This window comes from Gymnogyps californianus, chromosome 6 (genome assembly GCF_018139145.2).
Source record: "Gymnogyps californianus isolate 813 chromosome 6, ASM1813914v2, whole genome shotgun sequence".
NCBI classification, from domain to species: domain Eukaryota; kingdom Metazoa; phylum Chordata; class Aves; order Accipitriformes; family Cathartidae; genus Gymnogyps; species Gymnogyps californianus.
The window spans coordinates 7,809,927-7,882,015 of NC_059476.1; the positions used below are offsets into that span (position 1 = coordinate 7,809,927).

The following is a 72,089-nucleotide window of genomic DNA, read 5'->3' on the forward strand; positions in this document are numbered from 1 at the left end:
GTCTTTTAATTACAAGCTACGAATAAGATATACAAAAAACTTAATCAAACACAAGTAACGTGGGCTGTCCAACCATGCACACAGCTGTGCTGGCTTAATGTAGGTTCACACTGCTTGTCCTTTTCCTTCCTATGGTTTGCTGCCTCCATTGCTGTGTTTTGCCTTCAGTTGGGCTGTAAGTTATTAGGAAAGACTTTTTTTTTTTTTGCTTTGTGTTTGTACAGCATCAAGCACAGTGAGACTCCAAGGGCCCCTCACCCTGCTGTACTATTGATAATTAAGAACAGTCATTATTTTATTCTCATTAGCAAATCAAAGAAATAACACTGCTTCGAAGCTACACATGCTGTTGCAAGTAGCAAAGTGCTTGTGATACCCAGGGCCCTTTCGCTGCTCTTAGCTAGCCACTAACTCACTTAATTTTGTGTAGTTTAGCACATTACAAGATTGTTCAAGAGTGCCATAAATGATGTCAGGCACCATCAGAAACCACTTCAGAAAATCATTGCCTGTAGCCAGATCAAAAGGTGAACACCTGGAAACTTGCAGTTCTGGGAAAGCAGAATAAATCTTTTTTTTTTTTTTTCTTTCTCTTCCTCTTGGAGATTTGTTTCTTTTTGCCTTAAAGAATTTGAAAGGTTTATTTACAGCTTTTCAAATGACCCCTAATCTATTTAGAAAAACATAGCATGGCAAATTCATCTCGGGTGTAACTCCATTTGTTGACTTAAGCAGACTTGTGCCAGAAGGGAGCCTGGCCCAGGAGTTTCTCTGCAGAGAAAAACAAAGCATTTGAATACAACGCTTAATTGGCTTGTTGAGTCCCATCACAGACTGTCCTGGAATATATTTATTAAAGGTAATTCTTTTATTTTGGTAAGATTGTATCAGTAACTGAAACTCATGGTATTAGCTTTAAACCTCGTCTTGTTCCCCAGGCTTCACTGCTTGAGGCTGATAATTTTCACAGCACCTGACAACATTTAAAGAGACATTGTATTACGTAGTTTAGTGAAATCTAAGACCATAAATAACTGGGAAAGTTGCTTATTCTGTCAGATATCAGCAATATAATTAAATAAACAATCCATCAGGGTCAACTTTTGGGAAGTAATATAAAAAGTTATTTATTATGGTACTGCAGAATTTAGAGACGTGCTGGGAGCCTGTTGCAAACACACACAGAGTCCATAAGTAATATTAAAATGATGTCTGCTATAGATAATTTAATCAAAAGATAATTGGTTTGTTTAAGCTTACAAATTGCTGGCATTCTTCTCTTGGTCAGGTATATATTGATTCATTGAGTCCCAAACCATGAATACTTTTATGAACACATAAACCCCAGAAAAAGAGTCTGGGGCACAAATAGTCCCATCAAAACTGGTTGCTACAGCTTTTCATGTGATACTGCACTAAATATATAGCATGAATCTGGCTGTCAGAGCTCTCTCTGTATGTTGGATATGGAGCAGGGGCACAGGGGGAGAGTGGAAGGATATTGGGTGAAAGGATTGGCAAAAAGGATAAGGAAAAGAGACGAAGCAGAAAGCAAGGCAAAAATTAGGAAGGGGGAAAGATAGAGATGTTCTAAAAAGCAGAAATAAGCAAATGAGATTGGAAGGTGGAGATGGGGCCAAAGCATCGATGGACAACCAACCCTCTTCGCTGCATGGCTGTTGAGTGGATATACCAGTTTATAGTAGGAATCCTCCCTGTCCCGTCCCGAGAAACAAGCCCTAATTAACAAACCAGTGATGAAGTCAATAGAAAACCGGTGAATAACTTGTGTATGTTTTGGAAGAATCGGCTGCTTTGCTTTCATTTGGATGCTAACGAGTTGTGATTGTGTGAGGGTAAGCTGGTTTTTGGTTTTCTCAACTACAAAAAATTCTGTACAATCTTAATTATTTTACTATGAATGAGCTCACTTTAAAGAATAGCATTTTGTGTAGATTTGTAGAAGACTTCCATCCCTTTTTTCTGACTTTAATAAACCAAGGTGAGAGTTGTGCTTACTGTACTATTCTGGCCTTTCACCATGGCTTTAGTCATATGGTTTAATAATTTATAAGAAAATCCTGAGGCCACAGAGCGTATGCAAACACGTATCAAGCTGAACTGATGGAGACAGCACTAAGAGGGAAATTTGTTTCAAAAATGAAAATGACCTTCCATGTGCAAGCAAACTGGTTTGCAGAAAAAGAACTAATAAAACAGAGTCTTTAAATGAGACATCCAAACAATTTTTTTTACAAACCAACTTCTTGCTAAAGAAGCTGACTGGGCGTAGGCACATGCATTGCTGCTAAAACCGATTGGTTTACTACATATGCTAATAATACATATGCATTATTAACAAATTCGTATGCTAATAATTCAGCTAGGGCAAAAATATTAAAAAAAAAAGTAGTATTCGGTAGAAGGCTGGTTTGATATATCCAAGAAACTTTTGAGTTTATACACTGCGAGAGAGAAAACGAAGACTTTTTCTCATATGAAACAACAGCAGGTAATTTAAAAGCAACAACTATAAACAGTATCAAACCCCAAACAATTCTTTTGAGATAAAGTAAATGAAATGCCCGAATAATTTCTGTATATTTATCTGATCCAGCGTCATTGGGATTTTAAAATTGAATTCCTGAGAGCAAGATCAAGCTCTGTAGCAACAATGATATTACAGACTCTATTTTGATCTGGAATTACAAAGTCTGAAAACTTTTGGTTTCGCTCTGGTGAGCTTTCCCGTATGAAGCACACTTACAATCCTTTCAGTGGTTCCAGGTTACAAATGGCAAACTTAATCTGAAGAGAAACATTTATATGTTTGATCTTAACTGTAATAACAGCTTTATTCAGTTACACCTCTTAAACCTTATAATAAAGCAGATACTTGACACATAGTTTTTATTTTATTTTTATAATAGTTGTATCCCCCAAAAGATAGAATTGATAAGTAATCAGAAGATAGAGTAATATTTCTCAGTATTTGCCATATAGTTTGTAGGTATTACTATTGCATAATAAATAGATCTTTTAAATATTTGTTCGTAGAGGTCTTTCCTTGAACTTAAGCATAAGTTATCTAAACAGTTGAAAAAAGATTTATAGTTATGAAGAGGCCTATATGTCAAGCAAAGTTTTATGATATGTTCCATAATAAATTAGCAATAAATGGATACAGGTGACTGTGGAATTTATGGCCTTTAATGTTTTAATGCTTCACTAAAGAAAAACCTATTATTAAGGTCCTAAAGGGTAATACAGGAATACCATCTACAAATTGTCAAATTAAATAGTTGTTGCCAGGTATTTGAACAGTGGAACATTTTGGCTTGACCAGCAGCAGGGATAGACAGCAAAGAAAGTAACAGAAAACTAGATCATTTCAGAAGTACAAATGAAGATTTCACCCTGCAAACCCTACTCAAGCATGTCACCTCTGCTCCAGTCCCACTGAAAACAACGGGCCTGATCCTTAACCATCTTGCATTTGAAGAATCTGTAACTATCCAGGTAATCCAAGTCTACTTGTAGGGCTCCGAATTACTCACACAGGTAAAGGCTGCAGGACTCATCCCAGTTGAATTGATGGCTAAAAGCCGGTGAGTGAAGCACCGTGCCCTGCTTTGCTTGGAGGAGACCTTTTCAAATGTTTCTGTCCACGTGAAAACTATTGCTTGAATTCAAGAAATAACACACTGTGGGAAAGAAATGGATTTCACTGTCCTAACACTGCGACCGCAGGTAACACTGGAAATCGCCTTAAAACAGATTCGGACAAATGCCGAAACTAGACGATGCACCTACCGCAGATGCCTGCGAACCCTTTCTGCTAACATCTCTTGAGTGGTTTAACCCTATCAAAAGACAAAAATATGGATAAAGCTGATGAGAATCTGACCAGAAGAGAAACTAAACCTTTGGGTCAAAAGAGGGTGGTATTTGGTGGGGTAGAGAGATTTATCTTTGAATGGAAATCAGACCTGGCAGTAAGGAGTTAAGATCCCGAAGCCACTTGGCAGCACCTGCCCACTCAGGGAGAACAGCCCCCCTACCCCCGAGATGTAACGCAGACCCAACCCAGCACTCAGGAAAAGACTGGGTCAACATTACTTTTTAAGATTAGGCATATCCAAGCCATTAGCACGATGTCTGCGCGTTAACACATCAGCACAAAGATAGGGCAAGGGGGAGGGGGAAAGAGTTATGCCAAAGTGCTCTGCGACTGCCATTGGGGCAGTTCATCTCTAAAAGGAAACACATGTTATCCAACCCTACGCCTAATGGGTTGGACAGTAATTAAAAAATATCTTTTATTTGGAGAGCTGGGTCTTGAGACTACCAACTCGCACCATTAATCTTTTTGATATACTGCAAAGATCTGCAGCAAGGGTCAGCGAGCAGGATCTCTGTCATTTGTAGAGGGACGAGCACACTGACGGGACAGTGAACTGTAAAACAGATATAGTCATTACACACCGTTATCGATTAATGGTGGTTGGGAAAGGGCTTGTACGGTAACCATTACCTGATCACATCACCGTCTGCTCTCGTATCACTGGGCTACCATTGGTAAATCACCTTGAAAACTACCAGCAGCTCCTCAGAAATAAAATTTAGGTGAGGCAATTGCATGGGGAAACTATTTGGATTGAATGGGAAGCGGGAAGAGGGCTCAGGGAAAGGTATCATTGCCCTCAGACTGCCTTGTTCTGCTCATCAGAGATGGCAGAGCAAAACCTACTGCTAGGCTGGAAATCTTGAGATTTGCTCAAGACATTTACACTCCCACATGTGAACGTATAAAATGAGTTGTCCAAACTTCAAGCTATACCATGTTAACTGTGCCGTAACAGCTACAGCCGCAAATGCAACTCGTCTGTCCCATGCTACACGCTTTCCTCCCAGCATTAACACAAGCCTGCTCCACCGAATGGTTATGACGGTCCCATTTGCCCCAGCTGGGGAACCCTTCTGGTCTAAAGCACCTTGACATCCTCTACCAGTAAAACTAAATTCGCAGAGAGGCAACTACTGGTATAACCAGGCAGAGTTTGTCGTCAGGCGAAAATCTATCCATAACCAGAACAGTCACCAAATAACAGTTTGCTAGCAGAGCCTGGAGGGCAGTGTTCCAGCCAGCCTCTAACCCTGTCTCGGGAGATGTGTCAGTTTAAGCCCTGTTGTCACGCAACCGATCTCTAGCATGGCTTCAGTAAAGAGAGAAGCTCTCCACTCCAGATAGCCGGGATAATCGTTAATTAACCCATTAGTCTTGCTCACTTCACAGTTCCTTTCCTTTCTGTGCTCTACTGTCATGATACCACTAGATGTTTTTTCTTATTTTGACAGGGCTAAGAATCTCTCTTTTGTTTAGATTTTGGGGTGTTTTTAAAATGAATTTGATGAACACCTGTGATTTCATCTGGAAGTTGTTTTTATCCTCATGCTGTGAAGAGCTAACTTCCAGATCACCCTCCCGTCCATGTGTCTGTCAGATGCGTTCGTGTTGTGCTGGGCTGGGCAGGGTGGGAGGTTTTTTCACTATGAACTATGAGCTTATCTGACCCTTGGCAGTGACTGCTGCAGGTGAGTTGTAAAGCTATCTGCTATTCAGATAAAACTCAGGTGCTATGCTACAGGTACGACCTCCGTTTCCAAGAGCCTTCTGCTGTGCTCTGTCCAGAGGGCCACCAGCTATCGCTCCCCAGGGAAGGCGACTTTGCCCCCAGGGAGCCTTACCGGCTACAGTAGAGTCAAATATTGTGGAAACCCTAAATAATTGTTATGTTTCCTTGTGCTTTTATTTGTTATTCACTTGCCCTACAAATTCTGTAGCACTGTAAAATATAGATTATCGAATAAAGATCCCATGATTATTTCTTTGAGTTCTTTCTCCCTCAGGACAGAACAAACTGAGATGATGGTGTGAGCAAAGGATTAGTTTAGCTTGAGCAAGTGTCCCCAGATCTGGCTCTAGGGTATAATATCACCTTTCTCTCGTCTCTGAAGCACTTCCACTCAGGAAATACGGGGGAAAAGACATCCTCAGATGCATTTTCTTTTCTCCTTAGACAACAGAATTTAGCAGACTTAGATCTAATCATGATCCCTCTTAGGTTAATAGTGTTTTTATGACTGACTTCAGTAGCTATGAAGAGTCCACATACAGAAATACTCTGGAAAGGTCAGGTCACAAGAACACTCAGCTTCTGGGGACAGGGCAAGTAAAACAACCCTTGCGTAAAGACAGTTGATATCTTCTTCTAAATAAAAAGTTATAAAAAATTAGGACAGATTTTCTGGTTCAAGCCAACATTTATTTAATTTACATATTTAGCTAGCATACTTGTGCAAACGAGATAAGAAAATGCACTACTACTTTACCGCAGGTAAGGTTCTTCATTATAACTACAGGCTTCTAAAATATGGTTTTCAGGCTATTCTGCCTCTATCTACTATTCCACCATGATAAATCTTTAAACATATTATATAGCTATGTTTCTTGAGATTTCCAATGTATGGATATTTTAATGGCATCTACAGTAGTGTTTAAATGAGTATAAAAAAATAAAATTTATGGATTTCAGATGCTTCTGAGTTTAAAAGCAGACTGAAAAATATGAAAGTGAGGAAGTGATGAGGTATAATGAACTACAATTGCTTTGCATTTGGGATTTTCAAACATGTTTAAACCATTGGAATCTCTTCTTGCATTCAGACATATTTCAAAGAGCTTTAAAGATTCTTTCTTCATATAGATGCTGTGCATTGGGAATGGGTGTGAACCAAAGCCCTACTCTGGAGGCTCCTGTTCCTGTCTGTGGCTCTGCATCACAACCTGAATTTTGCAGCTGAGGTCCCTCCCTGTTACGTCCAGGACTGCCAATTCTTGTAACACTTTGTGTAAGGCGCCGTTTTGAGTATTAAAATTATATCAGTGACCTCTGAGGGCTACAACTGGGAAGAAGGGGTGCTGCACTTCAGCTGCAGCCTCTAGGCTGCTGCTTGGAGACTGGACTGCAGGGACAGATGACTACCTGTGGAAACTGCAGTATCGCTTGTCATGTCCTGCAAAATATGATTGCTTTTCTGCCCGAGCAGTGTGTTCTGAGCTAAAACCCAGTACACGCTGAGGTGAGTAAAGACACAGGAGGTGTGTGGCTTTCACGCTTAAGCTGTTGGAACCACTGTCAGAGAGTAACCAGGACAGGACAGAAAGGGGAGCAAAGTCTGCGTCTAGACACAAAGGTGAAGTGAGCTGGATGCAAGCAGGAGGTCTTCTCCTGTCAGGAGAAGAAATAGAGCAGGTGATTGAAGTAGTACAAGACAGAGCCATGTCCAAGTAAAGACAAAGAAATTAAGATGGGGATTTTTCTTCTAGGAACAAGACAGGACCACACAAAATCAGAAATAGCGAGAAGAGGTTAAGCCTGCCAGAAGGAAGGAGTTGCTGTTTGCAAGATGAGGAGGGAGATGCTGAGATACAGCAGTGTTTGAAAGAGTTGCTGTACATGTACCATACTGATGAAAAAGAAACAAAAGAAAAAAGAGGTATGTCAGTTCATATGATTTTAGACATTTCAGGAGTTACTGCAGAGTCTGCCCAGAAAAAAAAAAAAGGCCAATGATGTTGAAAAAAGGGAAAATAAAACAGGATGGAGAAGTCAATGAGTTGGCCTCAAGATCTGTGATGCTGGTGATACTTTCCACATGCTCAGTAGGGGCTTCCTAAAAAGTAGAGTGTCTTCTGATGCTGAAAGAGAAACAGGTAAGAAAAGCACCAGTAGCTACAACTGTATCTCCATAAAACTTAAAGGTACACTTGCACATACAGCTTCCCTATGAAGCAACGGTCTAAAAGGTCTGGGTTAATTTATTTATACTCTATTTTCTCATGTTAAATATTTTCAAGTTGGTAACAATGGACCGTGATGCTTTTTCTTCTCTCCTCTCCTGAAGGTATGCAGCAAGCTGAGTTTTGTATCCAAATATATGTGTCTCATTTGATATTGGCTTAATGGCTACTTTCCCAAATACAATAATGCCTAGCCTCAACAGCATTTCTACTGTGATTTATATAACAGCCAAGTTCAGGGCCATTTCTCTTTTTTTTTGCTTTCCCTGACAATATCTCCTTGCCCTTTTTTTTTCCTTGTTTATTTCAACTCAAGAGGGACTGGGGGGGAGGAAAGTGGAAGTTATGCTAATGAAATTCTGTGTTTCCCTTTTAAAGATACAAGCATAATCTTTTGCTAACATGCTTATTGCAAATTCAAGCATGCAGGATCAAAATTCAAAATTATTCTCACTCTCAAAAATAAAACAAATACGTAAAAATCTCTAGAACGCAAATTTAAATCACAGCAGAGAATACCACATCTTGAAATCGATAGTCAAGTTCAAATATAAACCTGAAATTCCACCACTAAAACGCTGCGTGGTGAATCTAGCCCAAGATTTTGTCTGTAGGTGCACTTTATCAAACATCCCCCTCTGGGACTGGGAGAATGAAGCGATAGCAGAGTCACCTCTCCAGGAACTAAACCGACTGCAACTTGTCTGGAGTTGGATGTCTGGTTCTGGTTTTATTTCTACAAGGCTGAAGTTAAACTATATATTCTTGCCCTCTGTCATTTGACAGAAGAATGTACTCAGACCCCTAACATTTGCACTGCCTGTCTTGCTGCCATCGTTAAGAGAACCTACTGCCTTGTAAAAATGTAACTACACGTGTTTCATAAAAATCGATATAAAAATAACAACACTAGGGTACTTACATCTTTCTGGAACAATTGAATTCTGAAACAAGCATCTCTGGTTCTTCCTCCTGCAAATGGATCAAATTACATTTCACTAGGTAATAAAGTGTGGTACAATAGCCTGCCCAATCTGTTTTCATCTTGTCTTGTACAAAGTCTCAGATATACTTACTCATTATTCAACCTAATGGGCCTGCATTTGGCATATATTGAATGTTAGCGCTCTCCTTGGAAGTTGCAGAGGTTAACTGCTCCTAACAGTTTCTTTCCTTCCTTTCTGGGCATGTTTTCACCATGAATAATAGAAACAACAGAACTGAATGTCATGATACCCTAGAATGAAGGTGCCGGTACAAACCACAGCGATGATGTAATGGTAGCAATTTTTTGTCCTAATCCCTGATCATCCCAATGGAACCTAGTCCGTACCTGGAAATATTTTGAAATGTATCAGGGAAGGAATCTGCTCCTGCCAAAATGCTTGCAGAATTGAAGGTCCACATTATTAAGCATTTTTTATCACTCTTTGTTCACTTTCTTGGTAGTGTTTGCGTGATTGTGGCTATGCTCGAGAAAAAAAATGCTGTCAGAAGCTGAACTGGAGATGTTACACGCTTCATTCAATTATCATTTCAGAGGAGGGAAAAAATCTTTCTAAATATAAATGACCTAATTTAATGTTAACTATGAGCTAAATCATGGTCATTGTAGTCCTGTAAGTGGTTCTCCTGCAGCAAGTTAAAAAAAAAAATTACTTTTGAAAACAGAAGCTTGAAAAATATTTGTATATAATTCCTAGGCTCTATAGCAAGGAATTACACAAATTCCTAATCACGCACAAAAATGAATAAACTGTTGATACAGTTGAAATGTTTTCTTTGCTCTCGTTTTGTGCTACAATATTTTTCTAGTCCCTGCACTCAAAGTAGATACATCACATTTTGATGTAGTTAGGCTCTTTTCAAGGTGTGAAATTGGTAAGGACCAACACCAAAGGAAAAAAATTCTTTTAATACTGCACAGTGCCACTTGAAGCAGTATTACCCTTTGGCTTCAAGCCAACAAACTCCAGTGAGAACTATTTTATAGCACATGACTATAATAAAAGATATTTAAACATGGCCTAACAATGGATTAAACTAGTAAGACATAGTTTCTGTTAGATCCCAAGGATGAATATCAAAAATAGAGGCAATAGTTTTGAAACAACAGCCAGCAGTGGAAAGTTTATTTCTAATATAAACCAGACAGTCCCCAAAATAATTTGTGGTTTATTTAATTCTTACCGTTCATCTTGTGTTCTTTTGAGTACGCTAAAGTAAGACACCCGCCTAAAAACACCAGCTGGTTTAGATTTTGATCCTGGATCTCTAGTGAGCTGAAAAACTGTAATCTGCATCTGCAAGGGTGGGGAGTCATTTCTGTAAACAGGAAAAATCAGGATTTGCTGGGGGGAAGGGCAGCTTATGAGAAGGTGCATGTTGGGAGAAGAGAGAAAAACCAACCTCGCTAATATATTATAATAAATTACTGTTTTGTCATTATCTGGTTATATTTGCACAAACATCAATTGCATGTGAGCCCTGAAAAAGAATGTCTCATTGCCTTTAATATGCACTGCAGTGTGCACCCATACAAAATCATTACTGTAACAAAACCAGCTGCGTGTAATAGAAAGCAAATGATTTACAATGTTACTATAAGAAACTACTTTATTTCATATTATCATAAAAAGAACAGCCCTGAAAATTTGCATGACAAACACAAGAATCCAGGAAATTCCAAATCTAATTCATTTTTAGGTTTTAATAGGTGTTAACTTACGGAGGTGAATTGTTAAGAACATTTCTTGAAGAATCTTTCCAGAGAGTTTAGCTCCAATATTGGAACTCGTATTTAGTGAAATGCGAACTAGTCCAGTAGATGAAGAAAATGCGTAAGCCTTAAATAGTGGATTCGCTGCTGGACCGAAAAAAGCATATTTATTTTTATCACCATGCTATGGCTGAAGGTTTGGGTCTTCAAGGATCTCTCTCTTAAGTCATTGGGACTTCACTCCTCTGAACAAAGACTGCTGGATTAGATGCTGTTCTTCTTAAAATTTCAGTTCTGTTATCAACCTGCACAGTTACAGTTTTCAACTATTGTGAAATTATAACAAATAAACATGAGCAGTTTCAAACCCATGTTCTGCCCGGTCATACAGAGTAGTTGGGTTACTCAACTGATTTAGCAGATTACGAAGGATCAACTCCCAGCTCTCTCTCACACAAGTCATGAAACAAGTTTCTGTTGTATCGTGGAAGGTAAGCCTATTTTGCGTAACTATCGAAGGAGATAACAGCTGTTACCAAAAAGGTGGCAGGCATATAAAACAAAAACTAAAGTCTTGAACAAATGAAGCTTTATAAGAGCCAGGCAGGACTCAAACAAATGTTCAATGAAAGTCACTTTTATGGCTTTACTTTGGTTTATCGCAAGGCAGTAATAAATGTGTCTCATTAAAAGCCAGTAAAAGAACACCACCTACACCACCAATTGCTGTAACTGCAGATATAGCAGATCTGGAATAGTTACCTAAAGACCCTCATTTCCTAGCATTTAATGCTTCCCTGTCCATATAAACTAGCCTTCTATGGATTTAAAGACTGCTGGATGCTAAAAGCAGCAGCTGTTGCTGGGAAAATGACACTTTCAAAGCCCTGTTTCTTTCTCAAGGTGAAGTTAGAAGGAGGCTGAATGAACATGGAGCTCTCCTTGGATAAAAAAAAATTGCCAGAGGAGAACATGCCAACAGAAAGACAAGCAATTCCCCCGTTCTGGCTAGAGCGTAAGTGTTTTGCCTCAGCTTTATTGCTCAGCGGGTCAAATTCATTCCTGGTGAAATGGCAGTTCCCATGGTGAAGCCACAAGAAAATTCTGAAACCTTCTGGCACCTGTCAAGAAACGGGGATGTGAAAGTGGGGGGAGGAACTGGCATGTAGAAGCTGGGATTAAGGGTGGGAGCCACCACATAAAAGGTTATTCTTGTTCTAGTTGTTAGAACTTTTTTATTGCGTAGAATTTACATACATGCTTATTAAGTGGTTTAAAAAAGAAGCCTGACAGATATTAAACAGCATGCCACACTCTTTATGCTGCTGCCATACAGATGTGTCCAAAGCATAAACAGACTTACAGTCAGCACTCGGTTGCTCTATGGGAGAGTATCTCTGTAGTAAATTTCTCCAAACTTTTCAGGACAATTAACTTGAGAATTGGAAACTTTTTTTCCCCCCAGATTTGATCCTTTGCTTGATCTCTCACTGCTTTCCAATTATGCAGGGAAAATATATAGCAAGTGTTTTAATACCCTAGATTGAATTTCCTAAACCTAAGCTAGCAGCAGAATTACTGGGCCAGGGATTCTGGCACAAGAAGTACAGCTGTGTGTGAGCTGGTGGGAAAACTACTGGAATATCATGACTCGTCTTGGGGTTCACACTTCAAAGAAGCCATGGAAAATTGAAAATAGATCAGCAAAGAATGATTTCAAGATCTGGAATATCTGCCTTGTAGGGATAGATGTAGGCAGCCTAATCTGTTTACTTTATCAAAAGAAAGGTTAAGAGACTTGATCATGATATATTAATACCTACATGTGGAGAAGATTTGTAATGGCTCTGTAATTTAGCATATAAAAATGAATCAAGACCTAGAAGCTGAAAATGGTCAAATTCTGATTATGGATAAAGCAGACAGGATTAACAGTGAGGTTAACTAGTCATCAGGAAAATTTCTACAGAAGTATCGTGGGTTCTTCACCCCAGAAGCTTTTCAGTCAAGACTGGATTGCTCTTTGACATAAGGAGACCTGTGAACTGGGCTGGGGGCAGGATTCCCAGGTGAGACATTCTGGCCAGGGCAAATTTGTTAATCATGATGATCCCTATGACCACGGATGTGCTGGGGCAGGTCAATCTTATTCAGTTGAACTAGTTGGCAAAATCAACGTCGGTATATGAACCACGGTAAAACCTACATCCCAAATAGTCCCCTCTTCACAGCAACGCTGATGTTCTGGGAAGCCCTGTCACCTGTGCTTGGCTTGGTGCGCAGCTCCCTCTTTCCTTCCCAATACCCTCCATGCCCGGACATTTCTGTAGGAAATATAAAAATGGAGCCAGGTAATCTGCTTTGTCTAATCCCACTGGTGCCATGCACAACCCAACTGTTCTAATCTTTCTTCTACCTCTCTACCTCTTTTCTCTCACAGACTCTAAGTTTCAGGCTTGCCACTGGACAGAAAAGTCTGGGAAAATGTCTTCTTTGGGAACATTTGCTGGATACTTAAATGTTGAAGTGAATCTCTGTTTCTGTGATTTAAGTAATTTCAGGGATGAGCCTGAAAAGTGATATCTTGCTGGGATGATATTTAAGTTAGTACTTACAACTGCCTGCGAGTTTTGCTGAGTAAAGATTATTTGCACAGTAATGTTAGTCTTGTGCCTCTTTAGTCAGCACTCTCTAGGCATTATCATGCTGCTCAAACCCAGCAATGGTGCAATTATTAATGCCTTACCTAAAAATTTCCATGACCTCTTGATATTGTCACTAGGGATGGAAGAACCCACGTAGTGGCAGGACACTGTACAAAAGATCCTGAGATAAATTAATCAGCAAGAACATCTGATTGCCAAAGTGGCGCATTTAATTACATAGCCTTTTCTAGCACTGTAAATGAAGGTGGAGATGCTGTTGCAGTAGTATGGGGGAGCAAAAAAATGAGATTGAGCAGCAGCAAAGAAACAAAGGAGAAGCTGAAGGAAAACAAAATATGGAGATGATTTAAAATCACTTATGAGACCTGTGCCTGCTAATGCATTTTTCAAATGATTATGACTTACATAAAATACATTCAGACATCTTCTTCTCATTAGAAATACTGAGTTGAAAAAGATATAACCAGTATCCCAGTGTGTTCCTCTTACATGAGCTTTTGAACCACAGCTACGAAGTTGCATCCAACATTGGTATGCCTTACCATCATATGTTGTTGGATGATGAGACATCTGTGTTCTTACATGGACAATCATATTTACTCCAACATCAGTGAGAGTGTTTCTAGAGAACAACTGCTGATGTGTTAGCATGGTTTCTATTTTTCTATTGAGACTGGTATGCTCCATCTTTGATTTCATATTTTTCTAGCAGATGGGAGTTTCAAAAGAGCTGCTATAGAGAAATTTTACTGTTATTCACTGCTTTTTCACAGTTAGATAGACAATGCTGTCAAACATCAATGGAAAAGAGGGAGCACCATTGCTTAAACCATGAAGATGCAGTGAAAACCCTAAGGTAATGACCAAAGTAAGAAAACAAATCACTTTTGCTAACGCAAGGTCTGTTCAAAGTGGTGGGTGAAGAAGCTCAGAGGGTGACGTCTATATCCTAACACTGTTAGGATTGACTTTTTTAGTGAGGCTTAACCAGAGATAGCTCCGGTGGCAAACTTCCACAGCAATTTCTCTTTTAGAAGCAAAGACAAAGGAGCGTGAAGAGCAAAGCTATATGTCCAACAAGAGATCGTAACACCAGGTAACTGTTTTCATTTTTATTTACTCAAACTCTAAAAAGAACTAAATCCGACTGCATCACTTTGTTTTCATGAGCAGGTATATTTTCTGAGCACAATTCTAAAGCGATAGTGGACAAAGTGACAGAAAAGCCTCGCTAGATTTCTAGTGTAGGGGAAAGGGCTTCAGAGCTGCAAATAATAATCAGAGGCTAAATTCTGCTCTCCATCACACTGGAGCAAATTCAAAGTAATTACCCCACTGACTTCAGTGGAGTGATCCTAGATTTATATTACTGTAAATGACAGCAAAAATTGGACCCAATATAGAAATAATTTATCTAAGGCCCGAAGTATCGTTGCACAATTCAATCTGTAAATAATGCCACTAATGCACATATGGCTAATTTACATCCAGACTATGAGAACATATCCATTGCGGATTTCCAGGATGCTTGAAGCACTAGGCAGTGCCAAAATAAATTTGCAGTATTCCCATAGCCTCACAATCCTTCCAACTTTTGGTGTTGGGAAAAAGATGCACTACAGAGATTTTGGAAAAGTGAAATTTTATCTGTTATATGACTAGGTATTGGATAATTCTTACAAAAAAGGCATAGAAGGCTGTCAAGCAGCACTCCACGTCTACTTGCATGAGCTCTGCAAGCTCTCTCCTCTCAATAAGTTGTTTTTATCTAATTTGTCTCTTACTGGGAGCAGAATTTTAGGAGCAGCTTGAGTTTTCTAAGAATAAACCATGCTTCAAAGAAAGGAGGATTGTAAGTAACATTGGAGAAGAGTGCTTGGAGTACATATATTTAACGCACATAAAATTTAACTACAGCAATTTAATTTAGATTCCTTCTCTAATCACATATTTATATTAAGACCTTGCTGAAGCCAAATTGAAATTTATATTGCTAGGAGGCAAAGATGATATAAAATCTGAATTATTCATCAACTCAGCAAGAGAAAAAAATTCTCCCAAAATACCAAATATTGTTCTGGGCTTTATATCAGCTCTGCAATGTGGGGTGAAGAGTTAGAAAATCCATATCTTGGTTTACCATGCTTGAAAGGAGACATATTAAGTCTAAGTGTAACAAATACGTCAACCCTCCTTCCTTCCTTCATAAAATATTTTATGTTATGTTATTTTATTTTACTTTTTTTTTCTTTTTTTTTTTTTTTGTATCATCAGGGAAGAAGGGTTCTCCTGTTACCAACATGCAGGAGGTGTTGAGACCCTGCAGTTAACTGCAGATTAATCACGGCTGACTCAGTGCTGCAGGTGGATTCCATTAGACCCTTCAACAACAGAAGAGACATGGGGTAGTCCTCTGGTAGAAGAAAATCCCTGGGAAGAAATTTTGGGGGCAGCTAAGCCTGGGAAAAAGCCTTGGGAATGAGCAGGAAGTTTAAATGTGTTGTTTTAGTTAAGAAGACCAAACTTCAAGGAGGACTTTTCACTCTTTTCAAGGAGCATACTATGCTTTAAGGTGGGTAGGTATTTTACCTGCTTGCTGCAACTGCTAACTTAGTACACAAAGGAATGAGGTATGTAGAACAATTTAATCTTCTTGCAAATAATTCCATTTTGTCTGCCCTTGTATGGCAGCCTACTGATGTTGAGTGTGGAGGTCCTAGAGAGGGAAAAGAAGCAGAGCAGTTTGGAACTTCCATTACTAAGAACTTTTTTGTGTACATAATTTTGTGGTATTTGCTGAGATTCTCCTTAAGAGAGCTGATAACTTTGGATAATTTCTGAGGTAATGGTCTCTGAGATCCTTGGAGACCTATAAAAAGAGAATAAATGCATCAGTTATTTAAACCCTGGAAGAATACCTCTGAAGAAGCCTCATACTCAGACAATGATAAAAATCTCTTTTTTTTCTTTTTTTCCTCCTCCTAGTTCGTTAGGAAACCAGAAAGAAGGTCATAATTTTGAAGTTGTTTGTTTCTACTGCTAATGTTTTTAGGTTCTGTCAACCACAAAAAAGATTATTCTCTGCAGAGATGACAAAATTATCCTTGACTCTCCTTATATTATTTATGTCCATTTCCAATGCATAAAAGTTGTTTGTGACCTTCAAGCATTGGACATGTACTGAAAACAAGAATGTGCGTGTTTAAGTTTGAAAATAGATGTCATATAGCCAATTTCCATTTCTAATGTAACTCTTTAGTTTGAGCCCCAGTTTGTGTTTCTATGATTTTTGAACGGGTACTTCTCTAAGGGTCAACTTGGAGGTTTCCATGAAGTTTTAGGAGAGCCAACGGCAAATCTGAATCTAGCCCTTAGCGGTTAGTTTTAGAAGAGTTGCATGTGACTGGTCCTGTCCCCTGTGGAGGTATTGCTGAAGACAGTCTGAATCCTAACAGGTCTAGGGCAGGGCGATGGCCTTTCAGTGTGCCTGAGGTATCCCACGGCTATTTCAGGTTAGAAGTGCTCAAGGAGTTTGCATGATGGGGATGCTTTGACAGAAGAGCGAAATGGTTTGCCTGCTTACGATTTGTGCAAAAGCTGCTGAGAGCTAGGTGTTTTCATGTTTTTAAAAGACTGAATTGAAATCTAACCCAGACAGCTGACTAACATCTTGAGACACAGGCAGTTTGGGTCAAATCTGGATGACTGGCAAGTTTAATTATAGCATTTGATGACTGTTTTACAGCATTTAAGCCTCTTTGAACTTCACAATGGATGACAGTGTTGAAAGGCTGTGAAAGAAGTTCAGCTAAAAATGAACAAAAAAGACGGTGCTTCCAACACTCTTAGTGGTACCTGGTGTTTATTTGAAGTCTGATATTGCACACAGTTCAACTGTATCTGTGACTCCAGGTTTCTGGTTGAAAAGTACTGGATTTCTATCAGAACAATGGACAATTCTGTGGGCATTTGCCTGATCTCAAGCCCCTGCTCCCCTCTTCAGAGACACATTTCCTTTGCTGTTTTTTGTATGATCCCGTTTATTGCAGTAATGCAAGAAAGACGGTGAAGAATGAGGCAAGGGAGATACAAATTGCATCCTAAGCAGAGGGCAGGATAAAGCCATAGCTGGCTAGAGAGAACAATAGCACAGAAGCAACGACAGTGGCAGAACCCGAGAGCTCGGTACCAGTGAGGTGTGCGTAGAGCTGTCAAGAGCTATCAGAGAAGATCCAGCCCCAGTGTTGAGGCCAAACGCTGCCTCCTTCTGAGGAGTCGTTCCATAAGAGTGAATGTGAAAGGTAAAAGAAAGCATGCAGAGCTTGACAGTGCCTAACTCACCCAACCTCAGAAAACCTTGAACATTTTGGGATGCAAAATTTGGGTTCAGGACAGAAATGTGATGAATATTCATCTAGTTTTTAATATGTACATCAGAACACTTCCAGCTTAATAAATTCTTCTAAAACCAAGACAGCAGACAAAAACAGTAGCTTGAGAAAAACCTTCCAATTCACAGTGGTGGGTTTGAGCCCAGCGATTTGATTTCTGCAATCAATTAATTCTAGTGAATTCCTGAAGAAGTCACTAATTGAAAAAATAATGACAGCTAAGATAAAAGTTAACAGGCAACAATGTTCAATCTCAAAATTTGCATAGTCTCTCCAGAAAATGTGCAATCTGGACAGTTGCAACAGCTACTGAATGTTAGTCAGCTAGGCAGAAAGCAGAAGCTTGTTACGTGTCTTGACAAAAGCAGCCTGTGCCTCACAACTACATAACGTTCAAAACAAACACATTGCCTGAGATCTGCCAACAAAGAATTATTCAGCAAATAATTTCAAAGAAGAGATAGCATTTTCATAAAAAAAAATAACAAAATGCTTCCTACTTCATAAACAGAAATCGGGGAGAAATTAAATCACCAAATTATTTCCTACAGTTTACCACTGTAAGCACAACTGCTCTGATCCTCTTTAGCAAGTACGCAACTGGAAATGAAAAGCAGAGGATGGAACTGTCTCAGCAGCACAGGCAAAAAGATTTTTGGGCAGCCAGAATATCAAGCCTGATGTTTAATCAGATGTACTGTTGGCTCAGGAGGGAGAATTGAGAAGGTATTTCAAATTACTGAAATTGAAAAAAATCCACCATAATTCCTGGAATTCCCTCTTTAAAAAATAATGTAGATCATCTGGGCCAGAAATGCCTGGAAGAACATGTAATAGAGATAGATGGCACACATGAGGATTAAGGTTCCATATTAAATACACCATAGATATCCGCTGTTGTTCTTTGATAAACAATCATTTTATAAATTCACTCTCATCACTGTATCATGTTTTTTTGTCCAAGTCCACTCACTCTGAGGATGTTCTGTCATGAATTTTCCAGTCCTTGGTTTTGTTTCTCCTAGAGGATTTTGAGCTCAAAATGTTGTTTGGAGCTTGCGATCAAAAGTAGCTCCCTTGAGTGCTATATTGCAGTGAAAAGGCTTTCTCCCTGAGGATAGCTGGTAGCTCCTGGATCGTTCTCTGCCTTGTCCCTTTTCCCTGTTCTCCCACCACCTGTGTAGGATTGGAGACAGACAGCTGAGAAAAGCAAGCCCAGAATTCTCGCTGCTGAAGAAAAAGCCGTCAAAGCTGGAACCTCTGGCCTCAGAAAACTGTTTCTACGTTTCTGATTTGCACTATCTGTACTATGTTCCTGGTGGCTGCTCCAATGTCCCCTCTCCTTGTAGATAATGTCCCTCTCTTCTCTCACCTTGTTAGTCCACTTAGCTATTCCTTCCTAAATAAACCACTAAAAATAAACTTGTGGGATTAAGGAGCATTTTGATGACGTGAGCTAACTAGAAGAAGGAATATGGTGACCTTGATACATAAAAAGCCATAAGTCCTTTTCACAGAGAAAGCATGAATTACAGATCTTGCCAAAACCCAATCTAGGAAAAATTCCTCCCTTTACCCAAGAGACATTCGAGTTTTAATTATCTCTTGCAGAGTCCCAAGACTTTCCTTCTCTTGTATCTATTTTTGTCTGCTTATTCTAATCAGCAAAGAGACAGTGAAAACAGAATTTGTCCATCACTTCTGTCAGCTTCATGGTATCCTTCCCCACGTGAACGGTTGTTTGGTTAGTGCCCACTTCAAATTCAGGCAGAAAAAATGGTTTCTCAAAGATTAGTCATCCTCATTAGCATTCCCACTGTACTGCTAAGGCAAAGTATTTAATATTAATGACCACTGATATTCCCACACTGTTTGTCCTGCATCCTCAATGCTTGATCTCAACATGGGGAGGAAAAGCAAAAGCGAAGGAACGGTACGGTGTTGTAACCAAAATGGTGCACAGAAAACAAAATGGATTTTCTAATGTAATATTCGCTAAATCATGGACTGTGATGAGCAAAACCTACAGTGCATGCAGCCACTGAGTGGTGGCGGTGGTTTAGTAAGCGGGGATCTGAGTCGTTTCTGGATTAATGCTCGAACATAGTGCCAGGGGACACTGTGTTTCTGGAGATATCATTATTTCTCTGAGATGTTTTGTCATTTATATCGCACGTTACAGTCAAGAAGACGACAATGTCCCTATTCCAAAGAGAACGAAATCAAAAGGCCGGATTGGAAGTTGACCCTAGAGGGGTGTAAGAGGGAATAAAATATATCTGGTGCACCTTTGAGCAGAATTCACTTGAAGCACAGGGGTGGGGGGCTTGAGAGGGCATCTCCCCAGTGCCCGCTCCACCGGCTGAGCAGAGAGAGGGAGAGACATGAGAAAGCGAGAAGGGCCCCACTCCCCTCACACGCCAGATTGCGCATAAGGAGCAGAGGACTAATAATCCACTTATTTTTGAAAGCAGGAAAGGCAGATTGGGTATTGTATTGATAGATTGCATGCCGAGGTACAAAAGTTCTTCCACGTTCCCCTGTTCAGCTGTGTCCATATGTATTCCAGTCAGCCCCTGTTTAGAAAGAGACAATAATAAGAAATTATAGAATACCAATAAAAGACAAGGAAAAAGCACAAATCCTGCCTGTTATAAGAACTCATAAAACTCCTCCTAAGACACAGCATGCGAGACATGATGTTTGACTTAAATTTCTGATTAAATAAATACATTCTGCCTACCTAAAATTCATTTCTTGTTTTGATTTGACGAGTGCATCATGCTTGGTTTCGATTTAGTGCAATGAAGAATATTCTATTAAAACAGAATTTATATGCGGTAAAATTCATTTGAGAAATAATGTGATGTACATATGTCTCCCCAGTTTCCAACAAGAACCCCATAGCTTTCCCCCATGGCCTAAGTCTCCTGCAGAACACTGTCACCATAATCCTTTCTGGCTCTTCCAGCCTGAAATACTGCTGCTCTTTCCGCAAGCACAGCAGTTCACTCTGGGAGCTTCGTTGACAACTCGTTGCGAAAATTTGGGAGGGATACCTGAGGATGTGGGACACTGGCAGCTGGAGAGGAGGGGAAGTGATTTTCAGTGAGAGGGATGGCGATTTATCCCGAAGAGTTGACGTGCAGCCTTAATTTGACCATTGGTATCTCACCAATACAAACCAAGGCAGATAACCATAGCATTTATAACTCTTTACGAAATTACTACCCTAGATAATCCGTTTACAGGCTTTTGTCTAAATATGATCCCAAGACATGTTCTGAAGTTATCATTTCCAGCTAGACCATCTATTTTCCAACACCAACAAAAACCGGATACAATGTGGAAGAGGAAAGAAGTGCCAGCACGGTGTTAATCGTCACAGCACGCAGGCAAATATCATTCCCAGTCAAAACTTTAGGGTTATTTAAATTGCGTACAGAGATAACATGCGCTGGGACTCAGACTAATGACTATGTGTAGACTGGTGATCCCCAACCTTTTCTGACCCGGGACAATAACTCGCTCAGCACTAAGCGTTGTGGGCAGCATCATACTTTACTCTCCCTAATGGCCTTCAGCTTTAACTTTTTAATTTCCTGTAGGTCTCAGCAGTATGAGAAGGTCTCCCAAGCTTTTTGTTGCTCACTAACCCGTGAGCCACGGACTGGGGGACTCATGAGTGAGGGGTGGTGGATGAAGTATTGTCTGACTTGGCTGCTGATTTCCCTGCTTGTTATGGTTTGCAGGGGTGGGATACACAGCCTTGCAACCCTAATTGCGTGTGGGCTTTTCTTCTTCTCTTGTAGAAACAAAGTTAATACCTGTGACTCCCCTTACAGGTGCATATGTACACACACACATACGCACGTAGCCTCCAGGTGTACCATCAACAAAATTATGTGTCCTCAGAACATCTGACAATTATTTTTACTTTCTCATTTAAATCCTACAGAATTGCCAGGGCGGGCGGATGGGGTGGAAAATAAATGACTTCCCAAAGCATCTCGCAGCAGGACGGGCTGACTGAGAGCTTGCTCCGGAGCAGCACAAGTCCGTGGCCGGCTCCACGGCCACCTCCAAGCCCCTAATATATAACAGTAAATAATAATAATGATAACAATAAGAACAATAGATGCCTATAGAAGTTCCCTCCTCCCCACAGCTCCAGTAGCGCTCGCTCTCCCCTCTACAAATAAAAATAGTGATGAATTAATTAACGAGACAGGGATCTCAGGCGGGAGGGGACCCCGAGGGCCCAGCTCTCCGTTACTCCCGGAGGAACCCCGGCCTCTTCCCGCCCTGCCCTCGGGCAGCACCGCCGGGCGGGGGGGGGGCCGTCCGCGGCGGCGGCCGGTGTCCTCGCCAGCGCCTGCCCCGGGTGACCGGCCACGGCACGGCGGGGAAGAGGAGGGGAGGGGAGGCGGCCGCCAGCCCCGGCGGCGGCGGGGAGGGGGCGAACCCTGCCCTCTGCCCTCTGACCGCTGCGGAGGCCGCCGCCGCCGCCGCCGCTGGCAGCATGGGGAAGGCGGAAGCGGCGGAGCCGGCCCGTCAGGCCGGGCGGCGGCGGGGGGGGAGCGCGGCGAGAGGCTGAGGCAGGCGGGAGGGCAGCGCCGTGACGGCCGCGGCAGCCCGGCCCGACACCCCCGCCAGGAGCGGGGCGGCGGCGAAATCACCCCCCCCCCCCCCCGCGCTGCCCGCCGCCCTGAGGCACCGAGCTGTGAGGGGCAGGGGGAGGCCGCCGGCGGCCTGCGGGGCCCGCGCCGGGCCGGGCCGGGCCGGGCCGCGCTGAGGGGGCCGCGGCGCTCCTGGCCGGGCCGGGCCGGGCGGCGGAGGGGGCCCCTGCCCGGGGGATGTCCTGGGGGCGGCGGGGAGCCGGGCCGGCGGCAGCGGCGGGAGGGGAGCGGTGCCGGCGGGCGGGGGGAGGCCGGGGTCAGGAGAGTAGTGTCGGTGCTGCGGGGGGACGGTGCAGCCCCCAGGCATGGAGTCGCAGGTAGGGCTGCGTGGGGAGGGGGGAACCTGAGGACTGGCGAGTGCCACCCGCGGCGAGGAGCGCTGGAAGAAGGACCGCGCTGAGCCCCTGACAGGTGTCTCTGCCGTAAGTGCCCTTACGCAGTAACTCGAAGACTTACAGACTTTGTGTTTGTTATTGCTGCTGCGATCTTCAAAGATGATGTTGGCAGAGCAAGCCCAGAAGTGGTTCCCAACTCACGTGCAAGTTACGGTCCTTCAAGCCAAAGGTCTGAAGCCAAAAGGTAAAAATGGCAGCAACGATGCCTACACCATCATACAGCTGGGCAAGGAGAAGTACTCCACCTCGGTGGCTGAGAAGACCCTGGATCCCATCTGGAAAGAAGAGGCCTCCTTCGAGCTCCCTGGATTGCTCATGCAGGAGAATCCGGAAAAATACATCCTGTACCTGATTGTCATGCACAGGTCACTGGTGGGGCTGGACAAGTTTTTGGGACAGGTGGCGATAAGTCTGAATGATATATTTGAAGACAAGCAAAGACGGAAAACAGAGTAAGTGATGGTTGGTTTTTTTCATTATAATTTGTATTCCTTGTACACTTGCACGTGGGGAGAGTGGGAAATAGTAGCCTTACTATCAATGTACTTTGAAATGAAATTAGGACGTTTCTCTTTTCTGTGGTGTGTTCTAAGCCCTTAATGTATACAGTTATGTCATTGTGGCCTGACCTCTTCCAGAGGGAAGTTTACTGTAATCACAGCGGTCACCCTGCACAGGGAAGGACTGTCAATAACATTAACATTTTTTGACAAATTCTCTTGTGCAACATGAACTCATTACAGTCTGGTTTTTTTAAAGATTTTTCTTCGTTCTGCTCAGGGCCATATCCCCATTCAACTCCTACCTCAGTTTGAAACATATATGAGACTCAGACTCCGTTGAAGCCTGGCGTCGTTCTGTTTAAAAATGTTTTCCTTCAATTGCTGCAACCAAGCGTCTTTAAATATTTTGTATTTATGTTTTAGTGGTCAATGAACTGTGACTTAATGAAGGCTTACCACAGCAGCACAGTGCTTTTCTGATCCTGATTAGTCTTAGGCCGTGATCCTGCAGGCTGCTCTGTACAGTAGGCCTCAACAGAGAAGACTGAAGAGAAATTTCTGCTGTTGTAGTAGCCTCCATCATTACCTACATAAGCCTTTGCCAAATCAAATTGCCATTTGCCAGCAAATTCTGGCACTGGAATGCAAAAAAAAAAAAAAGAAAAAAATAAAAGCATCACAGCGGTTTATTAGACTGAACTGTAAACGTATCTAACTCTCTGGGTTTTTCAACTAAATTAGCAAAAATTGTTGTAATTTCTAATTAGGACGTGGTTGCACGAAGATGTCTGGTACCAGTGTAATTTATCCTCCAAAGTGTATGGGAATAAACTGTAGATGTAAGCGTAATGCAGGCATGCCTGTGACTATATGATTTGTGGGTGTTTTAGCTATGCTTGACCCACAGAAGTAGTCCAAGAATATCATGGAGACCTCCAAGCTAGCTGTATGTAGGCAGTGACGTATGAGCACTGACAAATCTTTCTGCAGTGGTTAAGAAGTTCCTGCCCCAGGTGCCTTTCCTCCTCTACTGTCTCTTCAGTAGAGCAGAAAGGGTCCTGTGCCCAAATCTCAGCTGTTAAAGTCTAGCGTTTCTTCTGTTAGTGACGCTGGGTCTATGTAAGATGCTGGACTTTGCATCAAGTGACTAAGAGGCTGGCATCATTAGTCTGTTGCTGACTGTGCTGGGGAGGCGTGAACCTCCAGCAGAGTCAGAGCGGGCAGTTGGAAGGTGGAAATCAGTACAGCAACACCAGCCAGGTCTAGTTGATCAGACAACTGTTTCTGCAGAAACCATCGCAAAACCTGGTCCTACTGATGTGCAGTGGCTGAGGTTGAAGGAGCACCAAAGACCCAAAGACAAGGCAGAGCTGTCTTTGCCCTGCTGTTTTTTTTGGTTTTTGTAAACTAAATTTTTAGCAAAACAGTATGTTCACTGACCATGTAATAGGAAAGAACGTGTCCGTGCAGAATCTCTTGTGGGTTCACAGTCTGAACTATTATACTTTTTAATTGCTTATCTTTTTAAGGACAAACCAGTTATCTTGATGCAATACATGGTGATGCCTGTAGCCTTAGGGTCTTAATTTCTATTTACACTTGATTCAGGAAGTTTCAGTGCTCTTCAGACATGCATCTTAAATATTCTTTAAACACCAGTTGTAATTATCTTGCAAGTCAGTAGGCAACTGCCTTAGTTTAAACACCTAGCTGCTCTACAGAAAAAAAGGTGAATGAAAGAAGTAGAAACGCTACTAACTGTAAAAACTTTGTAAACCTAGGTAGAAATATGTATTCAGAAACTGGAGGAAAATATGTAAATTATTCATGTATTACTGTGAGTAACAAAATCTCTTTTCCCTTTGAGGAACCATACGCTTTTGCACCAACTTTAGCAAAAGTAGTATTGGAGTCTTACAAAATTATTGCAAAAATTTGTAAGTGGGGTAATTAACATAGTCCTTGTGATAGTTAAATAAACATTCAGATCTCTTCAGTATTTTTATATGAAGTTGTGCTTAGCTTCTTTATTTTTTCATTTCTTTCTCTGAAGTGTGAGAGAGGAGCTCACAGTATGTAAACGTGCAGTAGTGCTTCCCTAGACCACTGCTGAAATTACCAGGGCCCCCGAGAAAGCTGCGCTTTGCCTGCGAGTTGTACTGCAGAAGATGAGGGCCTATGGGGAAATTTTTACAAACAGCCTAGGTCCTATTTTCAGAAGTTACTTGAGCATTTAAGATTGTAAATCTTATTAAAAGTTGATGGGTGTTAGGCTTCTAGAGCCGAACAGCTGTACTTGTAAAAGTCTTATACACATGTAAAAGTGCGGATAGGCGGTTAGTGGGATTTTTGGCAGCACGTACTCATTTAATGCCGATTTAAATTCTTACGAGATAGGAGCCACTGAAAGTCCAGTTTTCCTGTCGGTGTCTTTAGGTGCTTAGAAACCTAGAAAATGTCCTTTTGGAAACTCACTTTTGAAAAAATACTTCAGAATCCTTAAGTGTTTAGGTGTTTTTGAAAAGTTATCATGGTTGTCTACTTGTATGCCTTCGTGCAATGCGGGTGTGTTGTTGCTGTCTCCTTTAAGCATTAGTTGGAGATGTAGATGCAGTATTTGTACGTGTATGTGGGAGGAGGGCAAACTTTCAAGAATATATTTGCAAATGCGATCTCAAACAAAACGCTCTTTCTTTTTTTCCTTTTATTAAATCCTTTTTGATACAAAATATTCCTAGTCCTGTGTTGGCAGTAAACTAAGGGTAATATATTTGGACCTGAAGACCTTCTAGCCGTGACTATGGTGTGGGAACTGAGACACCCAGTGCCTTTCAAGACCAAGTCCAATGTCTTTATTACCAAAGCATTCTGATGGTTGAAAGCTATATTCATTGTTTCAGAAACACTAATCTGTTTTATTAAGCAATGTTTTTACTTTCAAATATGTTCAACAGGCTTGTGGTGTTATTAAATCCAGAGTTATTTTCTTATGTTGATGTAACCTTAACATTTCTTGCTTTGTTTGGGGATGAATGAGATCCAGTTATTTGATGAAGTGTCTATTGGTAATATTTCTACTTTTTAATATATTTAATAGCTTCCTCTTTCCAACACAGCTGTACATATGGTGCTGTAAGAGACAGACTCAAGAGTCACCAGGGTATTGCAAAAAAGATATTTAATATTCTGCACAATGCTGAACCCTGTCAGCAATTCCCTAGTGCTTTTTTAGTAAGGAGGTATGAGAAGTGAAGGCTACCAGCTGATTTTGAATTCCTAGGAAGACCGTGGGGTGTGTGACATCCAGCTTTTTGTATATTTTTTTTATTTAATATTTTATAATTTGGAAGAAAAATTTAAAAATTCACTGCACCTTCAGAAACATTATGTTAGGGAAAAATAATCCTTTTTTCGGTATAGCTTTTTTTGTTGCTTGTCACATCTGAAGAAAAATAAAGTTTTCAGGCAGAGGCCTCATGATAGATTTGCACGTCTTATGTTCTAATAAACTTGTTCTGGCACAAGACTTAATGAAACAAAGCAGTATATTTACTATAATTTGATAGGGAAAATTTTGTACTCACCATCATGCAATGTCCTTTCTCTTTCTTTCTGAAACTGGTGATTTTTTGAATTCTTAAAAGTGAAAATTCCTGGAACGGTTAGATCCAGATGTGGTTCAGATGGTCCCTTCCTAGGTCTCTTCCAGAGACTTCAGCCAAAGCATCTGCAGGATCCTAGTTCATTTTCTTTCTGTCTTGGTGCAAAAATGCCCATCACACTGTGCTAACTTTGTAAATTTGTGTCTCTGGCATCTCTGCTGTAGCTGGAAATGGATAGACTCTTTTTACTTCTTCTGCTCTTTTCTCCAGAGTTGAAAACTAGGCTCCAGATGCTGAGAGATTTTACTGAGTTCTTTTAACAGTTCAAAAAGCTTGGGAGATACTGCTTTATTGGAAGTATATTTAGCATAAGTTTTCAGATCTTAGATTTCTGACATGGTTTTTATTTTTTGCAGTAAAATCTTGTGGGTTTTTTTTTTAATTCATCCTGAGAAATACGTGACAATTTTTTTTTGGTCTGCTGTTGCAGAATAAATATACCTCTTTGCTCTTGCAGTTTAAATGTAAATGATGATTAATGAATGTGTTGTTTTAAAGCATAAATACGTTTTTGTCATGATTTCAATTCAGTTATAATTCATAGTTGCCTTAATACTGCTGATGATCTGACAATGCGTAACATCAAAACAAATTTTTGAATTATCGTGGAATAAAAAAATACTCATTTACTGATGTCTTAATTTACTGAAGTATTTTTCAATAGTTTTTCTTAATGACTGTACTTGGGTTCTTTCCTCCTGTGTGCTAAATGAACACAACAATAGAAGAACAAATTTCCGTTAGCTTTCACCATGATGTTACTTCATCAGCATTTGCTTCATCCTTGTTGGTCTCTAATTCCACTCTATTTATTGTCCATTCCTTTATTGGCTTTCATGGAGAGCTAGTTTTATTGTACGTTCAGCTGATTTAAGATGCAACGCTTGTCTGGAATGTTATGAATTTGAGGAGGGCAGGTGATGGTAGAGTTATTATCTCTTACAGAAATTTTGTTGGAGGAGATACCTTTTATTTGTGACTTAATTCCCCTTCTCCCTGGTTTCTATAATACCTCAGCAGCACTCCCCCCGCCCCGCCCCATTGCAGCAGTCTTGTAAAAAATGCTTATTTGAGCATAATACAGTGAAGGAATCTTGGCCTTATCTAAGATACTTCTCCTCTGCTTACATCGATCATATAAAATAGTCAAAAACAGCTTCTCAGCAAACAAAAAGAATTAACGATTGACCACGATCAATACCCCTGTGTTGTAAGCACTTATTCTTTAGTGCTGCTGAGCTTCCTGAAAGATATGAAAATTGTGTGACTTCCTCCAAATTAATGTGAATGCCTTCTTGGCAGCCTCCCTCTTGGATATGGACAGGTTCCCCCTTTGATTGCTTCTGCCCTGTCCTCTCTCATCTGTAGCGGCGTAAGGAAGAGGCAGGCGCTCGAGTACATGGCTTCAAATACATCTTGAATTGTGAACAAGCAAACAACTAGTAAATAGATAGTATGTCATGGGCTCAGTGCTTGTTAATGAATAGTGCCTTTTTAAAAATAATTCTACAGAACATAACACTTTATAAATATTATTTACTAATTTTGAGTCTTTAGTTTAAACCAGAAAAATGCATTTTAGATGATTTTAGGTGATAAAACTAAATCGTAGTGAAAATGGCAGGCTCTAACAGAAGTTACCAAAATGTTGTGGTTAAAGTAAGAGAAAAAACTCATTCCACTCTAGTCAAAAGTGGGAAGAGTAGTAACAGAGAAATTTGTTAAAGGCACAGAAATAATGAGCAGTGTGGAGGATCCATATGGATTTGTGTTGTTGCTTTTGTGGTAATCAGTAAATGTAAAAAAAAAATGAAGGAAAGTCAGTAGTGAGGAACAGAAGAGAAAGATGGTTATGGGGGAAAACAAAAAGTTACGCCCAGTTGTAGCTTTATGGGATTATAGCAATATTTTCAAATTCTCTAGTAGTATTCCCAGCATTTACATTTTGACAACAAATGCAAGCACATCCTCTGAATAAGTCATAATTCTGAGTCAGAGTCTGAGTGCCATCTGGATTGAAATACTTCTCCATTTTCTGTGCACACACATGCACATGCTTGCACACACACTCAACTGAAATAATTGGCCTTAATTGTCATACCTTTGGTTATATTGTTTCTAAAATAAAAGTTTTCACACGTAGTCTTTAGCCAAAATAATAAGTAAACTAATACCACTTTAATTACTATGATTCCAGTTGATGTTAGCTAACCCCTTAGTAAGGGTGTTGTGATATGTGTCAGTTCCCATATGTTTTGTGGTGTTACGATGTCACTCTGTAGTATTTATTTTTAAACTCTACTTTGTATATCTCATTTCAGTTGGCTTCCAGAAAGTAATAGTATTCATCTTTGTGAATGTCATCACTTATTTTAATAAATAATCTGTCGTCTTCTTCATTTCCCCTCATAGACGATGTAGTCTGTGCTCTGCCCCTTGCCTTAATTTTCCTACTTACTGACTTCAGGGGCAGTCTCTCGGTATGGTATCTGAGTGATTTATCACAAAACATACTTTTGCATTTTTTAAAGTGCATTTGCTGCTAATTAAAATGTTAGACAGTTCTGGGCTTTGGATGTTGTTTTTTTATCCATTAGCTGTGGACTTTTATGTTAGTGAGATTTTATGAAGCAAGTTTCTTCAGTGTATCTAGCTTGAACATAGTAATCTAAGATGAAGAACTACTTCTTTCCTGTGACAGGTGATGGACGTGTTCTCTCATTGGGATTTTGATGGTCTTTTTAGGGGTAATTTTTGAAGTACCTGCTGGTGTAGAAAATTCTCCTCATCACTGTGTAGCAGATTAAAGTTGCTTAGCAGATTAAAGTTGCTTAGCAGATTGAAGGATGCTGATTTTACCTGTAAAATCAAGGCTAGAAGCCTTGTGGATGCTGTGATGATTGTGTGGCTTTTTACAGAATTCCTTCAGTAATTTGTGAATTAAAATCAAGATTTTGCAAAAATCTTTGGGTGCAATCTAATGATTTCAGCAAAGCAAATTAGATCAATATTTAGTGGTAGAGTGAAGGCAGGCAGAGAGGCGTATTTGAGAAGCAGCAAAATGAGTGGGGAAATTCCTTTAGCACTTTCCATCTTTGGCACTGGCAAGAAGATGGAGTCAGAAGGTCATCTGTCATGCACAGGTTGAACGTGCTGGCTGGAAGACTTCTGATTCCTGTTGAAGTTGGTAGACAAGTATCCCAGTGGTTTTGGAGGCTGTTAAAGTTTTAAGTATATAATTAAAATGTAATTAAAATTACATCATGTTTTTTCGTACCCATACTGTTGTTATTTTTCTTACCTGTACTGTCAGCCTATCCTGCTCACTGTTACACGGTCAGCAGAATAGGTTGAATGATGCTTCTTAAAAGAAGAGAGAGGGCTAAGACTTGGAACTGTCAAATTCCGTGGTAGATTTGGAGGATAAAACACCACGACATCAGCTTCCTGCTATTAGGAGAAGAGAAACAAGATACTGGTTTCAAAATATTTGTTGAATGCAGGATGAAGGGTGCAATGAGAATGGTGTAGATAAGCAGAAGTGAGTTGGAAAACCAGGTTCATGGGAAGAAAATGAAATCAGAAAAAGGGGAAGAAAACAGCTGAAGAAATTGTGTTGAAAATATAAGTATGGTTGTAGATCACTAGCTATTTGGATGGAATAGGCAAGCCAGAATTTTATAACTTGCTCATTTATAGTAACTTACTTCAGTTTTCTCCTTCACTTTTCCTGTCTACCTTTTCTAAGCTAAAGGGTTCAGTACTGCTAATACTACACAGTTTACTTTAATAGTGTGCAGAAGATGGTTACTGTCTTTCTTAGAAATAAGGGTGTTTGCTTTTTCCACCCCTAATTGTAGGTATGGCCAAAATTGAGTAATTTTGTCATGGTTAGAAAATAGCCATGTTTCTTCAGATAGGGGTTTAATTTTTCAGGGCTGACGGGGCAGCAGGATTTTTCCTGTTCAGCCTTGAATCTTGATCTTCTCTTTCCGTGTTCAAAAAAATTGTCAGCATACAGAGTGGCAATTTATATAATACTTACAAAATAAAAATGATCAGAAACCTGTGCAAGACAGGCAAGGCCCATTAGCGCACTCAAAAACAGATGAGAAAAAGAAGCAAGGGTTGTTCTGATGGAAACCATAGGGGGAAAGTCGAAATTAGACGGTGTGTGGAGAACGTTGTCCTACAGAACATTTGAAGGTGAGAGCAAGAAGTATGAATGTGATTCAGAAGGCAATAGGGCTTCCTTTGAAGTTGGGAAAATTTGCCAGACTTTGTACAAGGTCTGTTTAAATAAAGACTGTCTGCAAGACTGGATGTAATATTTGGTTATTAAATAAAAGGGCATCTGCTCTCATAAAAGCCACCCTGTTTTGTTCGTGTATGTTATTGGCTATTTTCCTACTTTGTACAGGCTTTCTATAGAATAAGCTCATGGCAGCCTGACAAATGGAGCATTTATTGTGGCAAAAAGTACTGTAAACAAAACCAAAATAGCAAGTTTTATTGGCTTTTATAATACATTACGATTTTTTAAATTGGCAGTGGTATAGTGGAATTTAGTATTTTAGGACCCAAATGTTGTTATCTGAAAACAGTGGACTTCATTTTCCAATTCTTTTTTCTATTATGTACAGTGCTGTTTTTTCTATTTGTTGCTCACGCCCATGTGTTGTAGAAACAGACTCTAATAAGAAACATTTACAGACTCAGTTGCTCATTCACGTGCAGTTCCACACAAATGTATTGCCTGCATTTGTTCTCATCTGTTTAAAAAAGTAATTATTCGCCTTTGAATTTGAAGAAAATCATGATTTGAGTCTGCTTCTCATATTGTCTTGTTATGAGCTGACGCATATGGAACCTTCACTATAACTAAAACAAGATAAACTCTCGAAGGTAACAAAGAAGCCTCCTTGAAATGCCTATGAAAATTAAATATCTTTGTTTTATACAAAGATTCGATCCAGCAATCATTGTTCAAATAGAAATTCCACTGAAGTCTAGAGGAATTTTTGCTGGAGTAAAGAGTTTATGATTAAATTCTGTTGGAATCAGTGGTAGTGTTGAAACTGGTCCCAGCAGGTATGAGGTTCAGTCCCTTATGCCGTTGTGTTCTCTTCTTGGGGTGAGGACAGTTTCTTTGTTTTCCCAGCTGAACTTATTTTTAGCGTCAAGTTCTTCAAAGTCTACTTTGAAAACAAATGCACAGGCTGCAAAGGCAATGTATTAGTTGTGTGCTGGAGTTCTCTCCTTCAGACCTGGTGAATGTCAAAAGAGTATGCGGACATACGCCGTTAGCAGGTGAGTACTGATAGTGACACCGAGTGGTTGTTGATTCATGATAACAATGTCAATAATTGAGTTAAGTTTTAAAAGAAAAAGCTTTCTTCCACACAGCAAAAGCTTAAGAATTTATGTCTTGATACTGTTCTAAAACAAGTTAGCAAGTGTCATGCATCTGTTTAAAGTTTCGCTAATTCCTAAGTAGAAACATACAAAAATTCAGCAGTCTTATCAGAGATACAGTATTCATGTTTGAGACCTCTGAGGGGAGGGAAAGAGGGAGAAGGGGAATATGTTTTCTTACAGTGTAGGCTAAGCCATTAAATTTGAATGTCAAAAAGTGAGGTCCTCTCTGCCTATTAAGCCTCTTAAAACACTCATAAGCCTTATTTATATTTATATTGATGTTTACGTTTAGTGTCTGTCTAAGGAATCATGGTGAGGACTTTCTCAGTTGTTTTTGGTTTGGGTTTTTTTTCTGCACAGGCAAGATCTGTCTGATGGAGATTTCTAAACAAGGGCTTGCTCATTACGGCTGTGTATTATTTTTATTTTTCTAAGAGAATATATGAACATCTTTTACAGAAGAGTTTTAAAGAAAGTAGGCTATCTTGTCTTCCAGTTTTTGCGATATTATGTATCAAAAAAAAGATTTACTCTTGATTCTGTGGTGTGTGTTTTCTGTAATGACTCTATAGATGAATTAAAGAGTTTCTGGAATCAGTTACCAAGAAGTGAAACGTTATTAACTAAAAGGAAAAATGATCCATCTTCTTCAGACACATAACATATTTCAGGTTTTGCATTTCATTTAAAATACATAAATGAAGTTACCTCACAACAGAAGAAAAACTTTCTTCCTGAAGGTTTAATTGTCCTACTGGTTTGAACTTCTGGATCTACTGTTCTGGATTAATGTCGTCCAGTGCCGGGACAGAGAAGGTCTGATATTTCTCAGTTATTCTGGTTTAGTATGAGATATAAAACCTTTTGGACATCACAAAGCAACAAAAAAAGTCATCATATTCTTTATCCTTTCATTATTTCTTTGGCGGGTCACTTCTAGAAGTATTTTCTCAACTCGAAAAAATAGTATCTCTGCCTGAAAATTTGATTTCAGCTGTCGCCTTTAAAAATATTTATGAAATCTGAAAGGAAATTGAGTGTTATTTTTCTCCTTTCCTGACCTTTTTTTCTATATTTGGCAGTATTGAATAATGTATGTATAACTGCATAATCAATTTTGCATCTGTGCTGATAGGCATTTTCGTTTCTTAGTCTCCAGTTCAAAAGTTACTTCATGATGATAATGCACTGTTGTGTTAGTATGTGTGCATGCATTTCTCCTGACAGTGGGTTTAGAGCACTTCTTTGGAGCTGGTGGATCTGAAATAGGCCCTTGTGCCCTTTTTGAAATAGGAAAAGGCTATTGATGATGGGTGTGGAGAAGGAATTGTCTGTTGGTCATTCATTTAGATGAAGCTGTGGAAGGAAGATTGAGCCATAATTCTGCAGATGCTTTCACGGGACAGTGGAGCACAATAAGGAATGAATAAGACACTTGGATAATGATAAAGCCTTTGTTGGACCTGGCAAAGAAGCACACTTGGTTTTTTGAAACAGATGATCACACCTTTGATCTCTTTTCAAGGAGTCGGGGTTTATGTTATGGTTCCAAAACCTGTGGAAATATTTCTGAAGTTAATCCTGCTGGTGATCTGCAAAAGCAGGGATGGCTGTTAGATACACCTACGTGCTCACTGTTCTGCCACCGGTGCTCATGGAGTTACCGTCAACGTCAGTAGGGGTTGCAGTTGCAGAACCGAAATGACAGTTGTCTATTCAGGGGTCTCAGATGTTTCTTTGCTAGTGCTAGTGCAGTTGACATAAATCTTAACCAGTAGTTAGAAGGAAGGGACAGAGGGGAAAAATGTTTGCTAGAGTATAAACCTGAGCAAAACCAAAGGAGAAAAGGTTAGTAGATGAAATATTTGCCACATAGTATGTATTCAGGTAATATACATCACTGCTAAATAAAGGCCACTTGAAAAATATCAAGTGTTCTTTTAAATAGAAATATAAAATGTATTTGTATTTAAAATTAACGTTAGATACAAATTCTCCTTTGTAAGCAGATGTGAGCCCGTTAGCTTTGATGAAGTTTAGTAAGCGTCCACAGAGTTGACTTTGGCTCTCAAAACAGGTGAACACTGCAAAGAGCTTCGTGCTTGCTTAGTTATTAAGTTTTCTCTTCAAAAACAAATATAGACAAAAAAGTTTTTCAGTACAGGAATGTTTTAATTTTTGGTATGGAATTTGGATTTTGTATTTTAAATTATACTAGCCAGATACCTTAACCTACTAAGCAGAGTTTGATGACTAGCCTCCAGAAAACACAACTTAACTTGCTCTTTTTCTCCTTTAAGGTGGTTTCACCTGGAGTCCAGACAAGGGAAGAGAACTAAAGACAGAGGAGAAATAAAGGTCAATATTCAGTTTATGAGGAATAACATGACAGCAAGTATGTTTGATTTGTCAATGAAGGACAAAACCAAATCCCCGTTTGCTAAACTAAAAGACAAAATGAAGGGTCGAAAAAATGATGGGACATTTTCAGATACATCCTCTGCAATCATCCCAAGTACTCACATACCTGATGCAAACGTAGAGGTATGTAGTGGTGAAGTACAAATGAAATCAAAACCAAAAAAACCTTTCCTTTTGGGACCTCAGCGGCTATCCTCAGCTCATTCGATGTCAGATTTAACGGGATCACATGTCTCCTCAGAAAAAATGAAATCCAGCACAGTTGGCTACTCTCATCTTTTCAGGCGTCAGCTAGACTCTTTTGGTTCGGTTGATGAAGGTGGTAAGTAAAACTCATGACCATATAATTACAGTTCGCTGCTATTAGAGCATTCAGAAGTCTGTTTCTTTAGTTTATGAAGCAATTACAAGGCCAAAAAGTTAAGAATTATTGCTGGCCTATTTTTTTTTTTCTTCACTTCCATTAGTTGGTGGTAGCTCATAACTGCTGTTTCTGAGCATAAGAAATAACTTATATTGGTCATAATTTATGGTAATTTAGCATTTTTCTTCTTATGTCCTCATTTGAGAGTACGTTGTAGTGAAGCATTGCGTTCTAGAAGGAACTGTAGGCAAAATAACATCTTGTGAAAAATAAAATTCTGTTTAAGAAGTTGAAAACTCTCACCAAAGTTTTAAACCTGACTGAAGAACTGAAAATACTTTGCATTGGTCAAAGTTATTGTGCAGCAATAGACTACTGTTGCTTTCTGGAATGGCACGCTAGTCACAGCTGTCTTCTTTGTAGAACTTAGTTTTCACACAGGAAACAAAAGTTTGCTGTAATGTCTATCCATAAACGTTTCTGAATCACAAAGTCAAGGCCACAGCTGTTCATTTTTTTTAAAATAGCTTAGTTACTCAGCAGTGTTTTGAACTGAGACTCAATTGCAAAGCTTCTAGACCTAAGCTAAAATGGGTTCTCTGCATGTCATAAACTATGATATAGTGTCTCGTTGATAATATACTAATGACAGATTGTTTGCAGGGAGTCTAAAATCTCCACATAGAAGGACATTAAGTGTTGATACTTCTAAAATGAACCAGCTTGACAGCACAGTTGATGAAACCGCACTTGAAGCACAAAATGACCCATTTACCAATGTGAGTGCTTCGTTACCCCAAAAATTTGCTACACTGCCAAGACAGAAGAATCCGTTTGAAGAAAGCCCAGCAACATGGGATCAAAACATAAGTCTGTTTTCCAAACCTGTCGAAATCAGAAAAGAAATTAAAAAAGAGAAAAAAGAGAAAGTTAGTCTTTTTGAAAGAGTGACTGGAAAAAAAGATAGCAAGAGGTCAGATAAACTTAGCAATGGGGGATCAGACAGTTCTACTGACTTGAAATCACCTAGTGCGTTTGGTGAAACTCATCAGGAGAGTTTTGATTATGATTCGACTAATCCGTTTATGACAAACTTCAAGCCTACAAGCATGTTGCCATCTTCAAGGTAGGTTTTTGCTGTATTTCGATCTGGTATCTTGAACGTGTTATATAAATGAAAATGTGAAGTGTTGAGGAACACAATCTTTGTGCTTTATATACGTTTATGTCATTGCTTATCTGTTTCTAAGTAAAAGTTATGAACTTTTTGTATAGTTTGATCTTTTCTTACTTCATTTTGAAATTACTTTATATTACTAATGTGTACTGTGAATGTTCTTGGGTACTTGCGTTTGCGGAAGACCTTGTTTGTGCTTCAGAATGGGTTCTTCCTGAAAGTCTGCTTTCACTGAACACTGATTGCTAATTATTACACTGCCCTAAGTCAAGGCTTTAGAGGGAAAGGTTTCAAGTCTAAGGGAAAGATGAAACGGAATAAATAAAAAAGGTGAAGAAAATGTGAGTAATGAAAACAAATCCTGTGGATGTCACCATTTTGGAAAAACTAGATTTAGATTCTATACATTAAAGCACAAGAATTAAAGACCATTCTTTTTCTAAATGGGAGCACCCACGTGGGCACTTATCACGCCTGAATTCATTTGGCTTGCTGTAGCTTTGCTGAGTTCCTATGTATTCAAGTCGTTGCACAAGGCGGCAGTTTATGTGCTAAGCAGAGTGAATTAAGTTACAGGGGCTGATAAGAAACTTTGATTTAAATAATCCATTTTAATCTTTGTTAGTCTATTAACAGTTAACTTGTTTTCCTTAAAAAAAAAAAAAAGTGTATCCCACAGTTTGTTTCCTTTCTGGCTTTTGTTTGCTAGTGTGGAAAATATACTCTCTTTCTCTCTCTCTATAGATATACACACGCACACCACATATACTGTTCCCAATAGATAAATGTTTAAGCAGTTAATTATTTAACTTTTATTCATTTGCATTCTCGGTTTTTTCTGTATATTAATGCCAGAAATTAACAGTCCTTTTTTTTCAAGGTAATGATTCATTTCTATTTAATGACTTAAATTTGGTAGAAATTGAATTTAAAATTAAAATGCTTCAAACTGGAATTTTAAGGTTGTAAAATAAATCACTGTTTTAAATGGAAAACATGGTTCTAACAAATTTGTCTTTTCCCTGTCTATTAATTGCATAATTAATGACACAGTAGTAATTTTTTTTTTTTTTTAAGAAAAAAAAAGTAATTTGTTTCTGGTTATCTTGTTCTATAAGATTTTAGAACAGATTGATCTTATTGTATCCCAACTCAGTTTTATTCATAGGTTAGTATGCATGCACTCCTGATTTAAACTTATAATCATTTTCTCAACAAAATTAATCCTGAATGTAAATTAGTTAAATGAACTGAAATGGAACTGCTGTAGAAAAGATTCGGTTGCTAGAAGCTTATACAGACTTCAATGAATTGTCTTCTTAGCGTCTTCTGTGAGTCAAGTCAGTTCCTAGTGTCTTAAATAACTTGTTTACAGACAGAGTCTTAGAATATTATTTATTTAATAAAGGATTTCTCTAGATTAGGGTAAGGTTAGGATGTAGCTTGGTTTTTCAGAAGTTAAACTTCCATTTAAATAAGCTCCTTTAAAGAGAAGTAATTTAAATAACAATTAAAATTACATAGCATTTAACTTTTTAAAAATGAAAAAATGTATTCAGGCAGATGCTAGATATAAGTAGTGAAATCTTTTGAAGTTCTTGAATGCAGCAGATCTTGATAAATATAAATCTTTAACGGTAATCATGATGGACTTTTTTTCCTTTATTTTGTAATTAAAAAGCTCATCACAGTGCCCATTCAGAAGGACTGTAGTCATTTGTTCCCTCTCTTTGTATGAGTCTCTTTTACTAGTTCTTGACTTTTATGTAAACATAAACTTTTGATAAGACAAATAGATACTCTGTTATTTTCACAAAGCCAAAAATAGTAAACATTTTGACCTTTTCTATAAGACATCTATTATGGAATAATATCTAGCATGCAATAATTTAAGTTAGAAGCTCTCGATTTTTGTATGCTCCAGTATTATGTTCTGTGAGAATCTTTTAGAATAAGTTCACTTTCTTTCAAATGTATCTTGTACAATTATTTTCTTTTGAAGTAGAAACTAATACAAAATGTGCATGTTTAATAAGTTTACAGTTTAAGTTTAACTTTTATCTGTGGAGGATTTGTTGAATAGAATCGATTTTTAATTTTTTTGAACTAGTAATACTGTGAAGAAAGAATTGTATAAATCTGTGGGCACAAAATAAATGAGGTTGAGTAACAAATTCAGTATGCAGAAAGCATACACAGGGAATGTAGACTTTGAGTTGTTTTTTATTTACTCAACATGCTATTAAGCTCTCTTGGATGGATACCATTTCTGCAAGTAAACCAGGCAGTATCTTTTTATTAAGGTGTGTCCAAAATCAGTGTTCTGGTGTTGATGAGGAGTTTGCTTTGCAGGTAGATTTCCCAGTTAACGCCACTTAGCTAAGCATTTGTTGGAGTGATGGAATGGTCCTGGGACATGTGAACTGGATTCCTCTCTGATGAAAATCAACTGGAAGATGTATTCCAGGAGCACACTGTAGCCACAAAAGGGTGTTCAGTCCGTGGGACCAGGCTGGAGATAGTGCAAAGTGGAAGAAAAAAACCCCACAGCAACCCTGTTCCCCCACCCTCAAAAAAAATGACCAAACCCAGCTCCTTCATGTGCAGAGTGTGAAGGTCAGGTTCTTAGCACCGATGAAGCTATGTCTGTAAAGTTAGCAGGAGTCTTTTCAGTGCCTTTGGTGAGCTTTGGGTCAGGCTCAAGTCCATCCTAATTAATTGTGTTTGGTAATGTTGACTACGCAGTAATAGTGTTCAGGACAGCGGCTCATAACAACATCCCTAACTGATGGCTAGGTGAGCTGCAGGACAGAGTTGCTGAATAGCCCTTCACCCAACCAGTTGTTAAGTGCTAACTGGCTGTATGCATACTCTGTCACTAATTACTCTTATTTACTAATTAAAAGAATGAAGATAAATACATCTTCTGTGTGTTTCTCAGCTGCTGATACAGAAAATATAGAAGTGGTTCAGCAACAGTTATAGGATTTTTTTTTCTTCCCTAAAAGCAAGAAGTGTCCCAGGATTATTTGAAAATTATTATTTATTTTTATTACTACTATTTATTATTGTTATTTCAAGAAGGTTTAAGAAGTATTTTGGAAAAGCAAAACAAAACCTGCCTGGTTTGTGTATAATACTAGTTGTCAGGAAATCACAAAATATGGACCCCTAATTTCTGTTAATCTCTGCTCTGGCAAAGGCTTGTTCTGTGGCTTTGGATAAATCACTTAGTCTCCCTGCTCCTGATCTGTAAAAAGGGGATGATATTTTGTTACCTCTTACAAATGCTGAGTGTATAAATTAGTGTTTTTTAAGGGTTTTATAGATATGGTATTACAGTATTACATAAGTGTTAAGATTGGGGGTTTTTATTGTCTGGTGTAGGTGTAATATAGATATTTATGAGCTGATTTCTTGACAATTTAAAAATGCTGCAGTCTCATAGTGAAACAAGAAACGCTGTTTTTGCAAATATTACAAAATCTGTTAGTTCCAGAGGTTTTATATCATACAGCCAAAGAAGAATTTTTAGGCACACAATATGTCTAGTATTTTTAGCCAGCATTTACCAATGATAGTTTTGTCTTCGTACCTCTTAATCCACTGCTTTGAAACTTTTTACCTAACATTATCTTAAATGGCATTCATTCTTACAATTACTGCTATTGTCATGGCTCTCAAGAGGTTAATTTGCAGTCAGGAGCCACGTGGATTTTGTATTGAACACAGTTAAAGAAATTGAGGGTACTCCTGGAAAACAAAGATTGTTTTGTGCCATGACCAAACCTTGTGCATCATTTCTCTGAAATTGTTTGTGTTTAGGAAAATACACTACAGTAGGCTAATAAACTGATGTGAAAATTTCTCAATTTACACCACTTGACAAGTGCTAAAAGAAAAGCATCTTTAATTTTAATGTGTTATTAGGACCTTTTTAGAGAGATTGTACGAGTTATTAACAAGGTCCTCTGAGACAGGAGACGGGTAATTAACAAGACCTACAGAAAGAGAGTTTAGGTAATTAACAAGATCTTAGGCACTGGACACGGGGAAACAAATAGTCCAATATTTAAAGCTGACAGGTTGTTATTAGTCTGATCAAATTCCAGACCTGGGAAACTGAGTTGATAGGTGTTTGGGAGCTTTCTAAGAAACTATATATATATATATACACACACACACACACACAATAAGAGAGAGACATTAAAAAAACCTTTTGAAGTAGCACTTCCATGACCTAAGTATTGTTAAACTTAGAGAAAAGAAAATAAAGCTTGTGCCTGCATACTGGTTACACTTTATCTCAAGTTCTGGCAATAAATCTGTTACATTCTAAGCAATGTGGAAGATGGAATAGTAGAGGAGAAAGAAACATGTATCTTACTAGGATTCACTGTAACAATTATGAATAATGCTTATATTTATAACATTAGTTACCGGTCCATTGGAGCATAAAATACAAAAATATTATTTAAATTTTTTTCTGTGTTCTTTTACTGCATCAGCCTTTCTTAAAAATTGCAAGTCAGAAAATTAAAAACAAAAACCAGCCCTTAAACTTATCTCTCTTGCATCTTTCTGTTTTGTCTGTCGTTTCCGAATGTGGTTATTTTCTTCAGCCTCTCTCCCCCATACTGTCATCACACATAGCTGTTAGAGCTGCCTGCCTCTCCAGTGTTGCCTGTTCCAAACAAATCAGTATCTGCAGTTTCATTTTTCCCAGTGGATTGTTTGAAATAAGCAATGTCTCTGCATTTTGATATGTTCATTGCTAGATTTGGAAAAAAACAAACAAGTGAGGTGCCATGAAAACATGAGGCTCTTGATAACCGTGATGTGTTCGGATCATATTAAATTGTTAAGTCTAAAGAACAGCTGATGTCTGTTACATTTCAGCAAATACTAGAATTTTGTATGTGTGATGGTCGACTAGTTGGAGAAGCTTTTGCAAAATCATGGTGTTACTCTGACTTTCTAGGTTACTGCTTGTCAGTTGAGCTATGTTACTAGAGCAGGTGCCTGTCTCTCGTCAACTGCAGTTGTAAAGTAAAACCTGTTAGCTTAAACCACAGTGAAGATTAGTTATTAGTGCAATAACTTCAAGATCGTCAAAGATAAATGACTGTTACGTGGTTTCAATCTCGCCTGTTACATATGATGTGCCAGAGGCATAGTTACTGGCCACAGCTCCATTGGAATGAACCCCAGAAGTTGCCTGATCAGAGCAAAGGGTTGTAATGGCTGTGTATTTCTTTACCAAATAGGTCATCCTTTTCCAGCGTACAATACAACTCACTCATTTTAATTTTCATATGTCTTGTTCAGAAATGTTGATCTCTAACAAGTTTATTACTGTGCTTGCTAGAGTAATAAAGTCTGTTCCGACATTTTAATGTATATTTATTTCTCTGTTAGTCAAAATATGACATCAGGTGAACTATGCTATTTTTAGAATTTTATTTCCTCTGTCAGCGTACTTCTGCATTGCTTTTCTTGAAATGAAAGGATTTTTTTCAGTTCTCTACTGAAATTTGACTAGACTTATCTCTAGTCAACTGTGATTATCTATAGTCTAGGTAGAATATTGATAGACTATGACAGTGCATTAATTATACTGTAGACTGTTAATATTTGTTAATTCAGTGTGGTAAAGCTGTCAGTAGAGCATTATTTCAACAAAACAAATACATTACCGGTACGTGAGAGGTAAAGGGAAACTACAAAACAAGCAGAAGTCATGCAAGGATTCTTAGTCTGTCCTGCCAGGACTGTTACCATCCAATTTAGAAAGATCACTCACTGCGTGCGATGAGAGAATAATGAAATCTTTTGCAAAGCTACTACAAAGCAATGGTCACAGTATTTGGGACATTACTAGAGTGGGTTGGAGCAGTCAATTCTTAGAGAGATATTGTAGAAATACTTAGTATTAATCTTGACTTTTGCAGGCTCTTCACCAGCAATCACTTACTCCTAATTAGTTGTCTGTTTTAGGAACATTGTTTTGAAAGTTCATCCTGCTGGCTGCATGACAAGATTTTTTTCAAGCTTTCATTGTCTGTTGCTGCACACTAGGGCATGCGGAATCTTTTTTGAGTGGATGCACGAGGCATATTATCTGTCCCAAGGGGAAATGCACTGCCTGCTCTATTTTCTTTAAAAAAAACCCAAATAAATAGTTATAACCAGTTTCTTTATTAATAAATGCAGAAGCTATGTAAAATTGATTAACTTTTTTTTTTCTGTTGCATTATGAGAACTAAGAATTAGTTCTTAATTTATCTTAATATTTTTTTAAGCATTCAAAAATGGTTCTGGAAGTTTCAATATAAAATTTTACTTTAGGATTGTTTGATTTTTTTGGTTGACTTCTAGATCTCTAATAGTAGGGTCTTCTGGTGGAGGTGCTGGCATAACTTTTAGTATAGCAGTTCTTTAGTGGTCTCTTGAGAATAAAACTTCATTAGTTTTTTAGCCATAGCATAACTGCCTAGTAAAAGGAGGAATATTTATATGCTTAAAAATATTAACTTTTTAATGTAAAACTGTTGTTGTTTGTTTCCAGAAACTTTAATTAAAATTCAGTTGAGTACACTGTGTGAGATCACTTTTGATTTTAGAATGTCTTGTAAGTCCTGAATAATAAATGAATTTGCATGAGTAATGTGTCCAGCAGTGTGCAAGTACAAGTGGAGAAGGCTAGCATTCTGGTAGAGCTCGTGACTGCAGCCCTGGATGCCTCCACTTCCCTCGAGCTGTCTCCAGCAGTATCAGACACCTCGGAATTGGTCACCAGCCTATGGTGGATCCAAATTCATGTCTGTTTTCAAAATGAAGGTGTTTATACATAAAGCCAAAATTTTGTTAAATTTTTCGAGTGGTTTTAACTGAAAGTTTCTGTGTTTCTGTATAGTTGCATTGTTGTGTTTCTGCTGCACTAAATTTGAGATATATGTGAGCTACGAGAGAAAAGGCTACTTCCTTGAAGTGCGTATTGTTCAGGAGCATTATTGAGCACCATATTCTGAAACTGTAACTTCTTTGTCTCATGGAGCCTTCTGCCTTCTATGAATGGCTCCATAGAGTGCAGCAGTATACTCACGAACAGACCATTTCCAAAGGAGTCTATGTAAAGAATATGTAGCTTGAGAACAAATGATTTGCAAAAAAAGTGTGTCTTACATTCAGAGTTCAGGGGTTTTGGTCCAGTTTCTTAACTCTTGGCATGAGACTTTATAGTAATATTAAGAAATGGAGTGATAGCAACAAAACCTGATATCTTTTTGTGTCCTCTTGGGGTTACACAAACTCCAGAAGGCCTTGGAGCATGGCTTGACAGCAGGACAATTTATATAGTGAAGTGTCTTAAGTGATGTTCCCCAGAATCTGATTGGGAAATAAATGATAATATGCTTACTCCATACTTGCTTAGCTGCCAGACATGACAGTCATTCCTTCTCAGAGTATAAAGTGATGTCTGCATTGCCAGGCACAGCAGGCTAATAATATGCTATGGAAAGCTACGTTTCTGAATTTCATTAACTGTATCTGATTTTATTCATTTCTTTTGTGTTTCTAGTACATTGGTAATAACTTAAATTGCATCCTCATATTTCAAGGTTTTGATATGTGTTGTGAGAATCCCAAGAAAAATGCATAAGCAATGTAATAAGAATCAGTCCAACGACCGAGAAGTAGGAATAGGAATAATATTTCAACTCTAATGGAAAATGGACATGGTAGAGCTTTGCTAATTACCTGTACACAGACGTTCCATATTAAAGGAAAAAACCTGAAAGCTCACACTGAGCTTATTGGTATAATGGATATTTTACAGGATGTCAAGTTAGCACAGAAGGTTTCAATGTTGAATAGTAATGATTAATCTAAGTATCATAGTTTTAATTTCTAATAGTATGCAGTACAATGATCATATCACTAATACGAATAGCAAAAGATAAGTAAAAAGCTTTTGCTCCTTAAGAAAATATACTTTCCATACAGCATAATTTAGGAGTCTGATTCCCATTTATTATGTTGTCAGAGTAAATGATTCAGGCACTAAAATGTTTAAATCAGTTATAGGAAAGATTTTTTTAAACATTGTTTTAATCTGTAGGCATTTAGAAGCTAAATATTTAAGTAGACACTAGACCTAATGTTTGAATTTTTAACTACTATTAAACTTCAGAAGACAAAATTACAAGCTCCAGTCATAAACTTGAGCTTGTGATACATCCTCCTGATAAACTCCACTCCACTGTATTGAAGTTTCTATACAAACTGCAAGTAATCAGCATGCAATGTAAGTGTTTAACTACCTCATAAAAAGTAAGTGTTATGAAAAAATGTAAGTTTCATGTAGTTCTAATGAAATGTATTTAACTAGGGAAAATAACAAAGTATAAAATAATATGCTTGCTATGATTATGAAATAGTCATCCAAAACACTCTACAGAATCAGCATTATAGTATGTCGGTCTCCATTATTAGTTTATACTATTTTTATTTCTCATCACTTTTCTCCCCCCAGCAATGTGGAGATAGGGAAGGGTTCTCATCTCAGATGAGCTAAAATTTAAATCCAACCTAATAAACCCCCAGAAATTCAAACAAACTTTACTATTCAGTAAAAATGTCCATGTAAAGAAAAAGTTGCAATAAAATAATGAATACAATTTAATCTGGTAAAAATATCTAATATAAAGTAGCTGTTAAGGAAAGTGATTGAATTCCCAGATGAGTGAAACGGGGGACATGACTAATTTCTGTGCTAGATTGAAGAAGTCTGTTCTGCTTATAGTGGAGTAGGGGCAATGTAGAAGTCGGGCGGTTTGCTTGGTCAGTGTTACCTGCATGATCCTACCGCAGCTGATTTTGAATCTGTGCTGGTGTGATTTACCTCCCTTTTACTAGTTCCTAACTTTCTTGAAGGTGATCGGAGTGAATGAAAGTTTATTAGCTGTAAGAGACAAACCATGGAGCTTCTGTTAAAAACCATTATGGGACATGGGACATGACCTTGAGGCACGTGAGACTTCACAGTGGTGGAGAGGGGGGCTTCTTGCCCTGTCTGGATAAGTGGAAGAGGTAGAAAATTACTTGATTCCTTGAGATGATGAAGGACACAGGAGCAAGAAGGTAGATGAGCTCTTTTCAGTGAACATAAAGAGGAGTAGTCAAGCCAGTTTGTATAGGTTGGAAGGTGTGTCCAGTAAGGAGGCGTTAGATATAACCCCTGGGAGTTACACACAGTGTTAATGACAATGAGCCGGAGAAACTCAGTTTGACTTTAGTTCTCAGGGTGAGTTGGCAGAAAGTCCATTTGTTAGAAAAGAATCATCTTTTTACTTGTAAACTGAGCAAATTTATTTTGGGCATAATTGAGAAACAATAATCATAGAATCCCACAATGCCACTTTTTTTTTTTACAATCACTGTTCACAGAAAAGTGCACCCAAAAAAAAGCTAAAGGAATTTTTTTTCCCAAGCTGTGAACATAGTTTTTTCATGCTTCCATAGCAAAAGTTCCCTGCCAATTTATCAAACCCTGGGGAAAAAACAGAGATGGGACTATAACTAGCAGTATCACTTTGAACTGTGATTGTAACACAGCAAAAAAAAAAGACATTATTTTTTATAATTGCTTAGATCAATGATTTCAGAATGCTCTTAGGAAGTCAAGAAAATGGCTGCTCGAAGGAGGCTTATGATGGTTGTACAGTGTGTGGGCTGTAGTCCTAGAGGCGTGTTTTCTGTAAGCTATTACCGGTAATCAAGTGAGATGGTAACTTTAGGGGTGTATTATTGTGATGAAATTTAAATTAAAAAATAAACGCTGTCATGAATTTCAATACACCAAACGTGCAACTCCCCCAACTGTATGCATTTATAATTTTACAGTATTTTCTTTTGAGGTATTACATGGTCCTCGGACAGTGAATAATGGGTACAGCGGCGAGAGCCTGCATCTGCTCACGCTCACCTCGGCCTGGGAGCGCTGGCAGGAAACCCTGTGGGGCTCAGCGAGGCCGCGGAGCTCCCACCTTACTTAGCAGACAGTCTGATTTAAAAAATGTTATATGCAATCTCAGCACCTGTTTCTTCCTTGAGCAGCAGTATATTTTCCACATATCTCTTTAAAATATGAGTAAGAGTATTCATGGGGTTTGAGTTTTTATTGGGGAATATTTTGTTTAATAGTTTTACATTTTTTGCAAGTATATTCAAATTGCTTCATGTAAAATACGCAGATGTGCTCTTTTGTAATTGCAGTTACAATGTCCGCAATGTTACGGAAATGATTCCAGGTTTTTTAGCTAAAAAAAAAAATCAGTCCATATTGCAAGTGATTTATATTTCTAATTTTCAAACGTAACTTTTCGTAGTCAGAACTGCTGCTTTTCTTCTAAGCTGCTGCTATGAAAAAGAGTCCTAGAACTTATTTCACAGAAACTACGAAGTCATTCAAGGCAGTGAAAGATCTTGCTTTTTTAACCTTTCAGAAAGTCACTCAGTTGAGCAGTCAGGCCGTATTATTCTATATCTTGTCTAACATGAGGAAACAGTCCCAAAAGAAAGATATCCCAAATTAACGCCACACTTCGTTAAATAGAGACATTCTTGGTTTTCACCAAGCTAATTCGATCCAGTTCAGTTAACTCGATTTTTTTGTACTCGGATCACGACAGGCAGCCATGAATGAAGCAAGTTCATCATGTGCTTGACACATCAGTGTGAAACTAAAAGGCAGGCTGTGAGGGAGGGTTCCTGCCTTTAGCTTTTTAGACAATACCCGATGAAAGAGGCCCCTCATTCAAAACTGGTCTCCAGCAAACGAGGCAGACTGCTGCGGATCACTGTTACAAGCAGGTATAATGGGAATTAGCCAGAACTTGGTTCGTCAGACACCTCTTGATTTCTAGTTGTGACTGTTTGTGCAATCCAATCCACTCCTATCTAATATCCTCAGTCCAGCAGATGGTTCACGGGACTTCTGTATGAGCAAAAGACTGCCTACTTTGGAAATGAAAAATAATGTAGAGAATAAAAAATTTTAATGTTAAAAAAAAACTGTAAACAAAAATTTTTTTTACAGAAAAAAATCAGGGTTTACATTTTACGTAATTTATGTTTATAAATTCTGTCCCTTCCACTTTTGCACCATGAAATTTACGGCTTATAAATTCAGATAACAAAGTGATAAACAGTCACAAAATATATGTTCCTTACTTTAAGCTACCTTTAAAATAAAAAAAAATTGTAAACATATTTTTGTAACTTTTTGCATTATTCTCAGTCAACAGATGTCACCCGTGACAGCCAGTACATGCAGTCTAACTAAATAGTAGATTCTGTGATGTGAAAGAATGATGTCTGCTATGATGCTACCAAGTAAATAGTATTTGTGAGCCATATCCAAATTCTGAACATATTTTCAGAGCGTTAGTTTTCTCTACAAACTTGCTGTACCAAGTACATAGGAACATAGCAGCACTGATTTTTGAAGATACTTGCTAATAATTACATCAACCTGAGAGACCAGTGGACCATTTCTTAGGCCTGACACTTAGACAATGGCTGCTTTTATCAATATCAATTGCACTTTTGCAGTTGGGGAAGAAAAAAATCTCTAACACAACAACATCATGAAATAGGTTTGCTTTTTGGATATGTGGGATAATCACTAGGTTTATAAAATCATAGATTATTTAGTCAGTTTTAAGTACGAAACAAATGTTGCTGACAGAAGATGGCTTTTCAGCTCTGACTTAAGCTGATGATCTCACTGGAATTTCTAAAGGACCTTTCTCCTCTGGCAGCTGCCATGAAAGCTGGGAATACACGTTGGTCTGCAGGGTTTTGTTGTTTTTTAACAATCTCATCCCAGGGACCTGTTTCCAGAATATTTAATTTAAAGTATCTCTTTTTGCTTAGAAGCTCAAGGTAGGTCTAGAGATAAGAGAAGAGCTAGGGAAGCCCCATCCATAGTATCCTTTCTTACATTTCTTAATTACTTACTCAAACTTTATGACAAAAAGAATATGAAAAATACAAACAATTGTGAACAAAGAATATATGAAAATTTCCATTAACTTTGAATATTTTCCTACTTTTCCTAAGTTCAACAAATCAAGAAAATAAATCGTATTAAATATTTTATAGCTGTATACCTAATTCAGTAGTGTCTTCTAGTAGATGTTTTGGTCAGATAAGTATGCACTGCTAATATTTGGGGTTTTGGTTTTTTCCCACAGTTTTAACATGAATCCTTCTGGCATTGAGGACCTCAGGAAAACAATGGTGAGTTATGAAGTGTTATGGAAAGCCATCAGTAAATGCCAACTAATTGGTGCTTGACACAATATAAGCTATTATTCTTGTTTAACCTCTTATAAAGAAATGTTGGGGTTTTTTTGTTTTTCTTTTGACATATCCAGAAAATCCAATTAGAAAATTACAGGCTTAATATAAATTTGGAAATAAAGAAGAGTTATACACTCAGTATGCAGTGTACTTCTGGTATAATGATGTAGAGAAGAAGGGAAAAATCAGATCTTTGCACAGAAAGTAAAAAGAAAACTGTTGCTTTGGGGTATTTCAGATGACTCTAGAGAAGTAATAGTCAGGTGAGGAACTCTGCATTAGGCAGTGATGTATTAATTGACCTAACAGGAGTGTCCTGTCACTATAGTCGGAGACTTGAGGACAGCCTTTATATGGCAAATCAAAATGGAAGTAATGAACTGATATATGATAGGATTAATAATACAAATAATAAAAAATCAGCCTCTCAGAAAACACTACAAATAGAAATACTAGAAGTTATTATTCAAAATACTCTTTTGACTCTAAAAGTACCTAGAATAAATTGTGTACTAAGAAAAGACCAAAAAAATCCACAGATGAAATCTTTAAAAGTGGGTTTGTTTTCAATCTTTAAAATATATGGAAAACAAGTTTCACAAGCAAATATGACTTTGTACTGTTTGTTTTTTGCTGGTTTATGTAAATGATTTGTAATAACATTTGATGTTATTGTAAATGCCCAAGTTTTTATAATGTAAGTAACTGGTGGGAGATGTCAGAGTATATGAAGGCTGCTTTGATCAGATAGTAAACTGAATTCTACCAGGCGGTTACTTAATCTCTGACAAAAAGCGACATCAAAAAAATTGATTTAACTTAGCAGCTATTGTCTGTAAAGTAACCATAATTACAGTTTCTATGTGCTTGCAAATGTACTACTGCAAATCATGTAATTTATTGCTGGTAAAAGCATTGGTTTAATTCTTTCAAGAAATAAGATGTAAATTGTTTTATTTAAAGGATTTAAAGGTGATAAAAGAAATCCTTGATGATTTTTCGTTTGGAATACCAGCTATCCTAAACGTCAATTGTAGGATTATGAGGTGGTGCTCATTTAATACAAAATACAAATTAGGAGGAGAAGAAACTATATCTCAACCATAGTTTTGAATGAAACCATTTGATTTTTTTTTTTAAATATTCAGGATTGCTTTCTAAGGTGTTTGAAGTAATTTATTATTAGGTTCTGCAATAATAGCCCTCACCAAGTTATTATATTTCTTCCTTGTGCATCACGTTTAGTAATTATGTTTGTATGTCTTCTACTCTGGTGCCAACACCTGTCTCTGAAAGCAGTGTTTAAATGGGAGCAGTAGCCAGTTGAAAGGGCAGTGCGAGCTCTTTAAGGCCTAATTAAGAACTGAAAGGAAGATGAAGTAAGTAGGACAAAAGATGTGAAAGTAGCTTAGATGATATTCCCAGAGCAGAATTCCTCATTAGAACAATAAAGAGACGATCAGAGATTGCCAGGCCTTCATTTTATCTAACTCCATTTCCTCTGGCTGTCAGTGTGTACCCCAATAGTATTTTGTAGCTGAGACAACCGTTCTTTGCATAGCTTGTTATTTAGAATCTTTTTTTTCTTAATAAAGATTAATGTTTTGTATTAAAATTGTAGTATCTGTTTTTGTTGAGATATAGTTGTTCCTTAAACATTTAAGTATCACTTATTTGCTCAAACTGAACATTTAAAATCTTCTTAACTTTAACAATATTTAAAGTACTAACATCCTTTAACTAGAATTTTCTTGTGTAATTAATGTGATAGGTTATTTCCCCCAAAGATCTATATGGAGCATGTGTATGACAAAACATCTTTAAAGCATATGTATTACACACAATTTTCCAGTAAACTTTATATAATAATTAAAGACATCATTGCATCTTAATTCCCGTTTCTTTGCCAAATCAGAAAATTAGGCAAACCCTATATTTTAGACATGGAAGTGTTAATGATGTCTTTTCCAATGTGTGCAAAAATTTAGTACCATAAAGGGAAAATTTCACTTCCTTCTTGTAGAAGAAAACGTGCTAAAAATATAATGACCACAAAGTAAAGTTATTTTCTCTTCTGTGCTAGTTGGAAATCAATTACTAACCTATTTATAGATTTCATCATGTTAGCAATTTTAATAAAGTGGGAGTTATTGATCACTTACAATCTTGTAACTTGATAAGTTTAAAATACTGAATACACGTACATAAATGTGACATTAAATATCTGAAATGTAGTGAGAAACCCTTAAAAGCACATATTTTCGAGAGCTACTATTAGAATATAATTGATGGAGAGAGGCTGATTGATCTGTCGTACTTCAGCCTATTTGCAGTGCACCATCACTTTTAATTAGGTGTATTTGAAAACTTTGGCCACCTGCATATTTTAATGATTCAACATATGCCAATGTGCAAATATGGAGCTGTATGGAAAGAAAAGGAATGAATATGACTTTATTATGTGGTGTGCTTCCTAGCGGTGCAAGCTTTATCATTTTTAAGGACAAGTTTCTATGTAAACAAAAGCTATCTTGTGTTCTTCTTCTGCCCTGTTAAAGGTGCAGGATTTGAGAGATTAGATTATTTTACTTAATTAGAGGTTCCGTATCTTTTAAATGTCTCCATTTCTGAATCAGTAAAACATACTGTTTAGCATGTCTAACAGTGCTAATACTTTTATAAACCAACTCTCACAATCTTTTTCTCAGTTATACATTTCCAGATTTTTCATAATCTGATTACTTAAGGTCACAGCTAATTCTTCTTGACACAGAATAAGACATTGAAGTATGTAGTGTTTTGGATCGCATGTTGCCCTTTGTTAAGGGGACTAATTTGTCCATCTCTGCTAATACCTGCACTTAGTGAGTCGTCAGAAATCATTACCGAAACAATTCTGTTTTCCCTCCTGCTTAATTCTGGGCCCCTCCTGCTTTAAAGCAAGCAAGCAGACTAGCAAGATCTTTTAGTAGTACACATTTCTGTCTTAAGTGCTCTGGTGCAAATAAGATGCAGCCTTTTACCTTCACCTGAAATTTAAAACTGAAAGTTTTATTATATGATTCAGAGGCCAAGGCCTGGAGAACCACTGATGACTAAAAATAGAATATGAAAGACAGATGAGGGCTGATGTCATTTAGAGCTGAGTAAATGTTTTGCTATGATATGCTGAAAAGGCGAGAACACAGGAAAGTTACAGTAGGATTTGAATTCTCAGGGCTCTTTCTCTTGTTCTTCTATAATTAAGGTTACCACATAGCTGGTTTCCCAAAATGGACCTGCTAACTGTTCTTGTGGTTACTGCTGGTACGGTCATTAACTGGGTATACATCTCACTGAGAACAATATTTTTTTCTGAGGTGACAGTGTGGGAAACTTACTTCAAACTGGGCAACTTATCTCCAGTTGTCTGCTCCAGTGGGGGTATTGGAGGAAAAAGCTCTAGAGCAAATGGAGGTATGTTGTCTAAGAGAAGTTGCTTCTGTCAAGAGGTGCACATGAGAAACATGAAAAGCGATAATCCATCAATTTGTTCGGAACACTGAACTATCTAATAAAATCTGGTGTATTTTTTTAAACTTATCTGTAGGATGGAAATCCTTTCGACGCCACTGCAGGATACCGTAACCTTACTTACGAAGAGGTTTTGCAGGAGCTGGTGAAACATAAAGAGCAACTTAAGAAGAAGGACACCCATATTCGTGAACTTGAGGATTACATTGATAATCTTCTTGTACGAGTAATGGAAGAAACACCTAGTATTCTCAGAGTGCCATATGAACCTTCTCGAAAAGCTGGCAAATTTTCCAAAAGCTAAGATAGCGATACTTGATGGTACTTTCTGCTGAATACGTTAGTGGAAGGAAATCACACTTTAACATTTTGACTTCTCTTCATTCCTTTTCTCCTAAGAAATTTCAGGAATCAGGGGAGGACGGGACTATGGCGTGGGGGTTTTTTTTTGTTTGTTTTTTACTCCAAACACTAGCAGGGACTGCCAAAAGTAATATTCTGTTAGATTACCTAAATAACTTTTTTTTTCTTTTTGAAAACACCTTTAGGTACAGAATACTTACAGTAGAGTTAATAATACACATTAAATATGTCCATGCAGTTTATATAATAGCTTAGTGTTCACCATGTGGCAGTTTCAGCTGGGAAGCCTGTGCTGTTATGAATGTTTTCTTGAATGATTATTGGTATTATGCAAATATATCGATTCTGATATTACAGCATGCCATCGAGACCACTGTTTTCAAGCCAATGTAGTACGCTTTACTAAACCTAAGTGTGGTTTGTTGCAATGGAATGTAGTTTGTTCTACACACATTAGAGGAAAACAGTGATGTACAATCTTTGCAGAGTAAATGCTGTATTCTATACAATGTGCTTTTTGTATAACAATGTAAAAAATACTGTGCCATTCCAGAAATGGCACATGCTGGAATCAGTTATTTTACACTTAAATGCTGAATTTTGTGTATGATGGTTGAACTTTGGTAGTGAGCTCATGACATAAGGTTGTTTTGAGGATCTTTTTGTATGAAGTTATTGCATGCCCTTTTATATGTTAAAGTACTTTGAACAGTGTTAATAGAGTCGGAGGTAGGACTGGAGAAAAGTATGGAATAAAGATATGAATACTTTGTTCAGTCAAAGTCTACTACAGTGAAAATGTAGGAGAAATGAACAGACTGACTTAAGTAGACATGATAATTCAAAAAATATAGAACTGACTCAATTTAAGGTTGAGTTTTACATGATATGTATCTATCTAAGGTTTTTTATGTCTTATGACAACGAAGTATATGCCTTTAGAAATAGGCTATGTTGCTTAAACACATATAGAGTACTTAGAAAGGCTTTTCATTAAAAAAAAAAAATCTGTATTCCTTGTAAGTATTTCTAAAAGTCAGTTTTCATTGAGGCAAATGAAAGAAGAATGTAGTAAATGTCTTCCTGATTATTTAATAATTGTTTGTAAAATGACATATGAAAAAGGTATCTGTTATTCAATAAATTGGCAAAATATAGTGATGAACGTATAATGGGAAATACTGTAGGAGAAGAATCCTCACAATATTGACATAAATAGATTTTGATTTTAATTTTAATTTCCTTCATAAGAGTCTCAGTTGGATTGTCTGTTGCTGTGAAACAGTAAGATGATATTAAAAAAAAGTACAGAGAATATTTTAGATTTGGATTTAAGAAAACTGACTGTCTTTTCTGCCTCCTCTTCTTTTTCTACACCTGATCTGTTTTTTTTTCTTAGACCACCATGTAATGGCTGTTGCTGAGGAGGAAAAAAAGCTTGAAATTAAATTCCAATTTTTTTGTTGTTGTAAAAGATCTAAATAAGATTTCATTTTTAAAACTGCAAAAATTAGTAATATCTTGAATAATTATGATCTGGAAAAGTTGAAAAAGTTCTATCTGCTTTTGACAATGTTAGTATTGTATGACAGCATAGAGTTATTCTTGTTAGAAAAAAATACTTCTTTCTACAATTGTTCTCAGATTTCATGTACTTATTTTTGGCTTTTTCTTCTTTTCTTCTTTCTTTCTTCTTTTTATTTTCTTCTTCTTTTTCTTAGCAACTACCTCCCATTCCCCTAGCGCTATGTCCCTAAAATGTATGCAGTTTGAGTGTTCCCAACCCACCGTTGGGATCCCTTAGTGTAGATCGTTGTGCCTGGATGGTGCCTGAGTGATTTCAAGCCCTACCTACTTGTAGTGCTCTGCATTTAGACGTTTGTAGCACAGAAATGGGCCCACTTCATCAGGTAGTCTCTCTTTTGACAGCCTAAGGATTTATCAAGTTTGGTACCTCATAAACCACATGAATGTTCTTTTGACCCACTTAAGATCTAAATGACTGTAAATTTGTTGTAATATATTCGAAGTGCCAAAGGTTATGTACTAAGTTATGGTATGTTTACTGTTGGAAGTTAGGGTTTGCACTCAATTAGATTTTAATTTCCTAATTACACCAAGATGTATTTCAGTTACGCAGTATTTCCATAAAAGTTCTTAAACATTTTCAAATGTTTGGCCGAAGCAAGTGGTTTTCTCATATTGTTAATGGAGAAGTGGTGTGCAATTGTTTTGAATTCCACAGTCATTTTCAAACTAACTGGTATGAGACCATCTGTAGTACCTACAATGATTAAATCATACACACCGATGGGGTTTAACAAGTAAACTAACCAGAGAATATGCTCCAATGACTTTTCACTTGCAAGCCAACTTATAATTATTAAAATGAAACTCTACTATATTTAGCACCTCTGAAATCACTCCTTTTAGAATGTAAATGTAGAATATCAAACTGCATAATTGACTAAAAGCAGATCATTTGACATATTTGCATACTAAGAACGATAAGCAGATTAAAGGTAGCGAAAAGATCAATTTTTGTGCATTAGTGAAGAAATTTAGTGAAGCTTTGAATGTGCTGTCTAGTCTTTATCTGATCTGTACGTGAATAAAAGCACCTTTTGTTTCTAACAGTTTGTCAAGAAAGAGGGGAGAACGACATGCAATTTAGGAAAAAGGTAAAGTTACTAAGAGAGGTAGAATGGGACATTTACAACTATGAAAATATTTTTATAGAGTTCTTTTAGCTAAAGATATAGGCTGCTTTTGGAGCAATTCTGGAAAGATTACATGCACGTCACTTTCTGCTTAGAAAGAAAATTTTAACATTTTTCTATACTTTGAGATTATTTTTGAAAAGCATCTTCAGCCCACATGTATGATTCAAAAAATACAGCTTTCAAATGAAAATATTTCATACAGAGTAATTTATATGTTGAAAACAAAGAAAGTTCTGTTTCTCCCATAGGATAAAATTGTAAACTTTCTTGCAGATTATTTTAAAACCATGATAACTTGCCACTTACAGTCAGGTTTTTTTGCCCTTTAAAATGTAGGGATGAAAATTTAGCCATCTCCACATTATTTTGATTTTTTCCTTCAAAAATTAGCATAAGAGTTCATCCATGAACACACTATACTTTGAAATTATTCTTTGAAATAGCTCTGCTCATAGCCCTGTACTTTACTTACTTTAAAGAACAAATATCAAGGCCATACTTTAATGTTGTAAGTAACAATTTTAAACTTTCTGCCATTCAAGAAGGATGTTTAATATTTATATATGCTGTATTTTACATTTAGCTTGGTTTTCCACCTACTAATGAATGTAGCATTCTCCCTAGATTATACATAACTACATTTATTGCTGTTGGCTCTGTATCAAGAACTATTTGTAATTTTCCAGCTGTGAAAATGTTGCCTTGCATTTAGAAAGGTTTCATGATTTGGGGACCTAATGAAACTCATGCTCATTAGGTACTAGGCTGCATTTCTTTCTGTACAGGATGCCCTTTTTTAGATGCATCTTAAAACAAACAGAACTGCTGTCTTAATATGTTTACTGCTGCACTGGAGGTTTAGTTACACTTCCAGCTTTAAAGAAAAATTATTGTCCTACATCAAGTATGTAAAGTAAGCTCATGCTTTTTTGCTCTTTATGTATCCGTTACTCTTGTAGATATGATAGAGGCGTTAGCTGTGGGCTTTTAAAATGGTGATATTTAAAGCATGTTGACTAACTTCCTCTCTTTGAAGTACATGGTGAAGGATTATAGCGCTGCTGTGTTGATGATGCTAGATTTAAGGGTCTGTCAGCACTTTTGGTATGAAACCCTATTTTCAGGGATTTATAACTTCTAAATGTAGATACGGTCACTGGAAGTATTTAATATGCAATAGGTAGCACTTTAATCTGTTTATGAAGGGTTTTGAGATTTGTTTCTGTTCAAAAAGTCACGGTCTCCTAAAGCATAGTGAGCATTTGCGTTATCTTTCATAATTTGTACATTGAAGAAGCCACTGTATGTTACAAATGGTAGAGCCATTCCTATTCATCTTAGAAGCTTCCAGATGTCTTGTATTACAATGTACTATAAAAAGCTGAAGATCCAGGTTATATAGGAAGTCTGTAAAAGATATGAACATTACTTATAACATAAGGGTTGATTTTGTCTCGTGCAATCAATGGTAGTTTGTCTACATTTAATAATGGTACAGAATCACAACTATATGCACATGTGAGAACTATAAACTTAGAATGCATGAAAAACTTTATTTTTGTTTCATTATTGCAACTTCAGCTCCTTTAATTTGATAAAAATGTTATCTTAATATTTTAATTTCTGTTCATTAAATAAATATTGCATGTCTAACACTAATAAAGCACCACAATGCACTACCGCAGTATTTCTTGAATTGTGATGTTAATCTGTGTTATGCAAAGCATGTAACTCCTAAGCTCTGCTTAAGTATGTGTTTGGAAGAACCATGCTGTTAAGACTCTCAGACCGCAGAGGTGTATTTCCTTAAGGACAGCTCTAAATGAATATCCCAGCTGTTTGCAGGGTAGCCATGAAGGGAAATCTCTTCAGTAGTGTCCAAAACTTATAACTAGTGAAAAAAAAAGGCATGTTCTTAAATGTGCTAATATGTATGGCTTTTTTTATATGACGGCTGCAGTCCCTTTAAATGCACCATTCCTCTGATTCTGTGGTTGTGTAAATATTACTAGGAGATCTTTGGCACTGCGGGCCAGAACTGCATTTAGCATGAGGACAAACACTGTGAAAATTTTGATATGGAAAACATGATGCGTATTTCTCTTCGTGCTTGACAGAATGAAACCCAGCCAGAATGACAGAAAACTGGAGTATTCTCCCCCACCTCCCTGCCCCATAGGTATTTTTTCCAATGCTCCCACAAGTTTTTCAACACACTTTTCTCTGGAAAAAAAATGCTTTTGCCTGTCGTCTTTTCCTCTTCCTTGAGGCAGCAAGACAGCAAAGTCTGTCCCCTGACAATAGTAGGTTTTCTGGATGCTAAGGACACATGAAGAGTGGTCCTGGCTCAGGAGAAGAATGTTGTGAGTAGTTCACCCAATTACTTGGAGGTTTGAATTTCACTGGGATGTGATTCCTTTCCTTGCAGTTAACTTGCTCCATGACTAGGTCCTTCGTCGTACAGCTGTGGACTTACGAGGTTTAGAAAGGGTTCTTCTCTTTGCGGTATCCATGAAATGTGGTAGTTATGGGAAATCATAGTCAGTTTTTGAGATGTACGTGTACTTACACATGCTTTGTTATGCAGGTTTCCATCAGCTGTTTCATCCTGTGTCTCACTGACTTTGCAACTGTCCCGATGGGTGAGTAGATGAGGAATGAGGACAGAGGAGGAAGGCAGGTTTCTGAAGGCACCATGCTGCATATTAAATACCAGTTTCCATCTGTAATTCACATCTGGTAACTAATCTCAGTTCCTATGCCCATTTGAAAACAGAGGCAGTGCAATTTCCCTACCTCAGAGGCATAATGTTTGTTAGTTGATACCAACCGTAATTCTGTTGACAATATAAAAGCCCAGCTTGATTAAATAGGTTCCAGTTTCCCCAGCATGGAGTTGGTTTTTGAGTTTTCATTATTTAACATCTCAATCCCCTAATAAAGCTTTTCAAGGATATTTTAAATATAGTTTACCAGTTAAAGAGCTATTGAAATATTTAGATGTAAACTAGAAGGATCATTAAGGCCAATTCTCTCTCCAGTTACGTTTATTAAAGCTAATTATGGAACCATACAGAGTAAAAATCAGGATTTCATTTCCATATTTTAAGTTGTTGAATTTGTTTTTATGGGAGTGTTGTGCAAGCTCTGGCTGCAGCTCACTTGGGATACGTTGCCCTTTTGTGTAACACTGGGCACGTTAGTAAAGTTATAAATAATGATGATGAAAAACAAATCCTGTCTCTTATTCTGCATTGATAAATTAAATGTTGGATTATTTTCTTGGATTATTTTGTAATAGTGCCATTTTATGAGAGATAGGAATAAGACTGTCTGCTAAAGGAAGCTCTTTTCTCTTTGTCTGTCCTACTTATTCAGTAATGATGATAGAAGGCTGCCACACTAAGTACAGCCCAATTTGAAAACTGTGTGTCGTTGTCTGTGTAATGTTTGTATAAATATCATATTCAATGCTGGAAGCCAATGGCTATTACAGGGAGATTATTGCAATGTATTTGTAATGTGTTTTTACAACATTTAGCAACGTAGATCAGTCTTTCATAAATGGATGATGGTTTAGGACAGAAAAGTACTCTCTGTGGCTAAATACTGACATGTTTATACTTTAAAAGTAAGCAGCTTAAAAAGGTTTTAGGGACATGCAACATGTAAATGAAGCCAAATATTAAAAAGGGGAAGAACTTCATGGGATGGTCTTTTGTTTCAGCCTTAACAGTATCTGCTGTGTGACATAGAGGGAACGAGTAGAAGCAACATTGGGGAGATTCCACTGTTGGGATCCAAAAAAACCAACAACAAAAAGTTAGTAGGACTAGGATTCACATTTTAAGGGATCTGTTTGCCCAGCATGTGCCAGGTTCTTTTTGTAATAGGAAGAGTTAACACAGCATCCTTCACGAGCAAGATCAGTGTCAGGGTGAAAACGCCCCAAAAAGTGGGAGTTTAGCAGAAGGATTAGTTCCCCAGGTTTTAGGTGCGAGGCAGGCGTCAGGCAGAAGCCCAGTGCTTTAGCCAGCTGTCACCTCTGCTTTTTTAGTCCCTCTGACCCTAGTATTAACTTCAGGGATTAAATGAACCACTTTCCTAGGAAAGTTAGGAAGTGTCTGAGGAAATTTGGTGTATGCAGCCTGGCCAGATTGCCTCTGTTGTTACTTGAAGTAGGTGTCTGGCTCAGGGTCTCGTGGAGTCTTAACAAATAAACCACCAAAATGTGTCATATCACCTCCTTCTCTAAATGATTCATTCGGTGCCTTCTTAGGTGATGAATGCCTCCTTCTCCAATAACTTGCTGCTTACATTATGAATTCCTTGAAAATTGACTCCCTGGGACATCTTTACAGGAGACATCAAGGGTCTCCATTTAAATTTAATGAATATTATGTAATTTGCCAAGGACTTCTACAGTAAGTTAAGAAAATCTGCCTCTCTGAGGCCAGAGCTTTGTCAAAATAGTGGCAGCTTAATGGCATCCCTTAAAAGCAGCTGCTGACTCTCCAGCTATGAGTATTTTCTATTTCCTAATAAAATGTCTTCCCCATTAAAGCAGCTTATTTCATTAGTTTATAATTCATAGCTTAAATATGCTTATATTTTGCTAATTGTAGATTACTTGGTACTTATTTTTAAGGAACACTGAAGCACAAAATGCAAAATGTTATTTTTTTTTAAAGAAAAGTGTTGCCTTGTGCATAGCAATTGCATTTGGATAAGCATTTTTCAATACACTATTTTTAAGGAGGTTTTACGTGCTATTTTAAACTAAGTCATTAAACGTGTATAACTAAAGCGTTCATGCAATTTATAGTTTTAATTCCTTTATAAATATGTGCTCCAATATTTTCTAGTTATGATTCAAAAGCTACCACAGTTACAGATTTTAAATTGTAAGGTAATATTGTGAGATTCCAAATTATTCTCTTCCAAAGTATACAGAGCCAAAGTATCTGATACATTATTTTGTGTGTGGAAGTTAAAAATGAGCTCTGGGAGAATTAAGGAATTAATTTTCCTAAAAAATTGTACAAACCTCTGTGTTGAACTGCAGTGCAGCTAGACTTGGGTATGTAGCCTCGGGCACTCCTTTATCCAACAGGCTAGCATCAAATTTGCTTTATTTCTTTATAAACTGGAGGACAAGAGAATAGGAATCAGTTTACAACAGGTGCTAGGTACTGCTCTTATGACCCAAGGTAAAAATGTTGATGCTTTGTGAGATGTGGTCTTGACTTTTTGGTGTGTGTGAAGTGTACTGAGTGTGAATACCAGGCTTACGTGTTTCCAGGATCAGACGTAGAAAACTTCCTATTTTCTTACATTTTCACATTTAAAAATTTGTATAAATAACTATTTCTTTATTGTTAAGGGGCAGATTAGTGTTGGCTACGATACATGTAACAGTTCACTTGATTAACGTTACTGCCATTTGAGACCCTCTTGTAATTGGCCTCCTCATAATCCACACACAGAATACTGTGAAATAGTGTGAATTTTAAGTTGAGGGACTAAATGAAAGGAACATCCAACAGCAGTGGGGAGAAATAAAATAATCCTAATTAAAAGCAAAAGAATTGTGTGATCTGAATTAAGATTCAGTTGGTGGATACTGAAGAGTATTTTTTCTGGTATTTTTATTATAACTGTCCAGTATAATTGCTTTGGAAAAAAACTCATCCTTCGTGTTTGATGGTATAGACTTTACTAGCTCTTTATAAACCAAATACTAAGTTAAGAACTTGTGCTTAACCTTTGTTTCATCGGACATGATTTCAGAGAGTTGAAGCAGCATTTTATTGCTGGAGTTGATCACGACAGAGTTGTATTTACTAATGGGGTCTTAGCTATCCTTTTATCTGTTTCAGGATTTTCTGTGTAGTTTTAAGTTCTGAACATTTCACCACAGTCTATTTAGAGCATTATTTAAAACTTGTTCCAGTCGTCTTCATTCTTACGCACGCCGATGTGCTAAACTGCTCCAGAAACCAGCTTAGCTCTCACCATATTTGGAGGCTGTTCCTCCTCTTTGCTCTTGGACTGTTTTGGATGGGGACTTGCGTCTAAAGTAACAAATGAAATATGTGATGAGAGCTGACTGCCAAAACGGATCAAAGCAAGTTTCTGAAGGGCTCATTGGAAAACTATCTTGAACTTTGGAAGGATGACCCAAAGCCACAGTCTGAATAGGGCAAAACATACTGAAATAAACGTCAAGGTGAGAACAGACTTCTTGAATACGGGTAGGGTTTGTGTACCCCTAAGACTAGACAGTCACTTTAGTCTTAGGGGAAAGGAAGCAAATAAGCAGCCGAATTTCCAAATGCATATCAATCAGGATGGGTTGGTCAGGGTGTTCTTCGTCTGCAAGCCCACAAACCTTTGCAGTTCCTGTTTGGGCTTAGTACATAAAAGTGTGTTAGCCCAAGAGCATTCAAAATAAAAGGTAACGTTTGTTGATAATGTCATGTGGGACATCATTAACTTGTTTGAAAAGTTGCCAAGTTTGGAGATGTGTTCTGTTAAATGCATTCAGTGTCTTCCTCAGCTAACTTAAAAATATGAGAACATTCAGCTTCGATTCATTAGTTTCAGCCAGTTCATCTGAATAAAGGGGAGACAACATTTTTCCCTGTATCCTTCTAAGAAACATGTAGATTTGCAGAAGACAACTGCTGTAACTGAGTGGATAGCTGTACTTTGCGGTTGAGTGTGTGTTAAAAAAAGCTGGCATTGGAGAAAAGAGAGTTCTTCTGTGAAAAACCTAAGCCTATCTCACAATCACAGTATCTCTCAAAGTCCCAGGACTTTAAGGTGTTCAGAAATAGCAGGAGAAAAGCATTCAGCAATGATGGTCTTTAGCAATTGGGAGTTGTGCATTTAGTTAAAAAAGAGAAATGTTAATTTTAGAAGGAGAGGAAATAAGACAGTTTTTAGATAGTCGCTGTATTGAAGATTGATCAAATGCTAATATATAGGATAGCTGTAGAAGGGAACAGTACCTCTCAGAATATAAAAGGTGAAGAATGAGCTTGTTGAGTTTTCCTGTGGTAGGCATGAGAAGCAATAACTGCTTCCTTACAGGAGGCAATAACTGACTAGCTACAGTAAGCATCACACTTCAGGAGTGTGTTAGATGCTGTGAACACAAATAGTAACAGATTTCTCAGACTTTCCTAGTGCCTGGAAAAAAGTACACAAATTTTCCTCCAAAGTAAATTGCTTGAATTACAAGCCCCTGATTTTATTTATTTGTTTATTTATTTATTTACCAAAGGACAATTAGCAGATACACAAAATAGTAAATCTTGTAATGCTTTATTTGATTCCTCCTTTGACTTGTCTTTGAAAGAAAAATTATGGATTTTAGTCTGACTAAAGGCTAATGGAGTCAATGCTTTGTTCAAAGGCTGACATATAGAAAAAGAGTGATGCGGTTATAAAGGTTATAAAGGGGAGAGATCAGACTAGTAGAGTTCTTATTACAATTAAAATCTTTGGGTGAAATGGTGGTCTTCTGGCAGGAGAGCTTTTTGCGATGTCCTGGGAAACATCCTTCCCTCAATAAATCCCCATACAAAGTAGCCATCGTTCCAGCTTGGCAAGAGTTACTGGCATAATACTGGCCAGTTGAAATAACCACTCACTGCAATCCCAAATACAAAGTGATGCTTTTTCTGAAGTATTTTAGTCAGCAATGCTTGCTCATTAGAGCACTTTAAAAGATACAGAGGGATAAGATCATCACATTATAAAATTTCTAGGATTTCATCTTTTTCTCATTGCTAACTTAGGGCTGGGACTTGGACAGCTGAGTCAGTGTCTGAAAACCTTTGAGCAAGTTGGTTGCAGCCCTTGCAGTTTGCACAGTAGCGGATCTCAGCATGACATCTGGATTATTGTTATCCTTTTGCTACAGTACCCAACGGCACCACCGTATATGACATCAGCTTGTATCTCTCAACTGCTGGATATTAATTATTTAGACCATTGGAAAACTGAACCTCCCTGCTTCCCACAGGTATAAAATGTGTTTATTTTAGATGTGGCCCTGGAGTTTACACTGTCTTTTGCTGCCTGTGAGAAAAGCTGGCAGCATACCTGCTAAAAAATTCTAATTTCTTGTTCTCAGACCACTTCTCATGAGCAGCAAAACTCGGGAGGCTCACTCCTGTTTAAAACTTTTTTTCCTTTGTTTGTCTCTAGACCCTTACTAAGTAGAAAGTTGTGGAATTCTCAATAAGTGTCATTATTTTTTTCAAACTTTGACATTAATGCCAAATTTTGGTATTATAGCGGGTCAAAATGAGCTTAAAAGGCTACTAAATTCCAATATTAACAGTTATTCCCACTTTGCACTGGTTTTAATGACTATCTTAGATCCAGGGCAGCGGACCCTTACCACACCTGTTTTCAAAGTAGCAATTAGCTTTGCTGACATCGAGGAAAATTTAGGGCTGAGTATAAATCCTGGTCCCTAGGAATGAAATATTTTGGCTTGTCTGATGGTAAAGTTACACAAAAAATAATGTGTTTGTAGCCCAGGATTTTTGTGAGACGGCGGTAGCATCAGTCTGTTTGCTTCTGAGGCTTTTTCTTCCTCTGGCACACAGCTAAGTGGTTGAAGACATTGATTTACACAGCTTCGGTTCTGAATATAAGCTTTTTCTTCAGCTGTTGAAATACTTTCTCACATGTTGGTGCACCTGTACTTTCAGTTTGGCTTCAAATCAGTATAGAGCATACACTTCGGCAAGTTGTAAAAATTAGTTGAAGAATAATAATAAATAAAATGGCATACTGCCCGAGCACGTTGTATTTTCTTTACTAATCTAATTGCTCATTGAACATATTTTCCAGATACAGTTCTGTATATTTAAGTATGTATCTGAATAACTGCGCTTTTAAATTCAAGAGTCAAGTAGCTACTTTGTATGCCGCGCTTATCTTAAATAGAGTCTGATTTAAAACATTTATCTTCCCCGGTATCATCTCCCATGTCAAAGTACATTTAAATCATGGTCTGTTCCTAATATCGCTCGTGTTTAAAATGGTATCCGAGTACAAAAAAGTTTCATGAGCGCTCTGTTATTTGCCCACTTTATAGTTATTAGCTGCTCTGTCATTGTTTTGAATATCACTGAAGTTGAGGAGAAGCTTCAGCAAAGTAAACTTTAAAAAATTAAAGCCAAGGTCAGACTCCAGGGTTAGCAACACTAGAAGACTGCAATTTAAGATGCGTCCAATTATGCAAAATCATGTGTTGAGTTACAGCCTCAAGTCTCCACTGGGATCTGTGAGGTTGCCTAGGTAAAAGTATCAGAGGAATTTCAAGAGAGGTTTTCTTTTGTTTCTCCCTTAATCTTGACAGAGAATGATGCAATTCCGGCAGTATTCATCATTTTTAGGTCAGTAACTCAAAAGGAAGACTGTTACTCCAGGAACGTGTGGCAAGCGCATCACTTCGGTGACGGCAGCAGACCCAGCACGAGACTTTGGAGGCATTTGGCACCTTGTTGCGTTTTATTGGTTTGCACAGGTAGAACATTCAGGCAACACCTCTGAATCTAGAAATAAATCACTCGAGGGACAGCAAGTGACCCGCTAAGGCAGAGCAGATTTTACTGATTATATTCTTCATATTTAAACCAAACGCCGTCACAGCTAAGTGTTTTTTTCCAAGACCTTAACTTATCCTGATTTTTTCTTTATCTTTTCCTTCAGATAATTGGAAAGCACAAGCATGCAGTGGTGCCAAATGGTGGCTCCCAGAAAGGCTGGAATGGAGAGGTCAGACTCAGTTTACTTGGATGATTTGTGTGGAAGTTAGGATAATTAATTTGCCAAAAAAATCTATTTTACTTCTCTTTTCTGGGTGAAAGAACATCATGTGCTATGCTTTTAACGTACTTATCCCCAAGCCAAAACACTGTTGAGATAGTCTTCCTACTTCAGAAAACATCAAAACTGACCACTATTACATTTTCTCAACTTCTGTGTGAATCTGAGGTATAAGGTTTCATAATTTTGATCATTTGTTTGAAGGCATTCTTAATAAGAGAAACAGACAGATTATGTTCAATAAAAACAGAAACACAGTTCTGAATATGTTTAAACAAGTTTTTACATTGATAAACAAAACCACTGGGTATTTTTTTCAATTGCGCAGACACAAAAAAGTCATCAGTACTTACTAAAGAATTTGAACAGTGCTCAGGGCAAGTTACAGCTGGATCCTCTTAAAAACCTCAATCTTTTCTAATAAATGACTCATAAAACTATTGTAGCTATGAAGCTTTTCAGAAAATTTATATGATTAAAAGGGATTTTCACCGTCTGAACAAATGTTATTGTAAATATCTTCTTTAAATATGAGGAAAAAAACACGTGTTGCTTTTGCAAAGCATTTCTCTTTCAAACAGCCAGAAATTGAGTTTCAAAAATGACAAATTTACTACAGTAATTGTTCAAATGTTTTTGACAGAGTGACACTTCCTACTAGGCAGGGCTAAGGCACCTGGAAGGAGAGTCTTGTGCATCTCTGTGTAATTAGCTGAGTACGTGGGAATTTGCTGTCCAAGTAACTCTAACAGTTCTACTGAGCCAAACAGTTTTCTTTTCTTATGCAAGGAAAGTGTATGTATTTGTAAATATTACTCAAATTCCATTGAGTCATTGACAAAGGAAGTAAATTCTAAACTCCTTCTGTCACCCTCTGGGATCTGCTCTCGTCTTCTGATGTTGTTTAGCCCCCAAGACATCTCTTCTGCCTTCCACAGCTTGCAGGTGAAATCCTGTTTTAAACTCTTCCTCCCATCAGTAGCTTTTCCTTCCCCTCCAGTATCTGCCACATCGAAAGCACTTACCTCTACTACCTGCGTATCGGTGTGGAGTCAGGAGACCATCTGGTGAGGCATTAGGAAATGCCACCACTGAGAAGACAGTGACACAGCCTGAGAGAGGAGAAAAAGTTGAATTTAAACATCTATCTTCTTCATGTCCACTCTAGAAGAAACAGTCTGTGCAATAAGGCCATTAACAAGTCTAACCAAGAAGGCTGAATTATTTCTTCACGACCAAAGCACTAGCAGGAAAGAAATTCCCGGTCAATTTTTAAAATACCTAATGAATCAGTGGGATAGGACGTTCTCTCTTCACCGAGTGCTGTAGGGACATTTTTATCATAGAATAACTCACGTTGGAAGGGACCTCAGATTGGATCATCTAGTCCGGCTTCCCGTATCTTCAGGCAACATCACCTTTCCAGGAAATCTGTGGTAATTAAATAGTTTCTTCACAGGAATGTAACCAACTCTTATGTTTTTCTATCTCGAAATGCAGAATTGAACTCGGTAACATCTTCTAAGATGTAAAACCAAAAAACCCCTTGCAATCCGTTATTCTTCTATGTTGTCCTATTTATGTTAACAGGACTACATTCGTGAGTAATGAGTATGGGATTAGGTCATCTAGTCAGCTGAATGGTCTGATAATAATGAATTCAAACTGACATTGCAGAACTCCCCAGAGATGTGTAAAGGTAAGTATTGTCTCTATGCTGATGTTAAAAGTGAATACTATTTCTAGGAATCCAAGAGCAACCTTTTCTAAAAACTAGTATGGACTATAATAACAGGTAATGTTAAAATTCATGTTTTTATTCTGATAAAAGAAAAAATATTCAAGCTATATTAGCAGCAAAATTATTACTAAAGCAATAAGAACAACCACAAGCTTTATAATAATACTGTATGATTATGTATCTCTCTAAGGGTCATGTTAGAAAGCGCCAGCTTGTAAAAAGGATAAAACTGTGTCTAAATGTACTGGCAAATAAAGTTCCCATTGACAATGAGGGAGAAAAAATTAAAAATCACTTACGGCCTATAAACAGATTTAGATGTAGAATAAAACATGGAATATTCAGTCTATTGATTTATCTAGTGATATTTGAGAGATAAAAATGATAATGATCTAGAACTTGGCAAAGAATTTAAAATGTGAGGTTGCCGTTAAATGGGTATTTACCCAAAAGTCAGAGGCGGTGAAGGGAGTTGGGCTGACAGAACTGAGATAATGTCTATTTGAACATAAGTGAATAAGTAAGTTCAGGAACCAAGTTGGACAATCATATTCTGGTATCCCATAAAGCTCTGGATATAATGTTAAGCAATGCATTCCATAAACTGGGAAAAATCATAGTCATATAAAATTTATATCAAAATAATATACTGAACTTTTATGAACCAAAACCTAAATTTGATATACCAAATAATAACAAAGTGTGTGCAGCATAGTTAAGGTAGGATAGCTAATGAGGTTAAGGACGTAAAAATGGAAATTATTGCAACACGAGCAGAAGCAAAATCAAGAGCTTAGCACACTGAGAGGACCAAGGTTTCTCTAGCCAGTCTTCTGGTAAGAATGGAGACGTGCTATTAGAGGCTTGCAATAAAGCCTAGAAAGACCAAGCAAGCAGTTCAAAGATAATACGTCTTTTCTTATTCTCTGCAGCTTTCAATTCAGTGTTAGAAGAAAGCACCTTTTTCTATGCATGGTCACCACTTCAAGAAACTACCTGTTTCAGGACAGCACACTAAGACACCTCCAAGAGTGAGCAGCTCTAAAGGCAAATTCAAGCTTGCCATAAAACTTAATACAGACAGAGATGCATCATGGATAAATAAATGGATCTATTCAATGAGTACAGAGGTTGAAAACACATGGTAGCTTTGGAGGTTTTTTTATGGAGTGAAGAGATCCAAGGAAAGGTAAACCTTTTACAAACAAATGTTTTGAATGTGCTCATCAAGCTCATCCAAGATAACCCATACTTGTTTTTTCTAAAAAGGAAAATTCTATGAAATTCATCTTTTTTACCTAAAGGTCGACAAATACCTACCATAAGATTAGACCAAAGCTACAAGCCACAGGAAAAAAAAAAAATCTTTCTGTGAGCCTAGCTGAGCTGATTTAAACCAAAATAGTAAAAAAATAATTTAGATAATATTAATAAGCAAGGAGAACACCTTTAAGGCTTCTATAACTTTGTCTTAAGTTTGCTTATATGTAGGGCACACTATATCTTGTATCTATTATTTAGGCACTTGTATAGATTTTTTTATATTTGCATTTATTATGGGTTGGATAATGATTGTATTCTCATTTGTGTAGAAATTATAATTCCAATGGATAAAAAATCTAGGAATTAATCTTGTTGATGCTACTGAAATAAATTACCCTACGTAGGCTATATATATAAGAAAACAATATAAATTCATCTAAATTCAATTATTAAACAAAGGGAATATTGTATTTAATTAGAAAATTGAATCGATTTACTTACATTCATCCTTACCCTTCATAATTTTAGAGATGATAGATCTCTTCCTCTTACACTTTATTGTTATACACAGAGAGAAAGAGGAGAATAATCTCTCTTCCATTTTTCAATTCCTGTTTCATTTTTTTCAGCTGTGGATGAACTAATCACGAATCAGAACTAGTGGAATAAACTGACGCAAAAAAAGTATTCTCATACAATAGAAAAGGGTAGTGTTGTCAAAAACTGGCTTAAGACTTCAGCACACTGATACGGATACTTAGGCAGGACTTCACCTAGCTCAGTAGCTTGACTTTCTTCAAAATTTAGAGAAAACTTGTATGAATATTTCTTAATTTTAAATAGTTGACTAGATTATAGTAAGATTAGAACTAACAAAAATTATTGTGAATTTAGTGAAATGCAATTATTTTTGAAAGATTTTTTTAAAATCTAACTTTTTAAAATTGTTTCTGTTAGTCACCCCAATTTATAGTGGGTAAGTGGAAAACAAAACAAAGAATACGAAACTTAAGATACCTAATCCAGCGGTTGGAGACTCCCTTAATTGTTCGAGTCCAGTGCAAAGTCTGCTCAAGCTGAAACCAGAAGATCTAGCACGACAAAAGCTAAATGGGGAGAGATATAAACCAAGCATGAGGAGGACATGAACTGTGCTCTGGTTTCCATATAAGCAAAATCACGTTTTTCTTAATACTGAATGAAAATAAGTAAAAAGCATTTTATCTTGGTTTAAAAGAGTGGAATTCGGCCACAGTACTGATGCTCATAAAACATAAATTATTTTTAATCCTCACATTTTATCATGCATTTATCATTATTTAACCCCTCCGAACTCCCCTAAAGTAAGCTGATATGGGCTTAGGCTGTAACTTGTAACTTATGTTTGAAATCTCAAGTCACTGGACTGAAGCAAAACTCGTGGTTCAGAAGGCACAATATTTTCACACAAAGCAAAACGAAAAGAACAAATCTCCTTTTGAAACAGACTTTATGATTTGGGTTTGCTGGACTTATGTTGTTTTCTAAGGGAGACTTAGAGTACTTAATGTACAATAATTAAAAATTGAGGACTTACTATGATACTTCAAGATATCATAAAGGCTTATGCAAACCAGAGTTCAAATTGCAATTGGTCTAGTTCCTTGGAGCTGTTTAAGCTAGAAAGAACTCGTAAGTTTTACAGTCTAGGTTTTTATGAAGCATATTATCCCAAATGGGTCAATCTGAAAATCACCGTAGTAAGAGCTTGTTATATTTGGCTGGGATCTGCAATTGTTAGGAGTCAGTCCAAAATTCAGTGAAGTCATGGATTTTCATCAAGTCAGTATAGATTAATACGGACTAGATCTGTCACGCTTCAGCTAACAATGACCTTTCTTTACATGTATGTGCACTCCCTTTCTGAATTCGATTACCAAGATATCTATTTCTTAAGCCCTACAAAGTACTTTTCTTGGGAAAAATACCTTGCCTGTCAATTTTTCAACCAGTGATTATAAGTAGTCATGGTAAATCCTGCAAACTACAGTGAGACTAATCCTGGGAGAGAAAGACCTGTGCAAGTATCAAGAGCACAGGTATCGAGTTTTTCCAAAGAAATGCAAGTATATTTAACTATTTAAATCATACATTAATATTGAAAAAGATGCACCAATAAGTTTAGGGAGTTTCTGTGCATTACTTTTCCTGAGAAACTATCGGGCTAATTTCTGCCCAAATTTATTATCACATACAAAATTGCTGCAGTTAAGAAAATTGCTGTTTGATGTATAAAGGGGTGAATTGTTCTTCTGAAAGCAAGATATATATAGAGTTTGGCAGTTGTTATATTAGGGTTTATGAACTGTGAATGTTCTACAATGTTCTCCTGTACCTGGTGGGCTCGAACTGTTGATACATCTCTGAATGAATCTTGTAAATGGTGGTCCCATGTGTGCACTCCAATTTTGTAACCTTTGTTACAGCAAACGGAATAAAGGTTTTGATAATCAAGTAACATATGCTCACTGTAGCATGTAAATTACACCACTTCTGTTTCTCTAGATTCACTTTAAAAATATTTGATTGGCACCACACACTTTGTATACAGTTACAGAGTTTTCTTACATTCACTGGCATATGTGGAAAAGTTTTTTGCAATACACTGCAGATTATTCATTGGTGCAAGTGAATCTAAGGACAGTATTGCAGTATTTAAGCTGGCATTTTGATTGACTGGGCCAAAATCATATGTAGACTCCACTGAGCTAACTCTCTTCTGTAATTAAGATGCTTAAGTAGTTCCTTTTAAAAATGGAAGTGATACTGGCTTTTTTTAAATTTTATTTTAATGAAGGGAGAGACGTGAGCAGGATAAAGAGCACATTAGTGATTAGAGGGCTTGGCCAAGCTGTAAGAAATTCAGGTTCTCTGTCCTCTTCTGCATGAATGCATTAGGGTCCAAACCATCTGCTTTCCAGGAAGATGCTTTTGCCACTGGCTGTCATAGTCCTGGGCACAAGGACACTCCACTTCTGTAGCTAAAGCTTTGCCAGCATTGCAGAAAGCACACGAAGTGTGGGGCTGGGAAAGGAAGGAGGCAGAATCTCAGTTCTCTAATTCAGTAATGATAGTATTTGGTGCCTTAAAGCTATAAGAGCTATTGATGAATGTTCAGCGTTGAAGGCAATGCCACTCATGTTTAGGCATAATATTAGAGCTAGGCACTGAACCCTCAGAGGATGATGGTGGTGCTGGGCTATAAACATTGAGGAAGTTTTACTGTTGAAAACGTAGGTGCGTATGTGACCTGAGGAGCCATACTTCTCTACCTGAGTGCCTGCATTTTGTTCTTGTCTTGCTTTTTGTGCTTGTGTCCTTTGGCAGGTGATGGCTTTGGCGATTTGCCACAAATCATGCAGAAAGCTGTAATGGAGAAGGACACTGAACCAAAGCCACCCATCTTTCAGGCGGGTGATATAACCAGCAAATCATCCTCTGGCCCTGCTGTTCTGTTCTGGGTGATCCCTATGAAGAGGATCAGGTTTGTTTGTTTGTAAGTTATCCTCTCCATGGCAGATCCTAGGGGTTCCACAATGGAGAAGTCTAAAAGGCTTAATTAGGACCCGCTGGTGTGACCAAGCAGCTATTTACAAATAGGGGTGGTAAAAACCCCCAAGTCCAACAGGGCGGAGAAGCCTGTAGGGACGCTGACAACTGTCTTGGGGTGGTTACATCCATGCGGACTGGCAGAAGTAAAAAAGTATTCACAATGGAGACCTGCCTCACGATCTTAGTCACCTGCCTCAAGAGTCGTACTCTCCCAGTACGATAGAGCCTTCAGTTACGTGTCACACGCTTTTCCTTTTCCTGCAAAATCTCTGCTTCGTTCGGCCGTCAGTCAGAACCGACTGTGGGCTCTGTGCTTCCACGTCAGCTGCTGAGGCATTAGGACCCGTTCACCTCACTTGGATGTTATAAAATAATTAGTTAACAGGTATGAAACATATCAGATGCAAGACAGTGG

General features: G+C 37.7%; 1 protein-coding gene across 1 annotated transcript; it reads left to right on the plus strand.

The window, feature by feature from the left end:
• Positions 1–22,762: 22,762 nt before the first annotated feature.
• Positions 22,763–56,914, plus strand: RAB11FIP2 (RAB11 family interacting protein 2). Its single transcript, XM_050899239.1, has 5 exons — positions 22,763–23,166; positions 34,598–35,040; positions 35,746–36,208; positions 48,520–48,565; positions 52,218–56,914. The coding sequence occupies exons 1-5, from the start codon at positions 22,814–22,816 to the stop codon at positions 52,443–52,445; spliced, it is 1,533 nt and encodes a 510-aa protein (XP_050755196.1). The 5' UTR covers positions 22,763–22,813; the 3' UTR covers positions 52,446–56,914.
• Positions 56,915–72,089: the final 15,175 nt, after the last annotated feature.

What these genes read in the sequence shown, in the direction of transcription:
- RAB11FIP2 (XM_050899239.1), top strand. Translation starts at nt 22,814, where the DNA reads ATGATGTTGGCAGAGCAAGCCCAGAAGTGGTTCCCAACTCACGTGCAA. An exon ending in TGGTTCGGTTGATGAAGGTG is followed by an intron (nt 35,041 to 35,745) that starts GTAAGTAAAACT and finishes GATTGTTTGCAG; the next exon opens with GGAGTCTAAAATCTCCACAT. An exon ending in AGCATGTTGCCATCTTCAAG is followed by an intron (nt 36,209 to 48,519) that starts GTAGGTTTTTGC and finishes TTTTTCCCACAG; the next exon opens with TTTTAACATGAATCCTTCTG.